Source organism: Eumetopias jubatus, unplaced genomic scaffold (assembly GCF_037043125.1).
Source record: "Eumetopias jubatus isolate StellerSeaLion01/CBP00866 unplaced genomic scaffold, mEumJub1_p1.0 scaffold_5, whole genome shotgun sequence".
NCBI classification, from domain to species: domain Eukaryota; kingdom Metazoa; phylum Chordata; class Mammalia; order Carnivora; family Otariidae; genus Eumetopias; species Eumetopias jubatus.
The window spans coordinates 144420774-144492862 of NW_028274811.1; positions in this window are offsets into that span (position 1 = coordinate 144420774).

Below are 72089 nucleotides of genomic sequence, written 5' to 3' on the forward strand. Positions count from 1 at the left end.
TATTGAAAGTAAATTATCATATAATAAACATACTATGAATTTTCTAATTAGTCAAATTTTATTTTTTAACTTCATATAATATTTAAATTAATATTTTTCCAACAAGGCAAATAACTTAGGAAATGCATATTTGTTAACCTCTACCAGATACACAAGAGGTCTTACTTTCCAAATTTGAAGAATAAATTAATAGCCACTGATGTGAAACATCACCCAAGTGCCCATAACTGTCCTACCTCTGATTCAGTCTTGGATCCAGTTAAATATCTCCTGGTAATTTAGGTTGCCATTAAAAGTCTACACTTTGGGGCGCCTGGGTGGCTCAGTTGTTAAGGGTCTGCCTTCAGCTCAGGTCATGATCCCAGGGTCCTGGGATCGAGCCCCGCATCGGGCTCCCTGTTCAGCAGGAAGTCTACTTCTCCCTCTACCACTCCCCCTGCTTGTGTTCCCTCTCTCACTGTGTCTCTCTCTGTCAAATAAATAAATAAAATCTTAAAAAAAAAAGGCTACACTTTATTATACTTAATCAAATTCTTTCTTTTCCCAGAACAAAGATATTCAAGCTTAAATGCTATTTAAAATTCACTAGATAAGAAAACCAATTTTGTGGACTGTCACCTAGTACTATACAGCTATATACTTTTATAATTAATAACATATAAACATATGTTATACATTTCAAAAATCATAAGCATTATAAATTAATCTATACCAATTTATCAATGCCCAAATTTATTCATTATCAAGTAAATCTAAACTAAACTATAAACTATATTCAGACTAAGCTTTATTCGGAAAGGAAGACTATAAATTTCAGCGAGTAAAAAAATACTCATAGATGACACTATACTACCAAATAATGTCATTTTTAAGTAACAGAGCATTGGTTATCACAACTTTATAAGTTTACATTAAAAATATATACTTGGCATGTTTATCTCCTCCTTTGCATACCTGTTATTACACCTTAGTCATATTTAGTACTATACCCCATATACCCAGGGCAATTCACTCTCTCAAGTTGCCCTGTTTTCAAAACTTATTCTCTGAAAAGAATTTGTCAAACTAATTTAACCCCGAGAGTGAACTATTAATAATCTTAATCATTATCAGATATTTCTCTAGGAAAAGCTGATCTTACTTGACAGGAAAGAGTTTCTGAGTCTGCCCATAACCTGAGCCAGCAGGTAGGATGGGTCAATTTCCTGGCAGCCTTGTTCACACCTTTGAATAAATCTCTGCCTCTGGTAAGACACATGCCAGAATCAGCGTCCTATGTGGCAGGAGTGTAAAAGTAATTGTTGTGTATAATGATGTTATATTAAAAGATATTATAGGACCTGAATGAATCAAACAAAGATGACATTATGTTCCTTCTGGTTCTAGCGGTTTACTTACAAGTACCTATGGAAATATATTTCAGAACAAGGCAGCATATATTTCAGTGCCAAAACACTGAAAATGATTTTGAGTAGAGAAAGAACTTTAAACAATAGAGATAAAACCTAAAGGAAAACATACAACTTCAGTTAGAATTTTAAAATGAGGTAGTTTGAGATTAATACAAATGCTTTCATATGGAGAATGAAAGCACAGGAGTCAAAGACCTCTACCATGAGGCATAACTTGAAGTTAGTGATGATGCGGAAAGGTAAGCCAACTAACTCAATGTACCAACCAACTGTATTCAATTATGCAAATATAATTTAAAATATCTATTTTGGGGGCGCCTGGGTGGCTCAGTCGGTTAAGCTTCTGCCTTCGGCTCAGGTCACGACCCCAGAGTGCTGGAATGGAGTCCCACATCAGGCTCTTTGCTCAACAGGGAGCCTGCTTCTCCCTCTGCCCCTCCCCCCACTCCTGCTTTCTCTCTCTCTCTCTCTGACAAATAAATAAACAAAATTAAATTAAAAAAGAGTTTAAAATGTATTGCCAATTTAAATAAAAATTGTGTCTTATCTATACTATATTTCTATTTTTCAAACTTGAAATGTTATTAAGCAAAATTTCTAAAGTAAATGTTTTAGCTTTCTTACAGCTGGTTTCTACCTGTTTCCTAAGTGACTGAATTTATGTAAATACTAAATATTATAGCACATTTACTAGAAACACACAAGCCAATAAATTCTAGTCACTTTATTTAAATTCTGAAGTTGCATATAAAAGATTGAATGTTTCCCATGGTTGTTTTCTAATTATTATTCTTAAAAAAACTGAATAAAGACAGGTTTCGAAGAGTATGAGTTGATTTTGCTTTGTTCTCTATTACCTTGAGTGAAAATTATTAATTACTCATTTTTATTTTTAATATATCTGAGCCAATATTTTATACCATTGATCTTTACCATTATCACACCCCTCCTATGTAGCTTCCTAAAACTGGGTATGAAAAACATTGCAGTAGGGTAAGGAAGGAAAATATTAGAACATCTGTTTGTGATTATCTCATCTTCTAGAAATTTCTCATCCTGTGTTTTATATAGAAGTGTGAATGTGTGTTATTTAAATCACATATGACTATAATAGTACATGTAAAGAAGTTATAAATAGATAAGTTACACTTCTTACTATGGGTAAAAAAAAAAAAAACTGCAATTGATAGAAGGGTACTTTCAAAGAGTCAAAGAGTCCAAAGACTTCATGCATGAGCATGTTCTAAGGCAGAATTAAGAATTGAAATACTGGTCCTGGGATACCTGGGTGGCTTAGTCGTTTAGGCAGCTGCCTTCAGTTCAAGTCACGATCCCAGGGTCCTGGGATGGAGTCCAGCATCAGGCTCCCTGCTCAGCAGGGAGTCTGCCTCTCCCTCTCCCTCTGCCTCTCCCCCTGCTTGTGCGCTCCAGTACTCTCTCTCTCTCTGACAAATAAATAAAATCTTTTTTAAAAAAATGAAATACTGGTCCTGTATTGTATCATGTTAGCTTTTCAATGTTTAGCAATTTTTCCATGCAATAGATTTAACACTGGATACAACAATAAACCTGGACAGAAAGCTAGGAAAACTTCACATGTAAATCACCTATCCTATTTACCTTTAAAATGGACCCTAAATGAGCCTCGAGAGTATAAACTTGAGAACACAATACATTGTATAAATTCAGCTAATGTCAAATAAAGGAATCAAACAAGGATATGACGTACAGTGTTAGAAGTCCAGTTCACAGGAGGAAATGCTTCTTTGGAAGTCCTTCCAAAAGCAAATATCATTTGGTTGGCAGAACTTATTATTTAAGAGGAAATTCTATGAATATGAAAATTTGTGATTTGTACAGTATGTAATCTAATAACACCTAAAACAAGATTACAACTTGCTTTCTTTGGGGTAAATACCTAGTAGTGCAATTGCTGAGTCATAGGGTAGCTCTATTTTTAACATCTTGAGGAACCTCCATACTGTACCAACTTGCATTCCCACCAACAGTGTAAGAGGGTTCCCCTTTCTCTGCATCCTCGTCAACATTTATTGTTTCCTGTCTTGTTAATTTTAGCCATTCTGACTAGTGTGAAGTGGTATCTCATTGTGATTTTGATTTACACATATATATATATATATATACATACACACACACACACACACACATACACACACACGATGGAATATTACTTAGCCATCAGAAAAGATGAATACTTACCATTTACATTGTAATGTAAGGATTCCAGTTGGAACTGGAGGGTATTATGCTGAGCGAAATAAGTCAATCAGAGAAAGACAATTATCATATGGTTTCACTTATATGTGGAATTTAAGAAACAGCACAGAGGATCATAGGGGAAGGGAGGGAAAACTGAGTGGGAAGTCATCAGAGAGGGAGAAAAACCATGAGAGACTTGTAACTATAGGAAACAAACTGAGGGTTGCTGGAGGGGAGGTGGGTGGGGGATGGGGTAACTGGGAGATGGGCATTAAGGAGGACATATGATGTGATGAGCACTGGGTGTTATATGCAACTGATGAATTACTGAACTCTGCATCTGAAACTAATGATGTTGGCTAGTTGAATTTAAATTTTAAAAAAAAGGCCTTTTACCCATATTTTCAAAAGATTCTCCAAATTTAGAGAGTGATCAAAAAGGTTATTTGATTATATTTACAGCTATCAATTCAAAGAGGAAACAGTGGACCAAAATATCTCCTAGGCCATCCTACAAATGATTGGGAAAAGGCCAATGTTCAGGGGCAAATACAAGACAAGGTTAAATTGTATACACAGAAAAAAGGCTTTTGTTAATGTACATTACATTAATAAATAACATACATTATGATTTTAAAAAAGAAATAATATCACACTGTTTTTTTAATCATAGGGTAAATTTTCAAGAAATTCCATTTTATTTGGAAATAGAAATATCCAAAGATACGTTGTTCCCTTTCTCAAAAGAAAAATTGTTATCAACTGTTGGAACTTGATAGAAAATAGAAAAAGGAAAGCAAAAACAAAAACAAAAACTCTCTCCTTTGCTGATTCGAGCAAGTAGCAAGTCAAAATGCATCTAAAAGAAAAAAGAATCTTTTTTTGCTGTTTAAAATAAAAGCTGAAAGTGAAGTAGGCAAGTGAAGAAGTTTTTATGAGGAATAAATATGCAGCTGATAGCTCAAAAAGGTGAAAATGAAAATGCAATCAGTTCTCTAATGAATTAATAGGTACAGCTGGGACTCTCATGTTACTTTATATGAAATAGCTAATGAGCAGAAGAGAAGTTGCCAAAAACAGGGCAGTCAGCACATTCCAGAAACTCACTTGCCTTTTAAAAGGCATTATAAATAGCACATGGCTGTTTCTTCAAAATCAACATATTTTCCTTTTCCTTCTACATTTAGAAGAAATTGTTAGGGTTTTTTTTTTTCTATCTAGGGAAATAATGGTAACACAGAAAGCTTAAAACTATACATTTTATACATCATACTTGCACATTTTTACTTTTCTTAATTTGTATTGCTTTTAAAGAGCTCTTTTGTCCATCTCAGGAGAATGACACTTCTAAGACCCACTTCATTAACAAATGTGGGAGTCACACTCAGATGTTGGCAGGATCCAATAAGTAATTTAAGAGAGCAGAGTTCATTCTCTGGCATATAGGGAGTAGGTTCCCCATAGAAGAGTAACTCTTCTTGGCTTCAGTTGTTTGCAGACATGTGGAAATAAAGACATGATATTGCTTGATTATTGAGTTTTCAAAGTGTTATCCAACTGTTTACTTGGAACCTTCTGACTTTTAAATGTTGACCCCTAAGTCAAACAATTTCAAATATTAGGAAGCCTTAGTAAAATATGTGTTGTGGCAGATGACTTGAATTAGTTATAAGGCTGGTACTATAGTACTTCCTTAGTGGCAAATCCTGAGCTAATCCCTGGTTCCTTAGCTGAGTGACTCCTAAGTGAGAGACTCATGACCATAACTAGACCAAACACACTCTCTGCTATGAATGTGAAATATAATAAGACATACTCTTTTGGGGGGTGGGGGTGTGTAACAAATCATCTTATAAGGCAGCAACAAAAAAAGTAAGGTTTAATAACTCTAGGGGAGCATTGATTTCTAACCCTCTTCAAAATTTTTAGGTGACTCCAGTAGTTCTTCTCATAAATATATTTTCATTATTTTCCCCCTTGGGTAGCCAGAGTTGAGTTTGTTGCTTGAATGGAAAACAAAACGAAACACAACAGATCAACAAGAAAACCTTAATTACGATGAAAATCAATCTTTTCATCCAACTCCTTCCCTCTACTCAAATGGTTTTCAACTGGGTTTCTAGGGGTGTTTAGATGGAAGGATCAATATTTTTGGTTGTCGATGTAATTAGGGGAGGCAGGTGCCATTGATATTCAGTGTTTTAGGGGGTGGGGTTTGCAGAAATCCCAAGAATGATAAATATCTTGAAACAAGAGGCCCAGTTCTATACATAAAGATTTGTATCTTTCCAACACCAAAAGAAATACTGCTTCAATTTTTTCTAGAAGATTCCAAAAGGTGTGCCATGATGCTCCTAAACTCAACCATGTTATTTGAATCCAAGATGTCAACTTGAAGCTTTTCATTTGTCTTCACAAACTTGCCCTTGTTTTCAAGTGTTTGCAATATGCAAGAAGTTAATATTAAGTATCCTGGAATACTTTCCTTAGAAGGAAAAATAAAACACAGATAGTCTCAAGAATCTTATACCCAGAGTTTATGCTGTCTCACTTATTGCCTGCCAGCTCACACAGAACGGAATCCTCTATATCACCTCTTTCTCTCTTATGTCATCACTAAAGAGAACCATGAAACTTTTTTCACTGTTCACTACCATTTATTTCTGAAATCCCCACTAAAAGAAAATCGAAATTTCCCCCCAAATGGCTTCCACCTGCTATGTAAGTAGGTAGTTAATAATTTTTACTGCTAAAAGAGCATAAAAACAATCTCCATTAGAGAAAGTATTTAATACATGTACATACAGAAATTTATATATACGTATATATATTTATACACACACACACACACATTTTGGTTGGGAGCTTGTTGGAAGCCTTGAAGAGTGTGCAGAATTTGTGAGAAGTGTCTTACAGATGTTTAGTAGTTTGCATTGTGTAAGCTCATTGATAAAGCTAAGTAAACCAAGAATCATTTGCTCTTCTTTCTTATTCAAATTAAGCTGCTTTCTTCAAATCTACCAATCCCTTCCAAGTCTGTAGCAGGCCTGATGAACATGTTTATTGAACATCTGCCATATGCCTGAAAACACCTTTGAATTACAGGAGCTATTGGTCATCAATAGAACCATAGTGCTGTGATAGTCACAAATGCACTGATGATGGAATATTTTTAGTATGGTTTTAAGAGGTGGGGAGAATATTTTAGGACAGCAGACCTTGATGTTATCAAATATTTTGTAATTTTGGGGAGCACCTGGGTGGCTCAGTCGGTTAAGCGTCGGCCTTCAGCTCAGGTCATGATCCCAGGGTCCTAGGATCTAGCCCCGTGTTGGGCTCTCTGCTCAGCAGAGAGTCTGCTTCTCCCTCTCCCTCTGCTTCTTCCTCTCCCCTCCCCCACTTATGCTCTCTCTCTAGCCCTCTCAAATAAACAAACAGAATCTTTAAAAAATATATATTTTTTAATTTTTCTGTTCTTTATTACTGTGAATACTTGTTTATTTACAAAATTGCAACTTTCCTAGATTGTGAGCTGCCCAGGGCAATCAGCTTATACCTCCGTGTCTAGGCAACTTGCTTAGCACATAGTAAGTACTTAATAAATGATATGGAAAATAATTCTAAATTATTATTTTAATCAACTTTCCTTATAATTCAAGGACTTCCCAGATTTTCACTTTTTTTCTTTCTAATTTTTATTTAAATTCTATTTAGTTAACATACAGTGCAATATTGATTTCAGGAGTAAAATTCAGGGATTCATCACTTATATACAACATTCAGTGCCCATCATATCAAGTATTCTCCTTAATACCCATCACCCATCTAGCCCATCCCCCACCTACCTGCATCACCCGTTGGTTTATTCTCTGTCTTTAAGAGTCTCTTAATGGTTTGTTTCCCTCTCTTTTTTCTTTATTTCCCCCTCCCATATGTTCATCTGTTTTGTTTCTTAAATTCCACATATGAGTGAAATCATATGGTATTTGTCTTTGTCTGATTGACTTATTTCACTTAGCATAATATTCTCTAGCTCCATCCACGTCATTGCAGATGGCAAGATTTCATTCTTTTGATGGCTGAGTAATATTCCATTGTATATATATACTACATCTTTATCTGTTCAGCAGTCAATGGACATTTGGGCTCTCTTCATAGTTTGGCCATTGTTGATAATGCTGCTATAAACATCAGGGTGCATGTACCCCTTCAAATCTGTATTTTTGTATCCTTTGGATAAATATCTAGTAGTGCAATTGCTGGATTGTAAGGTAATTCTATTTTTAACCTTTTGCGGAACCTCCATACTGTTTTCCAGAGTGGCTGTACCAGTTTGCAATCCCACCAACAACGCAAGAGGATTCCCCTTTCTCTGCATCCTTGCCTACATCTGTTGCTTCTTTTTTTTTTTTTTATTATTTTAGCTATTCTGAAAGATGTGAGGTGGTATCTCATTGTGGTTTTCACTTGTATTTCTCTGATGATGAGTGATGTTGAGCATCTTTTCATGTGTCTGTTAGCCATTTGGATGTCTTCTTTGGAAAAGTGTCTATTCATGTCTGCTGCCCGTGTCTTAACCAGATTATTTGCTTTTTGGGTGTTAAGTTTGACAAGTTCTTTATAGATTTTGGATACTAACTCTTTAACAGATTCATCATTTGCAAATATCTTCTCCCATTCTATTGGCATTTAGTTTTTTGATTGTTTTATCTTGATGATGACTCCCCAAGATTTTCTACTACACTTGGAGCACTGGGTATATGTCTAGCAACTGTATCTTTTACAGAAAGAAAAGAACACAGGAGAGAAAAGAGAAGAAGGGAGAGAGAAACTTGACTTCCCATTCTTAAATTAGTTAATTTAATTAATTGAAGTAGTTCTGTAAGACTGGTGCCTAGGGCACTCAAGACATCTCATTCCTTAGCTTAGCAAAATCGACAGCCAGAACTAGGCTGTGATGAATGCGTGGAGGGAAATTCATTTCTTAAAGACAGGATGATTTGTTGCATTTGATGTAAAATTCTTTAAAAAAATTCTAAAATTTCTAAACAAAAAACCTAAGATAAACCCAGAATTATGGACACAGTTTACAGGAGATTCCTACACTTTTAACCAGAATCCAAAACATGATGTGCGCACTTGGAATATGGGTTACCATTTGTTACCAAAGATTATCTGTAGTACAAGGCACTGCTAAGCAGTGGGAAGCAGCAGGTAGTTTGGAGACAGATAAAATTGGACTGCTTCCTGAATTTGTCACTTATAATGTACAGAAAATCTTCTTAATGTTGCAGAGCTTAGCTTACACATTTTTGAATATACTAATGATTATAACATCTATCTCAAGTGATTTCTAGACTGAAAGATTGAAAAGTGCTTTGCCAAGTGGCTGACACACAACAGATGTTCAAATACATTAATTCTCTTCCCCCATTGAAGTTAGGACAGAATCTGCCTATCCACTTGCTGTATGTTTTTTTTAATTCAACAAAACTCTTGAGGACCACTCTGACAGGTATTATTGGAGATACAGGGATGAAACAGATAATGGCTGTGGCCTTCAAGAACCTTAACAATTTGGGATAAGAACCAATTGCATCATCTATAACTTAGAGAGAAGGTGAGCCATAATGAGTTCAATGCTAAGGCACAGGAGGCTGATGGAGAGTGAAATTAATCTAAGCTAGTTGAGTCTCCAAAGGTTTCTCTGAGAATATATAGGGCATACGTAGCCTAAAGCTTTGCATCTTATATTAAGGTTTCCCTGGCCAGTGCAATCACTAGGGAAATTTCCCCTTTTTACTTTATTGTTTCATGTGTGGTAGACTTAACTCACTTATTGGACCAAAAAAAAAAAAAAAAAAAATCCTGAAGTTAGTGACTTCATCACAGGGGCAAGGCTAGTGTTGATTTCCACCATGGTGTCATAGGTGGGGAGAAAAACAAACAAATAGGTTTGGAATAAAAGACCAGAGATATGTAATCTTCTTCATTCTCAGGATGTTTTTTAATCTATATAATGTGCTCATCTCACTAATTCCAACAGTTGGTAGGATGAGTGAACAAGGTAGTATCTATAGGACAGCATCTTAACTGTTAACTGTCAAATACCATAAAAATGAAAGTTATTTTTATTATGAGTAGAGCTCAACTAGTAACTGTTGATTGATTAAAACTTGTAATTACACTGCTTAGAAAAGGATTTTCCATTCTCTAAGGGAATCACTGAGATGTTTCATTGAGGGCATCTGAATGAATTTTTAACTCCCTGTTTAAAATTAGTCAACCATACAACTCATATATCCAAACAATTCCTAGAGTTTATTGGACATAATAATATTCTCATATTAGTGTTGATAATATTTCAACTTTTGCTGTAGTAAAATGATGCAAAGCTTTGGTAGAATAATAATGGCAATCATATCTTAAACTCTGTAGGAAACTAAGTTGAAAATTTTGAGAATACAGGTTTTCACACTATCAAAGTAAACTGTTTCAGATTTTAGGACAATGGTCTTGCAGATAAACAAAATTACAATTTTTTCCTATCATCCCCTTATTTCCCTTAAGAAGTACTGTACCTGCTAGTACCTTTGGTTAGAAAATTTAGAATGTCTACATTTAAAAAATAATCTAATTTTATAATTGAATTTTCTTTGATTTCACATTTTTACTTTACTTAGAAAGACAAAGTCTACTTGAACAAGTGTACTTGCAATCTAGGCTTATCACTACTAGACTATATTCTCTGGGAAATTTACACAATTACTCTGATTTCAGCTGCTTTATCTTAAAAATGAAGCTTAGCCATTGTTGTAGGAAAATTTCAAGGGTCAATGACACTGTATATTTTAAACCATATTTTAAGTGTTCATTCAAAGGTATTACTTATATTTGGGACACCAAATTTTCAAGCTCCTTAAAAATCTGTGTTCACATAAAATTTCATATCAATACTGGTTGAGAAAAATTACTTATGCCTGTATTTCAATTTGCAAATTATGAAATATGTCTTCATTAAAACAAGACCTACCACAAAAGTCATATTTATAAACAGTAAAATTAGGTTTCCAAGTATATTTTTGAATGCCCAACTCTGTGTCAAAATGAGCCTCTGCTAACTCATGGCTATTAATTTAAAAATAATTCATATTGGCACTATTTCAGACTACTTTCACAGGTATGTTCAACTTCTAAAATCTCAGAGGAAGTACCAAGGCTAAATAAGCTAAATGGATGGCTAAATAAGAAAGAAGTAAAAGCCTCCTTTAGGAATGCAGAGACCCTGGCTATCTTCTCAATTCTATCCTCTGCTCTGACTCAGTCAACTGGAAACTTCAAGGTGACAGCCACCCACCCTCTCCCGGAAAGCTCCTTTACTCTATAAACGTGAGCTGGATGAACTAGATGATCTCTACATTTTGACAGAGCTCAAAAACTTATTTCTTTAATTAACCAAGAAGGAACAACAATAAGGAAATGAGCCTTTATATATCAAATATAATTCAGTAGTAACAATTCCCAAACATTCAAAATAAATTAATATAAAAATAATCAGTGAATTTTTGGAGCCCAGTATTACACAGATAATTTTAAAAATCTGAATCCATAATATTCACTTGAAAATACTACCAATCATTTTAATTTAAAATAAATTTAATTCAAAATAAATCAATCTTCCTTTTTTTTTTTTTGGAACCCTTCCAAGGGATATGAAGTAAAGGATTGGAATTCGCTTAATCTGTGCCTAGCCAAAATTTTTACATCTTTCAAAGCTCCTTCACTTCTATATAACCAATGGTTTCCCACGTAAAATTCTACTATGCAGATTATCATTTAACAATTCACAGCATACTTCCTTGTATTTATCTCTAACAGCCTTCCTTAAATATTGTGATGATAAGAGAAACCACTGAGATGAGAAAGTTGAAGCTGAAATTACGTACATTGCTCATAATCAAAGAAAAACATGAGAATTTATTAGTAGAGAGTGACAAGTGTTAACTCTTGTAAGGATGGCTTTAAAATGTAAATATATTAAGCTGCATATGTGATTCCTTTCTTTCATGTCATTAAATACAGGATGTAGAAAATAACACTGTATAGATGCTAGAGAAAAATCATGTCACAGAGTCTGTGCCCTTGAAAAGTTTTTCTCACATGCTATAAATTTTGTTTTTGGCATTGTCTAAGTGCAATAAGCTTTGTTTGTTAAATGAGTTTATTTCCTATGTTATTTCTGCACCTATTTAAGTTATACAAATAAAAAAATCAAAACGTATAAATATTTTTTTAAAAGCAAGAAAACAGGGGTCCCTGGGTGACTCAGTCAGTTAAGCATCTGACTCTTGATTTCAGCTCTGGTCATGATCTCAAGGTGGTAAGATCAAGCCACCTGTCAGACTCCTTGCTCAGCAGGGAGTCTGCTTGATGATTTCCTCTCTCCCTCTCCCACTGCCCCTGCCCCTGCTCTCGCTCTCCCTCTCTCAAATAAATAAATCTTTAAAAGAAAAAAATAAGAAAACAATATCCACAAAAAAGGAAACCACATCTTATATCCTGTTAACAGAAAAGATATGTCATGAAGTAAACTCCCTATTACTTAATATTCTATTAATCTGTACTTATAAAATAATTTCTGTAACCAACAACATTGATCCCGAGTTATTGTGAGATCTTCAAAGATTTTTACATAAAATCAGACCAGTAGGTTTTATTTGGGTTACTTTGTATGTTTGTGAATTAAGTATTTATTAAGGTCCTACTCTGTGCTCAGGAATTCAATCCACACACCGCTGTCCACAGATCCCTACTCTCCAGATCCACATTACTGTACCAGCCTCCCTGCCTCGTTGCCTACTGATCTTCATTAGAACACAGTGATCTTCACAAAATCCAAAACTGATCATTCGGATTTCCCCATACCAAGATAAAATAAAATATTCTCAACATTTCATGCAAACCCTTTTCCCCAGACTACTTAACTATCTTCATTTCTTCATACGCACACCCTAAGCTCCAGTATTAGCTACATATTATTTCCTTAGTTAGTACATATACTAGCTATGTTATTATTTCCTTAAGACAAATTCATTCTCACCCTTTGGCCTCTATACCTATACTTTGTATTAAGGCAGTAACTATGATTTTCTCTATTATTAAGATGTGTTGTTTTTTGGCTTTTGTTTTAATCATGAAGTCTGTTGGATTCTGCCTCATGTCTTTTCTGCATCAGTGGAGGTGATCCTGTATTTTCCTCCTTAGGCTCTATCAACACAGTAGATTATACTTTTAGATTTCCTAATATTGAAACCACCCTTGTATCCTTGCAGTAAATTCCTCCTGGTCCCAATGTTTCTATTTTAAATGAACTGTTTGTTTGTGTTCTTACACAGGATTTCTGCATTAATATTTATAATTAAGATCAGCTTGTAGCTTTTCTGTTCAGTGCAATTTTTGCTGGGATTAAGGATCCAAGTTACTCTAGTTTCATAAATCAAATTTAGATATTTTCCTTCTTAGTTCTTTACTCTGGGACAATTTACATTGCATTATAATTATTTGCTCTTTGCTAGATTTGCTTCATGAATTCGTTTGGACCTGGAACATCTTTTTTTTCCTGAGCCTGGAACTTTTTATGGGGGAATTCTGTAACTACTTCCTCTCTATTATGCATTAACTTCTTTCTTTATTTCTCCCACAAAAGTAGTGGATTTCTTTCTGGGATTTGAATTTTCAATTTTCTTAACTGTTATTTTGTCTATTTTGTTGATTTTCTTCAAACAACTAGTTTATGGATTTATTAGCTCCACTGTTTTTTCTATTTTCCAATTTGTTAAATGATGGAAATTTGCTAGGAGAGTAGAACTTAAATGTTCTAAAAAATGTGAGGTGACAGATATGTTAATTAGCTCTCCGGACGGGGAGGTAGGGGGCACTTTTTCACAATAAGTAGGTACACACTAAATACTTTACGGTTTTGTCAATTATCTCATTGAAGCTGAAAGAAACTGTTTTACTTTTATTAATTCCTTTAATCTGATTTATTTTTTATTCACTTCAGTACTCATTTCCTGACACTTTGATCTAAGTGTGTTATTCAGTAATTTTCATGCTTAAAATTTTATTAATACAAGCATCTGTTGCTATAACTTTTCTTGAGAAAGTGTTTTAACTGTGCTTCATGGATTTGGGGGGTGTCATTCCACTATTTATTTTTATTTAAAATCCTTAGTTTTAAACTTTGTATCCTCTTCAACCCAAGCTTGATTATATACATATATATATATATATTTTTTAAGACTTTATGTGTATGTTGAGTGTGTGTGTGCTTGCATGTGTGGTTTCTAGAGTAGATTATTATAAATGTTCCATATGTCATTTAAAAAAGTATATTTATATTACTGGGTTCAAATTATATGTAACTATATATAATATATAAATACATATTGTAATATTATATACTATGTATATTTTTCCTACATCCAATGCTCCCACCATGATTCATGCCACATTAGTCACCACCTGGATTTCTGTAATTACATCTTAAGAGTTCTCCCTCCTCTTCCTTTACCTACCTATAGTATTTTCTTAACACATTTTCTTAACACACCTCACAGCAGAATGCTCCCTTTAAGATACCAGTGAAATGGGACCCTCCTTTCTCTCAGAGTGAAAGCCTGCTTTGTAAGGGTGTCTCTGACCTCCCTCTTAGCAAGTTGCCTCCATCCACTGTCACCTCGATGTGCACTGAAAACTACCATTGTATTCCTAATTTAGGACTAGTTCCCTTTTTTGCCTAAAATATTCTGCACCCAGGTACTCACACGGTTAAAGTCCTCTGCTCCTTCAAATTTTTGTTCGAATACGACTTTCTCAAGGAAGCATACTCAAATCACCAGATTCAAGTGCCACGTTCACCCTCCTGTGCCCACTGCACTCACAGCCCACCTGCCTTCTTCCACCTTCCCTTTCTCAATCCTTTCACTGAATAGCACACCTGACGGTTTGCATATTTATTTATTACAAAATATTATTTATTATAATACTTATTATACATTATAATATTGCATATTATCAATTATAATTATACTATCACTTATGTATTATAATTATTGTTCTTTGCTTGTTGATTCTATTCACTCCAAGCTGCCAAAATTCAAGCTCTTTAAGAGTGGGGGTTTGTGTTTGGCTCACTGATATATCATGATCTACAGGATCATGCTGGGCACGTAACTGCCACTTAGGAAAACTTTTCTGAATAAACAAAATGCAATGAATTTCATAGGCAAATACATTGTTAAATAAAGTAAATATCCATTTAAAAGTAAATCAGGGCTGTTATCAGATATGAATATAAAGATATCAATTCACCTTCTTGAATGAAAAGGAAATGTAGTGTCTCCTTTGAATCTCCTACTTAATAAAACAGGATTTTCTTCCTCTACCTTCTTCATTGAAGAACAGATTATTGGAATATAATCCATGTCCAATTTACCTCTACCAAGTGAACTTAAGCCTCTAGTAGGCATAAAGTAAGGTTGTAAGTGATAATCCTTACATAGGCAAAGGAGTTTTGCAGGTTTGAAAATTTTTCCTAAATTTGAAAATTTTCTGATCTGTTTCAAGTATTTGTCAACTGCTACTATTTGGCATGCGATAGAATATTTCATATTTTTAGAGAAAAAAAAATTTGTAAACAACTTGTGAGCACTGAGTGAAAGTTTTCTAATAATAGAAAAGCATATGCAACGGAGTCCGACTTTCAAGACAACTGGCTCTCAAAGAGGTAAAGCAGTTTTTATAGTTCAAACTATTGTATAGTCAACAACTTTAGTCAATTTAAATGTAAGATGCTTTTGTCTTAAAAGGCCAATCTCAAAATTCAGGGCTTTGGGGATGCTCTAATTTTTCTGGCCTTCAGGAAATTCTTATAGTGATTGTTTATATCAGATTTTGAAGAATGTAAGCTTTTTTTGGCCTACTTTTTATTCTCCTCCCATCAAAATGTGTGATAAGGCTATAAGGGCAAGAGAGTAGATTTACAATCCCAGCACCTTGTGGCTATCCACGAAAGCATGAAATTGATAAAATAATGATTTTTCTTATTCAGAATGATTTTTCTTATTCAGTTTGACAACCTTTTCTATTTGGCCTATATTATCCATAGAGGGAAAACTGATGGTGTTGATTAATATATAATGCTATCCTGTGGTAGGGTTTAAAACTAGAAAATACTAAATAAGGAGGCTTTTTGTTATTTACTCACCATATTTCTCATGGGAACACAACTTCTTTTCATTTTCTTGTCATTCACTCCAAGCCTGGAAACCAGAATTAGCTGCAAGGCTGGATTTTGTAAGCCCCAGAGTAGCAACAGACCTGTTGAAGAGGAAGAGTACACATCATCTCTGTGTACAAAACATAGCCTTTATTTTTAATTTTGGAATGTTGCATCTAAACAAATGGCATTTTCCTTGAATAATTATTACATCTCTGGCATGGCCATGATTGAAAATTTGGTTTCTGTTTACATTATCCTACTAATTTTTTGGCGTAAAATTATAGAACTCAAAAATCACTTAGATCAATTGTTTTTCAAACAAGAATTATCATGTCATATTTTCAAAAGAATCACCTTCTTTAGTTATTCTTTTTTACTTATTTATAATACATCCACAATTTCTCATAAGGGTTTTTTTTTTTCATGAATTCTGAGAAATCAGTAAGAAGCCACCCCTCAAAAGTTGTATCATTACAATTTTCTCAAATAAGTCCTCTTAAATTGATAGCTAGATTAAAAGGAAAGGTTTTCTCAGAGTCCCACCAGAACAAAGAACATTAAACAAAATCACCAACATTTCAAAGCAAATCAATACGGTTAAACTTTCCTTCAGTTCCGTCCAGACCTACGTAACTGATTCTTGTTCTTCTGATCTTGAGTCAGCCGTTTACCTCCTGAAATCATTTACTTCAGCAATAAACCTGGAAATCCTGACTCAGTCCCCATCCGTGAAGTGTTTGCTCCAGAGGCAGTCCCCTCTGGCGCTGGGAGCCTGAGCTTCTGGCCTTATTTCCTCTTTCCTGTATCATCTGTCCAGAGCGCTTGCTACAACCCTTTCTACCAACATTCTGAGAAACTGGTCTTATTTGTCGTTTCTCCCAGGAGATTAAGCTTTTGCTTTGCAACTTGTAGCAGGAGCTTTTAAGCAATAACAAGAGAATAATGCTAACAACGTACTGAGAAAGACTACACGATCAGAATGGAGGAAGATAAAATTCCCTAGTGGGGCATGAAATACAATTATATCACATGGACTCAGTTAATGGTTACTCTCAGGGTCAAGAAGACATCATGACCAGTGAAGGCATTTGCAAATCTCCCGGACTGTCCAACTATCCTATGAAACATGTGTTAAGATTTTCAACATTGACAATTATATCTTACTCCTAGAAACAGAATTTTCTTAAAAATCAGTTTGTTAACAAATAACTGTGCTAGAGTTTCCACATGATTTGTGATTAGAATATATTTATATCAATTGCAAACATAATATATATGACATGTTTGTATTAAAATTATGGCCTTGATAAAAATATTTTTCATTGCCTTATTGGGCTAATTAAAAATATAGAGTGGCTCAGTCAGTTAAGCGTCTGACTTGGGCTCAGGTCATGATCTCAGGGTTCTGGGATCGACCCCAGCTTTGGGTTCCCTGCTCAATCTGCTTCTCCCTCTCCCTCTGCCCCTCCCCTTACTCGTGCTCTCTCTCTCTCTCTCTCTCTCAAATACATAAATAAAATCTTTTTAAAAAATAAAATAAAATAGAAGATATAAATGTTTTTCTGACCTACTTATTTTGCTATTCCTTACATTACATGTTAATGCCTCACATTACAAATTACTAGAGTGTGCCTTTGGTGCTCCCCACAGCTACTTTTAATTTGGGGCCTGATTTTAGAAGGCAATATCAAAAAATAATTATCAGAGAAGACTTATTATTACATCAATAAATGAGTATAAGCCATAGGCACCTCAGGACAAGAAACAGTTGCTGTCTCGTTTATACAATTAATCTGTTAGACAATATTCTTTAAATGAAGAAAACCAACCATTACGAACTTTATTTTTCGTAGAAGTCAGAACTTTTGCTAAAAGCAATTCAAGAACATGATAAAATTAACATCAAAAGCACAATAAGTTAACAGGTTCTCAGGAAATGAGAGTTTTCTGCTGAGAACATCTGTTTTCTGGGCGGGACACACTGATATTTGCTGTGCTGTTTAAGAACAATTTTCTTCCAAGTTAGTGTTTGATTCCTCTCCCTTATTTATAAGTTACTTTGATTAATAATGACAAAATACATATGCCCGTTCTTAAAATACATAAATACACATGTAATAAAACATAATAATAGCGGGGGCGCCTGGGTGGCTCAATCACCTAAGCATCTGCCTTCAGCTTGGGTCATGATCTCAGAGTCCTAGGATCGAACCCCCATACGGTTCCTGCTCAGCAGGGCACCTGCTTCTCCCTCTCCTTCTGCCCCTCCCCCCTTTTGTGCTCTCTCGCTCGCTCTCTCAAATAAATAAAATCTAAAAAACAAAACCATACCATTAGCTTTAGTATAGTAATTTTAAGCGTATTATAAGTAACTCATATACCACAATGAATTTACCATCTTACTCATAATTTACTGTTTTTATATAGACAAAAAATAAGCAAAATACTGCTTGCTTTGAGACTAATTACTTTGGTTTTCTCTATCAATTTCAACCTCCCTTAGAAAGTACCAAATAATTAAAGTTTAACAATTTAAAACAATCCAAAATGTTGGAAACTACATTATCTTGTGTTATCTCGGAGTAACACAATCACCGTTGATAAAAGGATTGTCAGAGAGATAACACTTACCAGTTTCGCCTGGTGACTGAATTCCTCCCAAGGCCGCTGCCCAGATGAAGACAGAAGGTCGGGAGGTGGAGGAAAGAGGGGCAGAGGGCGAAGGAGTGATACATGTTGGAGGAGGTCATCGAGAGGCCGCGACCACCGGCTGATCCACGAGCTGGGTCTGGACAGTCGGGGGCTCCGCGCCGGCTTTCTGTCCGTGGAATGTACCCCTGCGCTCTGCTCCCACAGTGGGAGCTGTTTTCAAGGATGCAGCCTTGAGAGAGCAGCGCGGGGTTGAGACGTCTGGTGGGGTGTGGATTCAAAACTCTCTTCTGAGCTTTCTGGGAGAAATCTTCCGTGGGCTGCGGGAGGGAGAGACCAGAGGAAAGAGGCACGCCGCTCCAAGGTGGAAGGGGGCAGTTTTAATAAGCAAAGGAAATTTACAAATGAGCTTGCCTTGGGGGGCGGCGGGGGCGGGGTGGGCAGCGAGACAACCAGATCCACACACCTGCCCGCCAAATCTTAAAAGCTTATAAAAGGGGTTTACTGGGTGCTACACGTATACCAAGCGGGTGTTCTCCACACCACATCACTACCCTCAAGGCTGTGTTCTCCGAGCAGTCTGAGAGCAGGAAAGGCGAGCAGAACCCACGTTCCAGAGATGGGGGTGGGGAGAGAAGCCTCCAGTGCCGGGTGCAGCTCACAGCTTGCTCTGCGGTCACGTCTGTTCAATGACCTTCCCCGACATGCTGCATGTGACTGAACTCTGTTAAAGCTTCTGTATAGGGCGCCTGGGTGGCTCAGTTGGTTAAGCGACTGCCTTTGGCTCAGGTCATGATCCTGGAGTCCAGGGATCCAGTCCCGCATCGGGCTCCCTGCTCAGCAGGGAGTCTGCTTCTCCCTCTGACCTTCTCACCTCTCATGCTGTTTCTCTCTCTCTCTCTCTCTCTCTCTCAAATAAATAAAATCTTCAAAAAGCAAAAAAGCTTCTGTATAAATTTTTAAGATTCTGGCTGGTGGCTGCAGAGATCGACTTGTCTTAACCGCGAACGGACACAAGCCTCGTAAGTGAAGTCTCTTGCCTGTTCAACCTGCCACCTACTAGTCCGGAGTGTCCTCCCTCTGTCTTCCCTGTCTCCCTGCCCTCTGTGTACTGGGCGGTTTCAGATTTCTCCTGGGAACTCCCAAGATTGTGAGCCAACAAAAGAGGGAAGGGAAGGCAATTAATAAACTGCTTGATCAAGCCAGGTATCACTCTGGATCAATGGAGCTTAAATTCTGCATACTAATTTCTGCCGTCAGTGGAGAGCAGGTACCTCTGTGTTATTACACCCCAAGAGTATTTAGTCATATCTAGTAGGTGAATTCCATGTGGCTGATCTTGGTGGGACCTCCAAGTTTCCTGTAAGAAAAAAAAAATAATTTAATAACATTATGTTACATTTCTACTTGCAATAATAACGGATAAGAGTGAGTCCAATTTAAAGAACAACTAGCTTCCAGAATAGAAAAGGAAGGCATTATCTATAATACAGATTGTTGTATGGCAATTGAAATTTTTGACTGGATAATGCTGGTGTCATTAAAAACCAAACTGTTTTATCGTGGTATATTTCAAAATGCACAGCTTTTAGGATGCTCCCATTACTCAGACTTTCAGAAAACTCTCTCGTTACTTGTGACTTACTATATCAGAATGCAAAGCTTTTAGAAATGTGTCTTCTGAGTTACAAGATATGCTACTAGTGTCCAAATGGCTAGGGCAAAGGAAAATATATTAATTTGTTTTATTATTTTCTTAATGACAATATTTTCAAATGAGAAAATATAATAAGTGACATGTAATAAAAATACATGCTCTAATCCTCTGTCACAACATATTTTTTTTAACTTAAATATATGAGAGATCAACATTTAGGTCAATATTTAATGCTGAAGTGGCAATATCCATGAAAATAACTTATTTGGGTGATTACGGGATGAAGAAATAACATTTAATAAAAGATCTACTTTGCTTGTTACTAAATTAGCTCATGCATGAACACAGAAATATTGGTAAATAACTTCTTTTGTTCGCTAGATAATAAATGTATTTTGCAATTACAATAGTAAACTGGATTTAAGATAAATTAAAATGTTAACAAAACAGAAAAATAAAGCAAAACTGTACTCAGGAAAGATCTAGAAAACATGCATCCTAAGCCACAAAAGAATATTTAAATTCTGGGTTTCACACATAGTGATTCCCAAGGTTCCATATTCTTTGCCAAGTCCTCAGATGGTCTCAACAATTTTACTATACATGGATTTCCTAACTATAAGCAGTAAAAAAGGGATTAACTCCGATGTCAGGCCTGCTCTTGTTTTGGTAAATTAATTTTTATTGGCACACATCCATACCCATTCACTAATGTTTGCTTACGACTGCTTTTGTGCTAAAATGGCAAGTTTGAGTAGTTGTGATAAAGACTGGATGCCCAAAAACCTAAAATATTTCCCATCTGGCCATTACAGAAAAAGCTTTCTGATTCCTGTTCTATGTTAAAGATAACAATTTGAAAGCTGGGATAAACCATAGTAGGGCTGATAGAGAATGTCTGAGAAAAACTCATCCTCAGCTATGTATTTACTTATCTCTTTATTTATTTACTTTTCTTCTCTGAAGGCCCAACAATATTATTTTATTTATGTGCTGAGAGTTATTTTGTATATAAGCCAAACTCTTAATTTTAATACCAACTGTTGTTCCAATGAGCTATCCTGGTTATATATGAAAGGACTTCTAAATTTTAATATAAATGTATTAATTAGCTATTGCTGTGTAATAAACCCCCTGAAAACTCAGTGGTATTCAGCCATAAGCATGATCATTACTCACGAGTCTGAAGGTCAGCTGACCATTGTAGATTGGGCTAAATCTGCGGATGTTTGGTGGGCTTTTCCATGTGTTTGTAGGTCAGCTGGGCGATGGATAGACGACCCCACCTTCTCCAGAGTCTGGGCTCTCTTCCTCCAGTTTCTCGTTTGGCAGAAATCCCAGAGGCAGCAGAAACATGAAAAGCCTCTTGATACCTTAGTTCAGAAGTGAGGGTGAATTAGAGAATCGGAAAACTTTTGCAATCAGTCTACCATATGTCATACATGTTAAAAATTACAACTAAAAGATTTTTTTGTAACACTTTTTTGGGGAAGCAAAAAAAATGTACAAAGTACAAGGATGCAAAGAGTGTTAGGGAAGCTGGGCCATTTTTGTAATCAATCTATTTCCAATCTCATAAATTACAACTGAATACTTTTTCTACATCACCTTTTTTTCTGGAGTAAGTGAATGCTTCACTTTTCTTCATGACCCTTTTTCCTTTGAAATACTGTGGTACTTTTGCAACGATATGGATGGAACTAGAGTGTATTACACTAGATGAAAGAAGTCAGGCAGAAAAGGACAAGCACCGTAAGACTTCACTCCTATGTGGAATTTAAGAAACAAAACAGATGAACATAGGGGAAAGGAAAGAAAAATAAAATAAAATAAAAACAGAGAGGGAGGCAAACCAGACTCTTAGCTATAGAGAACAAACTGAGGGTTGCTGGAGGGAATTGGGTGGGGAATGGGCTAGATGGGGGATGGGCATTGAAGAGGGCACTTGTAATGAGCACTGGGTGTTGTATGTAACTGATGAATCACTACATTCTACTCCTGAAACCAGTGGTACACCGTATGTGAACTAAGTTGAATTTAAATAAAATCTTGGAAGAAAAAGAAATAAATAAAATGAAATACTATGGTATTTTTGGAAATTTTAAAACAAATATTTAGGTTATTTGTTAATGGTTTTAATTCATGGATTTTTTTTCCTTCTGTGATTTGATAGGTAAGGTTTTATGCCACAAGTGAAACTCTTTTTAGAACTTAAGATACAGATAAAATTTGTCAAGAGCATAGCTTTCTGTAACTTCAACCAAAATTTATCTCTTTAGCATGGTTAGGAAGCTGGGGTATTTCTAAAACATGCAGGTTATTGGGTTCTAGTCCTAGAGTTTTGATTTATTAGGTCTGAAATAGAATCCTGCTTTTGCTTAGGAACTCTGACTATAGAAGTCTGATATGTTTGGGTACTTCACCTAGTTAAGAATAAAACTATATTCACGAAACATAACACATATTAGAGAACTTGCTGGTTATACTCTGCTTCATATAAGCTATTTAAAATCAGGGTCAGTGGAGTCAAAAAAAAAAAAACATCAACCACAGAAATCATGGAGGTATCTATAGAAACCACAGCAATTTATTTTGGAACACTGCCTCTTTAATTAATACAGCGTTGATATTAAGCAATCAGACTTATCACTAGGTGGCAGTGCAGAAGGTAATATTTTCATCCAGAGAAAGCTGGTGCAAAGGGCCAGAGCTCAGTGGGCAACGGACAAACAGAAAGGGAAGTTTGCCTAAATAATAGGACAATGGAATATGACAGCATTAGCAACTAAAATTTGAATATCATTTTATATTTTGTAAAAAAATTATCTCTTTATTTGATACTCGAAACAACAGAAATGAAACAATAGACATTGTATTTTTACATTATAGATGAGGACTGTAAGATCATAGTGGTGCTAGAAATACTTGCCTACGTTTACACAGGGGGGGAGTAAAAATATGCTCAAGACATGCTCATCTTCAGACTCTGGCTGAATTATATTATGCCTCTAGTAAAAACCATAAATGAACACATAAGCAAAATCAGATTTATTTATTTAGGTATAGCAAGGGTGAACACAATCCAGAGCAACTTTGGGGCATCTCAGTAATAGGGACTTGGAAAGGCAGTCATAGGAAATTTGGGCCTATGCTGGATAATTAATTCTAAGCAGAGTGGTTTAAGGAAGCAGGGGTCAGTCCTGGACTAGAGTTGTCAAAAATGAGAAGCAGTGTTACAGTAATAATAACACAAATATTAATGCAATCAATTATGCGTTACAGAATTAATTGTATTAATACATGTAAACAAATTATAGATACAACTATATAATATAAATAAATGTATGATTATATAAATAAAATTATATATTTATTATTGTATATTTTAATGCATATTATATTCTATATATAATGTACACTATATAAAAATGTGTTACTAGTATATAATATATATTGTATGTATTATATAATATAAAAGTAATACCATGTGATTAATTATAACTATATTATTATTAACATATAAATTTTAATAATATTTATCTAGGATGCTGAAGGAATAAAGTGGGTCCAGCAAGGTCATTGGTAACAAAGCAAACATCATTCACATCAGACAAAAGAAGGAGATATTTGGGCATCTCTGTGGTTATGTAATGGCCTTATTTTTATCTTGTTCCATATACTCACAGAGTCATCTCTGTCTGCCTTGTTAATACTCTGTGTCTGCGCTAGCTTGGGGAATATAAAGATTTAGTTGCCATTTAATGTAAGCTGAGTAGTTCTTCCAGATTCTTGATGGGTAAAGTACTTAAAGACTTTATTATTTCCAATAATAATGGAATGCAAGAATATGACCATTTTTACATGATAGCAAAATACACTGGTTAGCAGAACTTGATCAGATAATTTTGAGGAAGAAAAATTCTGTGTACTACCCTTTTTTTTTATTATTCAAGTATAATTAACATACAGTGTTACATTAGTTTCCGGTGTGCAATATAGTGATTCAGCAGTTCTATACATTACTTGGTGCTCATCACAGTAAGTGTACTCTTTAATCCCCATCACCTATTTCACCCTTCCCCCACCCACCTCCCCTCTGGCAACCGTGAGTTTGTTCTCTATATATGAGTCTGTATTTTGTTTGTCTTTTTCCTCTTTGTTTCTTAAATTCCACATATGAGTGAATCATACAGTATTTATCCTTGTCTGACTTATTTCACTTAGCATTATACCTTTTGGATCCATCCATATTGTTTGCCAATGGTAAGATTTCATTCTTTTTTATGGCTGACTAATATTCCATTTCCATATATCACATCTTCTTTACCCATTCTTCTATGGATGCACAGTTGGGTAGCTTCCATAGCTTCGCTGTTGTAAATAATGCTGCAGTAAACATGGGGGTCCATGTTTCTATTGAACTGTGTCTATTTGTGTGCCATATACTAACTATCTTTAATTAAAGGATAGTATTTCGTATAGTCAGACCAAAATATAACTTACTTTAATTATAACAAGGCAGTATTTCGGGTTTGGTTTTGTTTTGTTTTTTATTGAAGCACATAATCAAAGGAGAAGCAGAGATGTCAAGGCCTGGATACCAGAAATAAGTAAATAAATCATTCATTCACTAAATTAGCCCAAGGCTCTGTGGGGACATCAAAACTTCACTTAAATTGTGAAATTAAGAGTTTTTAAAAGGATGTTGCTAATGTTTATTTAATCATCAAAGACATAGCAATGTGACAGATACAATTAAGAAAACCAGGAACTTAAAATTAATGAACACTAACCTAAGGCAAACAACATATGACAATATATTTCTTAAGTTTAAAATTAACCAGATATGTTTCTTAACATAAGTCTTCATGTGTAGAGAAAATTTTCTCACACTGAACATGATCAAAAAACAATTATTATTTATAAGGACAAACAAGAAAGTTGGCAAACATACAAGAGAACTTCAGCTTACAAAGAAGAAATTAATTTAAAAGATCACCCACAAACAATCCTCATTCTTTATATAATTCAATATAATATTAGAAAGTTTGGAAAATTCTGATGTAGTATCCAGATGTAAGATATTTTAGTATCTCACATCTCTGAAAGCTATGTTTTACTTTTTGATATCCTTCATCTCACTCAGAGTTTCACACAGGCTTTTTGACTTCTCTAAATAAAAACATTATAATGCATCAAATTAATCAAATCAAATAATTGAATCACTCAGAGCTCTAATTACTTTGATTAGACCCTTAAATTATAAGGTAGCTTTTCATTATCTAATCAATTAATGTCACCTGTGTACAAAAACAAATAAATATGAAAGGACATTTTAGTAAGTTCATTTCACTAAATGTATTATTATATATTTATTAAATGATAATTAGAAATTTTCCTAAGAAAACATTCTATTTAAAGACTAAAATTTTTGTGGAAAATAACTTTCTGGGGCACCTGTGTGACTCAGTCGGTTAAGCATCTGCCTTTGGCTCAGGTCATGATCCCAGGGTCCTGGGATCGAGCCCCACATCCGACTCCCCACTAATTGGGAAGCCTGCTTCTCCCTCTCCCTCTGCCTGACACTTCCTCTGCTTGTGCTCTCTCTCTCTCTCGCAAATAAATAAAATCTTTAAAAAAATAATAACTTTCTTACTCTCTTTGACCCTGTTACATATTTGCTGACATTTGAAGAATCCACATTTTAAAATAGTAACACCTAAGATACAAACAAAATCTTAGCAGGCCAACATTTATTTATTTTAAGGAAAATAATATTGAAACACACCGAAACAAATATTGATGGTTTACATTACAGGATATTTGGACTTATATACAGGAATAAAGTTTATAAGATGTGTCCTATAGAAAATAGAGTGGCCTGATCTTATGTATCTTCATAATATGAAATGCTTTTCAATTAAAAAATATCAGTCTCTACACTTTTGCCAAAGAAAATATCAAAGCTGCAACTAATAAAGAGTGGCGTACAGCCCTCGCTTCACATTAGATTCACCTGTATTAAGACTAACCCCCCTTCCCACAAAAAAAAAAATTGTTCCCCTGTGAACTCTCTCTCTTCCCAATTAATTCTGAAGAGTGGTAGTGTACATCATTTCTGATTTCCTGGAATTGACAATGATAGATTAGCAACTCAGTTCTACGGCATTACTTAGTCCGTATTCTAAGTTCAAAGGATCAGCTGATGGGGTACTTGGCGAGCTGTCTAGGGGCTTGCTGATACCTGTCATTTCAAGCAGGACCAGTGATAAAAATCCCACCTGACACTCCTCACCTCTCCACCCTCTGCTTCAATTGAGTGTTGTTCAACCTTACTCTTTTCTCCTCTACTTTTTGGGGTGTTACATGCTATATTTTTTTTTTACTTACTCCACCTATTTAATATACATATTTTTAAAATTTAACTTAAATCAAATTATGGCTTTATCCACCACTTCAGCTCTTGTTTTTATTCAATCAATATTAGCTGGGTTTTAGTCTCACTTTTACAAATGTTTTTGTTTACCCTTCCTCCTTTTGTGTTGGAAACTATCCATTTTCCCTCCTGTCTGAGGAGGGTAGTTAGTGGTAAATTCTGTTCTGTTATTTAAAAGTGTCTTTATCAGCCTTCTTTCCTAAAAGATCTTTTGTCAAGAGTAGACTTATAGAACAGATGTTTTTCTCTAATTCAATAGAAATGTAATTCTATTATGTTCTACCTTCCCTGTTGCAATTAAGAGGCTATTAGTCTTTCCTCACTCTGAAAATGACCACCTCTCCAAACTTATCCACCACTTTAAAACCTTCTCCTTTGCTTTGCTGTTCTACAACTTCTCTGGGATGTGTCTGGGCTGATATATATATATATATATGTATGTATGTATATATATTTGTGTTGTTCTGAAGCCTTGGATTTTTCATTCTCTAGATTATCTAGATCATTCTGGATCTACAGAAATCAAGATCAGCCTGCTGAATTCTTATTCACCTTATCAGCTCCACCACATTAAACAACCTTTAAATGCTATCACTGTCATATATGGTACAATTGACCATAAAGTCAGAATTCAAAGTTTCTAGAGTGTGGCAGAAACCCTCTGAGTGAAAGTTAGATCTGGCCCTTCCTTTCTTCCCAGAGATTCTACTTTCACTGTGTTTTGGATCTGAAAATTTCTTATTTTCATCTCCATTCCCATCAATACACTCTTCTTCCTTAGGTGTATCTTATCTTATCTTATATATTGTTTTAATTTGCAAGGTCACTGAAAATATCCAATACAACAATGCATAGAAAATTGAGAAATAGGAGACCCAACTTTTTTATAAAGAGGGTTATGAAAGAGGAGGAGGATAAGGACTCCCCTATTTGGGAAGGTAGAGTTTGCAATGTCTTTTAGCCTCCCTTCCCCTTTTCTCTTATTCCCTTCCATGGGCAGGTGGGGGTGGGCAGGGCAGGATGCTGTGTTACACTTTTTCTCTTTCATTCAAAGTCCTGACTTGAGATTTCTTATGTAGGATAACAACGATTCAGAACAAAACCGACAAGAAGGAATATTCAATTCACATCATAAGTAGAGTGCCTTGTTTTCAATTCCCCCTTCCCAAAATACAACCCTAACAGTCTAGGGAAAGGAATCCTGTGTGTGAGACACATGAATCCACATTCCCACATTTACTGCAGTATCAACTCAAATAGTGACATCACAATCTCTCCAAACCATGAGCCACAGGGGCACCTTTGAATTAAAAATGAGATTGAATAGAAATGTATTAAAATTGAATCAGAAGTGAACTGGAATCTCCTAATAATTAAAATAACTAAAACTGTGGAATTGAACTGAGCTGTTGCTTCCTATCATTTGCTTTCTCGAATTTCATTTCACATTCCTGTGTTAAATCTTTGGTTTGACTTGGATTAGGTGCCTATCCCACGGTCAAGGTGCAGTGAGCATTGACACTGATTCTCCTAGCAGGACTACGTGATGTGGGGAAGGGGTATTTCAGTAACCAGACCACAAAAGACAAAAGGAAAGAGATCATGGGCAGACAGGAGCACTGCGTGACCATGACAGATCACACTGAAATTAAGATGTTACTGGAACAGAGAAAAGGATAGTAAACTTTGTTTGATAGATAGATGATTGATAGATAGATGACAGAGAGAGATGATAGGTGGATAGATAGATGATATAGATAGATAGATAGGTAAGTATACCTAGATATATATACACAGCATGGAGGAAAAATGTAGCTATACCCAAAAGGGAATCCAAGATATTAGGGATTAATATTTAAACATGAAAGTAACTTGGACAAAATTGTGAATAGACTAGTTTGAAAAAAAATCAAAGGTCTAGATTTTACGTGAGATGTTAAATTTGTGATGAGTGCGTTAAACAAAAGAAACAACTGCATTTTGTGGATAAAAAAATGCGAAAATTAATAATATCTTAGCCATGGGTTGTCTTCTTACTTTCTTTAAGATCACATAACTATATTATACACAAGCATATATACAAATGTGTGTTTTTGCGTTCTTAAGTTAGATTTACACATTTCCTATAATAAAATATAATTTTCTCAAAAGCAAAGAAATTATTTATCCTGAATAAATATCTCAATACTATGTCTATTAATAAATAAATTAATTGGTTGATTAATTAACAGATTAAATTGTGTGGGAGCTCTGATTTGACCTTTTTAAGCAGGTCTGATCAGTGTTCCAGAAAACCAGTCACTGGCGAATAATAGAAAATGGAGTGGAGTATTTTGTGGCCCATTGTATTTTGTTTATTTTACTTGATGTCTCTTTGCCATTCTTCTAAGGCAGAATTGAAAAGCTCTCTCCCAATGTCAGCCAACATCAGGCATTTTGCCAGACAGGCAAAGAAGTGGAGGTAATATCATAAATAAAGAGTAATGACTAAATTTATTTTAGAGCCTCTGCTTCTATAGCTTTGGAAAGAAAGTGATTCACAGCTGAGAAATCAGAATAATGCAATCAAAAATCCCTGTGGTACCATTCTTGACCTTTAAAGCCAACACACATCTGCCGAATGGAAAACTGAACAGGAAGCATGCTTTCAAACACTTGCCTAGTGGTGCTTGGTGGTTCACCAGTTAGACAATGTTCCTTATCAATATTTCAGAGTCTGGTGGAGCAGGTGCCCTTTGTAACCAAACGTCATATCAAGAACTGGAAAATAGAGTGACTTGAAGAAAGTCAACCCCAGTAGTACTAATCCTGGCTACCAAAGAATATTAAAAAAAACTGAGAAATATTTTTGAGAAATATTTCAGAAAACATATTTCTCATGCGGAGGTAAAACTCAGAAGCTTCAAAAGCTATCATGTATCAGTTGTTTAACTGCAAGAACAGAAAAACATTCATGCTGATACATGTGTGGAAGTTTATTTTAATACCTATAGATGATCTTACAAATATTTGTGAAATTAGAAAACATGCTCATCCGAGGTACATGCATCTGGAATTGGAAAGTTAGAGATCAAAGCCATGCTTTCATTTCTACTTCTCACTGGAGTATCTAATGTACTCTCCTAATTCTCTCCAAATACAAACTTGATAATGAGTTTTGCCTTTCCTTATCCCCAATGGCTCCAGCAAGCCATCTCATCCACTCTGGCTTTCTATCTAAATGACCACTCAACACTTAACAATATCTAATTAGCCTATACTCTTAAGGTTTCTAGTCCAAATCCTTACATAATCAGAAAGATTCACTATATGCCATATACATTAGGTTCCTTAGGTCAAAACTCCACTCCTGTTATGATATTAAAGGAGTTACACAGTACCAAAAAAAAAAAAAGAGAGAGAGAGAAAAAGATGGTTGCAACTTCAGTTGGCTGCAGAGTATCTACAAAGGGATTAAAGATAGGGAAGCAAGCTATCAGCTTCTTTACTAAAATTAGTAACATATATTTAATATATTAGGTTTACTAGCCTAAACCAATTGAGCTTATTTATTTTTCAAATCATGAGGGGTTATATTGTGATCTACAAGGTAAACAATCTGAAAATATGAATGCATGAAGTATACTCCCTTGCCTTTTTGGTTTTTTAAGGGTTATGAAAAAGAAAACGGAAAAAGTGGAAAATGGCCCAATCACTTTCTTAGAATTCCTAGTCAAATTAGCAAATCCTTGGGAGAAAAGAAAAGCATGGTGGGTGTATGGTGGGATAGGAAAAGATATGTTTTCTGGATGTAGATATGAATCTGTGAATCCACAAGACATTCAAAAGCAGCATTTGAATTTCTCACAGATTCACAGATTTTAACAATTCTCCCAAATTAAGTCCATATCTCTCCACCACCTGCCCCCCACAAACTTTCCAACTTCTACCTCAGCTGGCTACACTGATGTATTTACTGGTCCCTGTATGTAGCATGCCCTTCATGCCAACCTGGCTTGGAACATTCTGCCCTTCCCCTTTTATGTGATGAACTACTACTCATCTCTTCAGCTGGGATCAAGCTTTGCTGTCTATTGGAAACATTCCCTGACTCCCACAGAAGGCCTAGATGTTTCTTCACCCATGATTGCTACACTGCATTTTACAAAGCACTTAGAAAACAATGATGCACTCTTTTTTCTTTTGTCTTTATGTCTCCCTATAAAATATTTAAAAGTCATTGGATAATTTGCAACTGGCTACAAGAACCAAAAATAATGAAACTATTAAAATAATGGTTTAGGTCTTCATCATTACCAAAGGTTACTCTCTTTTTAAAAATCCATCCTCAGTTCCTGAACAATTTATAACCAATTAAATAAATAGAGCATACAATGTGTGTCAGATTGATACCAAAAAATGGCCCCTATTCTTTTTTCTTAAGTCTTTATTTAAATTCTAGTTAACATATAGTATAATATTGGAAAATGGCCCCAATTCTTCAACCCTACCCATGCCCTCTCACTCTTTGCAACCTAACTTTGGAATTTTTCCCTTTGAAACTGGACTGACTTGTGACTCACCTTAGTCCTTAAGTGCTCACTCTATACTGTGTCTTGAAGCTCTGCCCAGAAGGAGAAACGAGTCCAGGCTAAACTTCTGGAGCTTAAGGAGCCATGAGCCATGTGTTGCTGAGCAAAGTGCAGTAGGCCCAGATTGGGTCTTCCCAGACCTGTCAGCTCCCACAAATCCAACCACGGATGCATGACCAGCCCAGCCCAATCATAAAACCATCAAATGAAAGTAGGCACGTGGGATATACTGTTTATTGTTGGGAGCCACTAAATTTGGGGGTGATTTATTACTCAGCAACAGTTAACTGACACAAAACCATACAGAATTTTAAAACGAAAAGAAAAATATCCCCTTACCTTAGAATAGGGAACAAATGTAGCAAAGATCAAAATTGTAAATATTTAAATATTTTATGTAGAATAACAGATAAAAGAATCAATATAAACCAGTATCTAAACTAGGTTAAAAATCATATATTCTTTTTTATGGGGATATTTTTGTCATATTATTTTGTGAAAAACAGTTATCACTACATCAGGGTTTTGTATTCACATAAAAATAATCAAATGTCATAATAAAAGTACTTTATTCATAAGAACATAAACACTTACATCAATATCCCATTTTTTTATATTGCTATCCAGAATCCAATTTTCTTGTAAAGTTATATTTAGGCTCACAAAAATGATTGAAAATGTATCTTCCTCATTTGATTGCCTGGCTTTGCCATTACTAAAAGTGAGAACTAAAACATTAGCATCATTCTGCTACTTCGTTCTATCTTTTCTTTTTAATCTCTTGAATGAATGGCTTATTCAGATCAATATCCATGATTTATAAAGCTATTTCATTATCTGTAGTATTATATGAAGATTAATAATCCTTCTATTAAAATACTAGTATCTAGGGTGCCTGGGTGGCTCAGATGGTTAAGCGTCTGCCTTCGGCTCAGGTCATGATCCCAGGGTCCTGGGATCGAGTCCCGCATAGGGCTCCCTGCTTCTTGGGAGCCTGCTTCTCCCTCTGCTTCTCTCTCTCTCTCTCCCTCTCTCTCTCTCTCTCCTCCTCTGTCTCTCATGAATAAATAAATAAAATCTTTTAAAAAAATAAAATAAAATAAAATAAAATACTAGTATCTAGAAATAAAGGTGTGGAAAAATCAGTTTGTCTTAGACATAAATGTCACCACACATAGCTAAAAACAGTTCCATTTGGATCATATTTTCTATCTCACGGACTATAAAAGTCACATTTACTTTTACTGTATGGGAACTTCAATATTAACTTGATTAATTCCCTGCATAAGTCTTTTGTTTTTTAAATATATCATAATGTGTCTTTTCTTCTTTTTCCTAAAGAGAAGGCAGAGATTCAAGGGCCTTGGCAAAGTTTTTTAAGATTGGAAAATTTTAAAAGTGTAAGGATTTCAAACTAGGTATTTCTGTTTAATAATATATATGTTGTAGATAGAATCTGGAAAACTCAAAACCATGTATGAAAGAAAAAAAAATGTATAACTATAGAAAATTTTACACTGCATTTAAGTTATTCTTTTTTTAATTTTTTAAAATTTTTTATTATGTTCAGTTAGCCATCATATAGTACATCATTAGTTTTTGATGTAGCATTCAATGATTCATGAGTTGCGTAAAACACCCAGTGCTCATCACCACATGTGCCTTCCTTACTACCCATCACCCAGTTACCCCATCCCCTCGCCCCCCTCCCTTCTGCAACCCTCAGTTTGGTTCCCGGAGTCCAGAGTTTCTCATGGTTTGTCTCACTCTAATTTCTTCCCATTCAGTTTTCCCTCCCTTCCACTGTGGTCCTCCACACTATTCCTTATGTTCCACATATGAGTGAAATCATATAATTGTGTTTCTCTGCTTGACTTAATTCACTTAGCATAATCCCCTCCAGTTCCATCCATGTCGAAATGGTATTCATTATTTCTGATGGCTGAGTAACATTCCACTGTATATATGAACCACATCTTCTTTATGCATTCATCTGTTGAAGGGCATCTCGGCTCCTTCTGCAGTTTGTCTATTGTAGACATTGCTGCTATGAACATTGGGGTGCAGGTACCCCTTCTTTTCACTACATCTGTATCTTTGAGGTAAATACCTAGTAGTGCAATTTGTGGGTCATAGGGTAGCTCTATTTTTAACATCTTGAGGAACCTCCACACTGTTTTCCAAAGTGGCTGTACCAGCTTGCATTCCCACCCACAGTGTAAGAGGGTTGTCCTTTCTCCACAAGCTCTCCAACATTTGTTGTTTCTTGCCTTGTGAATTTTTGCCATTCTAACTGGTGTAAGGTGGTATCTCAATTTGGTTTTGATTTGTATTTCCCTGATGGCTAATGATGGTGAACATTTTTTCATGTGTCTGTTAGCCATTTGTATGTCTTCTTTTGAGAAGTGTCTGTTCATGTTTTCTGCCCATTTATTGACTGGATTATTATTTGTTTTTTGGGTGTTGAGTTTGAGAAGTTCTTTATAGATTTTGGATACCAGCCCTTTATCTGTAATGTCATTTGCAAATAATCTCCCATTCCGTGGGTTGCCTTTTAGCTTTGTTGACTGTTTCCATTGCTGTGCAGAAGTTTTTTATCTTGATGAAGTCCCAAAAGTTCATTTTTGCTTTTGTTTCCCTTTACTTTGGAGACATGTCTTGAAAGAAGTCGTTGTAGCCAATCTTGAAGATGTTACTGCCTAAGTTATTTTTTTTAAGATTTTATTCATTTATTTGAGAGAGGGAGTGAGTGGGAGCAGGGGCAGGGGCAAGGGGGAGGGAGAAGGAGAGGGAGAGAATCTCAAGTGTACTCAGAGCTCGATGAGGGGCTCGATCTCATGACCCTGAGATCATGACTCTAAGCTGAAGCCAAGAGTCAGATGCTTAACCAACTGAACCATGCATGTGCCCCTGCATTTAAGTTATTCTTAAGGCTTCAATCACAGACTGCAATGGTATCACTTATCTGTGTGATCTAAAAAAGCTGAACTTGTAGAAACAGAGTGGAATGGTGGTTACCAGGGGCTGGGGGGGAGGAAGTGGGGAGATGTTGTTTAAGAATACAAACTTGCAACTAGTAGATAAATAAGTTCTGGAGATCTAATGCACAGCTTGGTGATTATAATCAATAATACTGTATTATAAACTTCAAAGTCACTAAGAGACCAGATCTTACGGTTTTCACCAGAAAAAAATAAATGATAATTATGTGATATGATGGAGATGTTTGCTAATGCTAAGGTAGTAATCATATTGCAATACATAAATATATCAACACCTTGTACACCTTAAACTCACACAATGTTTTATGTCAATTATATCTCAATTTAAAAAATTGTTAGTCCAGCTCTGATCTCTTTACTGAGCTTTAAACCCAAGTATCTAATTATCCACCAGACATGTCCACTTGAATACACTACAGATCAAACAAACCAAACGATCCTCTTCCCCACAAGCCTTATTCTGTGAGCAACATCATGATTCTTTGTTCAAACCACAAACCTGGGCAGTAGCCTTGATTCTTGTTTTCATCAGTCTGCCTTCTCTGTTTGAAGTCCTGCTATGTCTATTTCCTAAATACGTCTCAAACTTGTTTGATTCACAATTGCATTAATCCAATTTAGGCTAAAATCGTATCAACCAAAACGCAAGCCACAATTCTCCAAATGGCCATGGACTTCTATTATTGATAAATCTGAATCCCATCATTTGCCGACCAGGGGATTAAGTGTCTTAACAAAATCCACAAAGTCCTGCATGTTCAATGTCCCGATAAACTCTCAACTCTCTGGGCACAGTGTACTGAGCTGCTTGCAAGTTCCATAATTCTCTCTCCCCTTGGAGATCTTGAAAATTCAGTTCCTTCCTCCTGGAACACTCTCACATAGCCCTCCTTTCCTTGCATAAATCCAACTTGTTTCCAGACACCTTGCCCTCCAGGAAGATTGGAGATGGACCCTCATGTTGTCTCCGGGGCCTCCTGTTTTTCTCCCATCACATCCCCACTCTATTGCTTCCTTACCTGTGTCTCTAGTTAGGTCCAAGAGACTACAACTTCTTCTCATCTAGCCTGGTAATATCTCTAATGCTCAGCATTAAAGCCAGTTCCTGGCTCAGAATGAAAGAAAAAAAATCAAATTGAATAAATCAAATAATGAATTAAAAACTTACAATAATTTAAGTGGATAACCCTGATTTGTTCACCACTTATCCCATTTCCAAGGTGGATTTGTTAAATTGAGCATTTTTCTTAATAAACCTTACAAGATTAAGTACTGAATCAACTGAGAAGGGAGATTGTTATAGTAAGTAGAAAGAATGCTAAATTAAGTCAGGATAGAGGAGACCCAGTTTTGAAATATATTTACACCTGTGAAACCATCACTGCAATCAAGATGGTGAACATGCCCAAAACTTGCCAAATTGTACACTTAAAGTAGTGTAGTTCAGTGCATGTCATTTACACTTCGATAAGCTTTTTTTTTTTAGTGAGTAGCATTAAATTGGTCAAGGGAAAACAGTGACAATATAGGAGCTTTAAACATAACGTGTTAATATGTATCGTGTGCATTCATTCATAGATGGTAGCTTTTGCTGTAAGGCAAAGGAGAGATAATCATATGATAGCAGCATAACAGGAGAGTTGAATTATTAAAAATACCACTCACCTGGGTTGGTTACATGATATGCTTCTTTCCACCATAGACCCTTCCATCCATCCTCTCCTGTAAAACATCATATAAACACAGAGAGAAGACACTTCACATTTTCTTTGCTACCAATGAATATGTTGGAAGCCACTCCATGTGGTCATTTTTGCATTCTGTTAAAATTGATTTAAAATAAAGAAATAGTAAAATTGCACATTAGACTTTTGGAACTGGAGAGTACCTTACAGAATTGGGTTCATATTCCTAGTATCGCAGATGAGCAATCTGAGATCCAGAAAATTGTCTGAGCTCTAAAAGGCCACGCAGTGGGCAATTGGAAATAGCATTCATATCACTCATTTAAAAATCCCCCAGTAGAGGGGCACCTGGCTGGCTCAGTCAGTAGCGCATGTCACTCTTGACCTTGGGGTTTTACGTTTGAGCCCGACTTCGGTATAGGGATTACTTGAAATAAAATCTTTCAAAAAAAAAAAAAAAAACCAAATTCTCCAGTAGAACACATTGCCAGAGGTCTTTTTTTCTCTGAGTTTTTTGATACAATTTATTATTTAATCAAATTCTGTATCAGTCATCTTCTCCAAAAAAGAATACAAATAATATATCACGTGAGGAACTTCATTCTATCTACTCAGGCAAAAATTAAGGCTACTCCTTGCTGCGTACATCCATTTTCACCACTGCCTTATAGTTTCTTTCAGGCCCACCAAAAGAATTATCCTGCTGAACTTTTCTTCTTCTCGAAATGTCTAAATTATTATATTCACATGGTAGGTGATTGGCCAAAATAAATCTATGTAATGAAATTTTGGATTCAGAGAAGTCTATCTGAGAAATCTACATTTTTACCGAAACATTTAGAGAAAAGCAGCCACAGAGGACCATCTCAGTATTATATTTCTTGTCAGCGTTCTGAGAGATTTCTTATTACCAATTACTTATTTTAGGCCTGAGCACTGAGATTATGGTTCATTTAAAGAGAAAACGTTTACAGTGGCTCACCATAAAGTTGCAGTATATAAGCTTTCCATCGCTAGGCAATATTCTCCTATGGTAGTAGAATATCTGCCTGCAAAAAAAGTTTTTGCATTAATCGTTGCCTTGACTCTCATTTTTACGAGCACTAAGCTACGTTTTGTAAGACTGAAAGGCATCTCAAAGAATGAAAATGCAGTTGACTGCTTTGCTGACTGATCTTGTTTACTTGTTTATAAAATTATAAAAATAAGTCATTTTCTTTTTTTCTTTCCTTTTTTTTAGGGGGGAAGGGTGGTGGTTACTGTTGTGATTATTGCTTTGGCCAAGTAGGGAGAAAAGATGGACAAAGAGAAAACAGGAAAGATTGTTTTTCTTTTTCCAGTTACCCAGAGAGATGCATAAGGCATTCCATAAAGTATTTATGCTGATTCTAATGAAATTAGAGCCCTAGATAAAGTGACTAATTGTCAGAGTTGTCTTTTACACAAAGCAGCTATTGTATTAATAGCTCTTAATTATATTATTATGGTTACTATCTTTCAATTAAGTTATGCAAAAAATACAACAATGTGAGTTTAGCAATATTTAGAAGGATACAGTGTGGTTTCTGTTACCCACTAGAAATGACCACTCATAGTACCCTTCCACATCTGAGCATCCCACTCAAAATGTGAAGATTTGATTTGGCTCAGACAATGATTCATGAATTCACACAATCTGCTTGTTTCCAGTAAGCACAAAACTGGTCTGTTTTAGTTCTGATAGGACTTAAAACGGTAACTCGCATATAGCCAAATTACGTAGCATGCCCTTACCAAACACACACTTCCCATTAATCAGGATTCTACTTTAACACCATAAACAAAACTAGCTAGACTGCTCATGGGACATCTGTGTATATATTACATGAGTGTAGCTCAGCACATTTTCACAAAGCAAACACACCCATGAATCCAGCACCCAGATCCCAGATCGAGAACAGACATCACAATTCCAGATACATACCTCCGCTTTTGGGCATGACTCGCACCCACCGGGCAACCACTAGCCTGACTTCTAAGACTCTTGTAAGCATTGTGTGATCTTGACTTATTTGTAAATGGAATCATTCCACTTTTGGAATGTTCACTGTCAAATGAAATGTTCACTTTTGTGTTTAGCTCCTTTTGCTCAACATTAGGTTGATGATATTTATTTATCTTGGTGTGGGTAGGTGCAGTACATTCTCATTGCTAATTAGTATTTTAATTGGGCAGGCTTTCTAAGAGTTGAAAATCAATGTAGTTTATATACAATCCATATATTTTGTTCTATATGAGTATATTATGTGACAATGTAGATGTATCTGCCAACTGGCAAGTTTTTAAAATAAAGATAAAAAATTATTATGTTTTCCCCTAGGTACCACTCTTTTCTTACAATGTTTTCCCTTTGTCTTTTGATTAGCTAGAGAGAATTATAGACGAAAATGTAGCTTGAGAGAAAAAATAGGAAATATCTGTTAACCATCCTCCACAGTAAATGTTAAAATTGCTATATACAAAATAATTACTTTTCAAATTTATAACATTCCCTGTTTTGCATTATGTCTACTCTCTTCAATGTGAGGAGGTTTTACATCTTATATTTGCATCATGCTTGAGAATAAAGCATTTTTACATTGTGTTCATTTATATTCCACAGAACTCTGTTAGAAAGGGCAGTTATCTCTTAAGTACCTCTTATGTCTTGTACAACACTAACTATGGTGTGATATTTTTTAAAAGAAAACATCAACAACCACAGAATAATATCATGGTTATTGTGCTTCAGGAAAATAGTTTGGGAGCTGAATATGACCAAGGCTCCTGGAAGTGCAGGGTAAGAGGAGAAAGTACTCACATTGGGAGAAAGCAACAGTCCTGTTTTCATAATACCTTTAATTCCCTTTGTCCATTTTGAAAGTGTCATTTTCACCTACCAGATTTCTTGTCCCCTCTCTTCTCACCAAAGTAGGACTTTGCAGTTGAATTTGAACTTGATGTGAGTAGAAGAGGACCTATCAAGTTAGAAAGCTATAGAAAGCACCAAGAGATAAATTTTTCAAAGATAAATATCTCTTAGCTGGTAGCGAAGAGCCACATCCTCATCTGGGAGGGCTAGTCCTGGCCCCATACAGATCCACAGAGGCAGGAAGTCCTTAGAAGAGCGAGCTCTCAAAGCAGTTGGTTGGGTTGTCGACATGTAAGAGTCTGAAGACAAGTAGTATGTTTTACCCATGACAAATGGGAATCATGAATCCTTCTATAGGCTGTTCGAAGTTTGTGAGAAGAGAGGACCAGGAGGGAGAACGTCAGGACCAACATCCTAAAGGACATCATGCAGGGAAACATGGATATGATGTATATAATAGGCAAATGTCACCCAGTCACTGACTCCTACAATGAACAAAGCAGGGACACAACCACAAGGTAAAATCAGCTGCAGGTGGATGGATATTCAGAATTTCAGCATTAGAAATTCTGGTTTTAACCTGAATTATTTAGCTCTCATTCTAGGATTCCTTGTACTTCTGCCAGCTGGGGATAGAGTTGGCCTTGGGTCTGCAGTACCACTGATGAAAGGCTTACAGCATTTGACAGTCAGCGTTGGGTGGTACGAGCTTAGCATAACATCGCTCAACCGTTCTTTCCCTACCTTCCTCTTCATAAAACTGGAAGGTTGAGTAAGAATATCTCTAAGGTATTTTGGTCGGCAATTCTCAATTTTTTCATCTTTTTATCATTTTCTCACATAATCTTTTTAGAGGTTAGCTCTCCTTAAGGTCATCTCCACCATATGATTCTGAAAAGTCAGACTCATTGAAATAGCAGAATTAATCTCGCCATAAAAATAGACAGAGGTCAACACAGTATCTAAGGCCAAAAGGAAAAAGCAGGGGAGCCTGTGATGAGAAAATTCTGCTCGACTTCACCTTTCTATTTCTTTTGGCTTTGGCTTTTATTGGATGCTATATTTCTGGAGGAACCATTCCCATTTGCTGCAGGTAAATGGTTGTGTTCTGAATTTATTGAGACAGGCAGCAGAAGGTCAAGGTATAGGCCAAGGGTAACTAAAACAGGGAAAGAGAACATTTGAGAATGATGTAGACAAATGCAAACTTCATGGATTAGGCATGTGTTGGCTGGAAAGTGGTAAGCATTTGCAGAAAAATATAACAGGCCTGATTTTAAACAGATAGAACAAAGGAAAGCGCTGAGCCCATTTATTTTTTTCATCTCCTCTATTCCCGAAATTGTCCTGGGTTGCGACAAATAATTCTGACAAATGAAAGTCCTTAAAATTATAAAGCATTGCCTATGGAATTTTTGTATTAGTCATATACTTAACTAGCTTTTAGGAGGAAAAAAGCCTGTAATTTTTACATAATACAAATTCAGTCTCTGGATTTTTAGGGAACATGTAGGTAGCTGTTCCAACCAGATGACACCTTTTTTTTCCCCCTAATGTAAAGGGTCAAAGATATCTTACATTCAAAAAAAGAAGAAGAAGAAGATAGCAGGAAGGGAAGAATGAAGGGGGGGAAATCGGAGGGGGAGATGAACCATGAGAGACTATGGACTCTGAGAAACAAACTGAGGGTTCTGGAGGGGACCGGGGTGGGGGGATGGGTTAGCCTGGTGATGGGTATTAAAGAGGGCACGTATTGAACGGAGCACTGGGTGTTATACGCAAACAATGAACCAGGGAACACTACATCAAAAACTAATGATGTAATGTATGGTGATTAACACAACAAAATAATAAAAAAAAAGAAAGAAAAAAATAAAAATAAAAAAATAAAAATAAAAAAATAAAAATAAAAACCATTTGAATGGGTTTAACTGAGCACAGATGTTCTTACGAAAATAAATAAAAAGGAAATGAGAAGCGGTAAACCAAACATATCTTATACTGTTTCCTTTACAACAAATAGATTCTGTTATCACAGATTAAATAGTTTAGGAATGTCTTCCTCTTAATAAATATTAAAAGCACTAAATTAGAATCCTCTTTTAATATAGCCCTATCTAGGACATGTAACTATTTTTCCTAGGTTCCAAGTTGGTCAAAACAAGAAGTCTAATAAATAGCTTTTAGTTAATAGCCAAATAAACTTCCTAATATGAGTTCAGAATTTAGGTGAGATGCTCTTACAAATGTATATATAAGTATTTAACCTGGTCATTACCTGCTAAAAGAATGCAGTTCATATGTGTGTGTAAAGCAAGGGGCTACTGTTAAAGAAAAGCAAAGTTTTCTTTAATTAAACTTTTTTATTTTGAGATAACTATGATTCACATGCAATGGTAAATACTAATACAGAGACATCTCATGTACCTTTTACCAGCTTCTTCCAACAGTAACATCTGGCGAAACTAAAATAAAATTATCACAACCATTATGCTGACATTGATGCAATCCACAGATCTTGTTCAAATTTTCCTTGTATTTGTGTTTGTGTGTATTTAGTTCTGGTCAGTTTTATCACACATGTAGGTTTGTGTATCTACCACCACAGTCAAGATACAGAATACTTCCATCATCATAAGGATCCCTCATGTTGCTCTTTTATAACTGCAAATCATTTTTAATCCCCCAAATGACAGGAGTCAAAATGAAAATGAAAGAAAAAGATTTTAAGGAAATTGAAAGAGATAAGAAAATATGAATGGGATTAGTAAGACACAAAAGAAGATAACAAGAAAGAAACACAGATAACGAATGCCTTGGCCTGGTTTTCTCCCAGAGAGCAGAGCCTGGAACAAAATCTTATATATAAGGCATTCATTTTGGGAATTGATACCAAGGAATCAAAATAAGATATTGGGAAGACAAGACATAGAAGGTGGAAAAGTTAATTTAGTTGTCTGTCTTTGGAGCTGATCAACACTGAGTCTGGTGGAGTTCGATCCTGCTGGGACACACTGAGGAATGATATAGAATGCACCCTAGAATTCACTAACAATGGAACAGAAAGGTGAGCCCTCCACTGGCCAAAGTCTGGTTCATAGGGCATTACCTCCTTCATACTTCAAGATACTCACCTGGGTCAGAGCCAAGCTGGATCCTATGGAGAGCCCACGCTGCAGCATCTCAGAAGGTCCAAGACAGACCATTATTGATATGGTGCAGCTGATAAAGATGCAGTAGAGTTATCTTTGTGAAGCTGGTTGATAGAGTGAAGGATACAGTATATGGTGGCCTGAGCAGAAGTGGGGTAGCACACAAGAAGTGTCTGACATCCTGAGTTTCATGGATGAAACAGGAGAACCACTGCTTAGTTATAAGCAAACTCCTCTCAGATGAGGTGCCTGATCAAACTTTTATTGCTTACCATCAAGGGCCTCGGGAAGGCTCCAATAAATTCCTTTGAACTGTCTTCCTTAAGCACTTGTTCCAGTGGACTTTTGCAGTAGTAACTTTAGAGCAATTAAACTCTTACAGTAATTTCTGAAGCTAAAGAGACTTACCTTTCTCCTTGCAATACTTACTTGATATACTAGCATCAAATGCTGTCTCAATTCTACTCCAGAGGTGGCTATATTTCAATCTGTGAACTGTTTAGCAGTCTTTGGTTGACTACACATATGATCTGGAGGATTGTTTATTGCATACATCATTTTTTAGCAGTTTCCACTATGACTGGCTGTTCAAGTAATACTTCTATTGGAGTCAATGATTTCATATCTTCTCTTTCTTGGTCCTTTCTGTAACATGGCTACAGCATAACTTAGTATTTCAAGAAAACATTTCGTTTCCCAAGGGATTTCCTGTTTCCTCCTACTTACCTGGCAACCATATTCAAAACAAACATTTCATCAAGACTCTGACACTTTGACAATTTAGGTCAGGACAGGCATTCATGTTTTAATCAACAAAATTTAAAAGAGAAAGAAAAGAAAGAAAGAAAGAGAAAGAAAGAAGAAAGAAAGAAAGAAAGAAAGAAAGAAAGAAAGAAAGAAAGAAAGAAAGAAAGAAAGAAAGAAAGAAAGAAAGAAAAAGACTTAACCTGCCCCAGAGATTTGTTGTATATCTACTTTTTTAAAACACAACTTCTTAAAGAGTTTATTTGTTTGTTTATTTGAGAGACAGAGAGAGCAGGAGCAGAGCGTGGGGCAAAGGGAGTGGGAAAGAGACAAGCAGACTCCCTGCTGAGCATGAAGCTTGATGCAGGGCTCAATCCCAGGACCCTGAGATCATGACCTGAGCCAAAGGCAGACACTTAACTTACTGAGCCACCCAGGCACCCTTAAAACACAACTTTCAGTTACTCCAGAAGTATAGGTTATAGGAGAAATATACTAGTCTAATAACTACCATAATGATTTTTTTTCAATGGAGTTGCAATTTGTACAGTGTTTTCAGTGCTAATATCGATGAAAGAAATTAATTTTGTGTTCATGACCATGAAATATGACAATTCAGAAGGTCTATTGATGGCATAATTGTTTCTCTAAAATTAAAAAGTTATCTAGCTCATTAAATCTAATGAATCAGTATAAATGAATATTTCCACATATAATTATAATAGAAAAGACAAAGAAAGAGAGTAAAAGAAATAAAGAAATGATGGTATTTTACCTACTTCTACAACTACCTTCCTTTCCTTACCCTACATTCTTTTATTGTTTTGTATTATTTTTTTTATGGTGTTTACCATAATACTGGATTTGCTTCATTAAAGTTTTTTGTGATTCTGTCTCTTCTGTGTGTGTTCTTCTGGTGAATGTTAAGGAAACAGAGAGACAAGAGGGATTTGACCTAGATATGGAATGCTCAGTTTCAAAGAACAGAGACAGTAGGAGGGAATCCTCCCATGTCTCATGATTTGAGAGCAGATTTGAAAGTGACAGGAGTGCAAGGAAGTTTTATGGTACTCAAAAATAACCATTTTTGTTTATTGTGTGAATTTTCTTGTTCTATTTGATAATGTGATTGAACCTACTTCAATGACCTAAAATGTACATCAGATGCATTGGTACAGATGCTGTCAGGCTCTCCAAAACATCATTTGGTGAGAGTGTCAAATGAGCAAAATAACCATATTCCCAAGAACAACTAAATATTGTCCATGAGCGGGGAAGGTGATGTAATTTCTGCAATGTGAGTGAAGGGAATGTAGCAATGCCGATATGCCTCAGAGTTGGCTTGGGCACTGACATAAACTGAGGAGAATATTAATTTGATGTTGGCGTTGTCCAGTTTATTTGCATTTTGCTAAACCACCAAGTAGGAATATCAGACAAACTAGTATATGCATGAGAATGGGTATCAGATGAAAGCTTCTGCTGGGAATACCCCTATTCATGGTCTTCAAAGTAATAAAAGTGCATGATTTAATAGAGGTATTGCTTTCCATGTATCTAGTGTTGAAGCTTGTAATTCATCTTAGTACATCAACACATTTTTCTAAGACTCAACTTTTTTCATTTTGACATCTTTGAAATTATACGATTTGTACATACACACACACACACATACACACACATATATATGCAGTACATCTTCTTTTCCATATCACAGTAAAATCAAGGAAATATAGTCATATCATTTATATTTCAAGTTGATACAGCTTTAAATCCCCATTTTAAAAAAATTAGCTCCCCAAACTAAATATTTGAGGATAAGTTTTTTAGATGACAAAGACCTTCCCATTGTCCATACTTTATGGCATGTAGAATTCAAAAATTGCAAGCAAAAGGTAGAAATGTTGCCTAGGCAAGAAACAGACTGAGTCACTGAAGCAGATTCCACCTCTCTCTCTCTCTCTCTCTCTTTTTCAGAGGTTCAAAGCTATTGTGACACCTCCTTTATTGAAATAGTTCCAAGCAAGGTCAAAAGGCTGGGAATTCATTTACAAGTGGTTTTTGAGAGTGAGGAGGCTGGAGGACAAAGGAAATGTTTTTTACTACACTCAAGTTTCTAGGTTTAGTAACTGGGTGAATGATGCCATTAAATGATATAGAGAATGACAGAGGAGCCAAATGAGAAATTGAGAATGGAGGGTAATTCAACCTGAAAATTTCAAATTCAAATGAAAGATGAAAGTTGATATTTATGATAAACTGCTGTAGAGTTAGATCTAGAAAGTAGCAGATAATTTTTGACCCTCTATCCTTTTGAAGAAGCATGCAGTTAAGAGTTCACAAGGGCTTTTAGAAAAAATTTTAGAAATATGTACATATCCTTTAGTAATACACTATGATTACATTTTTTAAAGATTTATTTGAGAGAGAGAGGGCGAGCATGAGTGGGGGGGTGGGCAGAGGGAGAGGGAGAGAATCTCAAGCAGACTCCCTGCTGAGCACAGAGCCCCATGGGGGGCTTGATCTCACCACCCTGAGATCATGACCTGAACCAAAATCAAGAGTCAGACGCCCAACAGACTGAGCCACCCAGGTGCCCTGACTATGATTACATTTTTAAATTTTTTTTTTAATTTTTTTAAGTAGGTTCCACGTCCAATGTGAGGCTCAAATTCACGACCGCGAGATCAAGAGTCACATGCTTTACCAACTGAGCTAACCAGGCGCCCCTAGTTATATTTTTATCAGTAAAATCATGTCTTAAGGGCTAGATCTGTACTACCCAATATTTTGAAATTTCTCAATCTTTACATTTTAGATGTGTGCTTCACAGCTGATAAGGCTGTCCTTCAGTTGGAGAATCTGTTCCATTTGCATTTAACTGAATTCTTATTTGGCCATGAATTCACCTTTCCACCTCCCCATCCTGCCTTTCTCTTCTGTTCTCTGTTCTTTCTTTGACTTCTCTTGTTTTGATCATTTTTCATTATTCTCCTTTACTCTCCTGTTAGCCTGGTAGATTTACAAACTTTGAAAGATTGCAAGGTTCTTTTATTATGCTTTTTAATGATGACCCAGAAATTATAACATACATCCTTGACTTATCAAAGTTGAATTTATGACTTCCAGAGCAGGCAGTGACCTTTAACCTCTTTTATTTTTTTAAAGATTTATTTATTTATTTGAGAGCAAGAGAACATATGCGCGAGGAGGGGGCAGGGCCGAGGGAGAGGGAGAGAGAATTTCAAGCAGACTCTGCGCTGAGCATGGAGCCCAAAGCGAGGCTCAGTATCATGACCCTGAGACTATGACCTGAGCTGAAACCAAGAGTCAGATGCCTAATCGACTGAGCCACCCAGGCGCCCCAGTGATTTTTAACCTCTTTAATTCCATTTGTCCTTCTCCTCACTTATAGTCTATCTTTGTTGTGTGGTTGAATCCTCTTTATTTTAATCCCCACAGTCATTGTCAACTAGTTTTTATAGACAATATTCATTCATATTTACTGATGTATTTGCCATTGCAATGCTCTTCTTTAAAACTTCCATCTTCAACCATTTGTTGGTTATTTTTTTTCTTCCCTCTTAAAAAAAATGTAGTTCTTTAATGTAGTTCTGCTTAATGACAAATCCTATTCAATTTTGTTTTCCTGAAAACATCCCTTTTTTAATTTTCACTTTTCAAGTGATATTTTGATGGGTTTGGAATTCTCAGCTGGCAGATATCTGCTTTCCATCTTTTGAAGATGTCATTCTGTTGTCTTCTAGCTTCCCCTGCTTCTGGAAGGAAGTTGGTGTGGTCTTCCTGTTGTGCCTTTGAAGTTACTGTTTTTTCTCTGGCTTCCTTTAAGAGTTCTTAAAGCAGACATATTTTACACATCTTGAGTACATGCTTTCTGGTTAATAATTAATTTGGGGGAGAGTAAAACAAAGCTTTTTAGTTGATTCTTAGCAATAATCTTTGCTGTTTTCAGTAAATGAGAGCGATCAACCTACAGTCATGATATACCCTTGACATACCAGGCTTGTTTCTAACAGCACTGTTCACTGTTTTCCCCGGTCACCAGACCATATGTATTTTCTGCTCTTTTTTTTAATCTTATTTACAAAAGGAATTTATGCAGAATTGTTATATCATTATTCATAGCAACATTATTTCATTATATCATTATTTATATCATCAATTATTATAACTATTCAAGGCTTCTCTTCAAATGAGATGTACTGAACATTTTCTCAAATAATATTGGTCAAATAAATCAAAATGTGTGCTTTTTTTGTTGTGTTTATTACAAATTCTGGTCATTTTTATAATTAAATTATTTTTAATTAAATATGAACCATCCACATGTGCCTTCTAGGTAATTATAACTGAAGTCTCTGATTATAAAACAATTCACATACAAAATATCCAACTTGCTGCAGGGCATTTATTACCAACTATTTGAGAAGAAAAGAACAGGATTTTGAGTGTGTACATGATCTGGCTTTCCTCTGTATCCTCTGTGTACTTTATTATATAGGTGAGCACTTACCTGTATGTGGTATTTACTAGTTTCTCATAAACATTTAAAAGGTTTTCTGAGAATTCTGCCATGGACTTTAGCTTTCCTAATGTAAAGGACATGTAGGAGCCAGATTAAACTGTCAGTATATAGTATAGTCACTTCAACATGTATCTGACTTAAATATAGAGAGAAGATGTTTATTAAAGATAATTTATTAATACATTTATATAATGTATATATGTTGGTCAAATATAAAGAAAATAATCAGATGTATAGAAGCACAGGCCTACAGAGTTGACTCAAATGTAAATTATAAAGACCCACCTTTTACTACATCTATATTCAATGCTAGACCCTCCTCTATAATGAATAAGGTCCAATAAGCAAGTATTATATTGATGTATAACAATAACAATATCATCTTATACTTAATACCTGCATCTAAAAATTTTTTCTTCTAAATCCTTAGCTCCTAATGTCTGAAAGTCTCTGACTATTGCCAGCTTTATGACATCTTCCAGAATTTCCCTAAGAGTGACTAGTTTCTAACCATTGTTTTCACTGCAAGAACTAGAATTATCATATTTGGCACATCAATACCCAGCTGAGAGCTGTCCACACTGATTTTTCTTGTAGCTTTCCTTTTTGAATAGCTTTCTCTCTTACCAGCTCTATCACTGGAGGGCCATATTCTAAACTGATACAACCTAAATGGTTCTTCCATCTATTCTTAGTTTACCATTTATACTGTAGCTTTTTTTATAGATTATCAACTTTTCATTTGGGTAAGACAAAGTTCTACCACAATACATGTGCATAATGCTTGACAGAATAGGTATTTAGGGCTCAGAGAATGGAAGGACTCTTTCCAGATCTAAAGACCATGTACCTTATGCCCTAAATATTAGTGTTAGGTGAGCATAAAAAAATCTCCAAAATTGTTTCCCTGACTAGGAGAATTCTTCATCCAAAATAGTAACTGTGAACTTTTAGAGTACAGATAATTATTATTATATATTATTACCAAATTTTTCCCTGTCCTTGCTCAGTTTTTAGATATGATGTGCCTGGTTTAATTAAATAATTAAATTATATTAATCTCAATAACATTTTTGGGTTTGGACATCAGTTTAGAAGCATGAACTATCCAGTGTTTTTTAGTTTAGTTGCTAAGAATTTCCAGCAATATTATAGGAAGGCAAAGGAAATCACTGACATGCACGTTTCTCAAAGACCAGAGTTTTCTTGTTCATTAACATTTAACTCAGCAAAATGCTGGTACTTCAATTATGTAAAAAATCATTGATCAAGAAATGATGAATTGGAGTCAAAATATAAGTGTGTGCAGTCGCTATTAAGCAGTTACTGAGTATCTTATCTAAATGTTAAGGGCTTTTTTTGTATAATCATTACAAATTTAGAAAGGTTACTGGTGGACCTAAAGAACAGTTCCATTAAAAGAAATAAAGACGTCACAGAATCCATTAGATGTATCTGACTGGAATTTTGTTAAAGAAACAGTATCATTCAGCCTCTCCCCGCTAGATGCCAGTAGTGTCTCTTCCCCAAGTTATGACAAGCAAAATGTCTCCAGACATTTGCAAATGTCTCCTGGGGGGCAACACCATCCCAGACTGGGAAGCATTGATTTTAGATAAAAGTCAAGAAAGTTTCCTAAATTCCTAGCCTGTGAGTGAGTATCTAATATGAAGATATTTGATATAGTGTAGGTTTAACTAACACCTGTGTCTGCATTTTAAAAGAGGAAATTTACTATAATGAGTGTCCTTCCTGCCTGGACCAGTTCCTACTCCAACAATTCTCACCTACCGGGAGCACCAATTGATCTTTCTCCAGTGGTCATCGACCCTCTGCTCTACATCACATCCAGGTGTTACTTATTCTGCACACTTCCAAAGACATCTCCCTTAAAGCTCATTCATCTCCCGGAACACTTCTTATTCCATATGCCACCTTCAGATATTTCTGCAGTATTCAGAGTGTTTTCTCCCTCATCCCCGAGTTTATACCTGTCAGGCAAGATTCACCGAAACTGTGAACAAATGTGTTATCATCTTAGCTGGAGTGTAATTTATTTGAAGACAGGGACCATTTAGTATTCAGTAATATGGCTTTCAGTGCATATCAAATCTATTAGGAAATTGTTTCTCTAATAAACAAATTAAAGAGAAGCATTTCAGAGAGTGTAATAAAACCCTCCAATGACTTCGTGCCTTCCAAGTACTCCATAAGTTACAGTCCTAAACTTACCTGCTGTTGTAACTCAAGACCAATCCCTGGCGATGTGTAGGCTTAAACTCCCCTCAGGGTTGCTCTTGCAATTTCACCAGGATATCCCTTCTCCCAGGTTGATGCAGTCTGGAGCTGGGCTCCCTGGCTTGGTCTGCAGGAGTTCAGCTACCACCAACCACATGGACTTGCCAGAGGCCTTTGTGAAGGATAGAAACTGAACAACCATGGTCTGAGACCTTCTACACTCTATATAGTGGCCAAGGAGAACCATATCATGTCATATTTATCTTCGTCATCCCTTTTCAAAGATGGTGCTACTTGATTGAAACTGTATACCATTCACATTCTTCTAAATATTCTACTTTGATGGGAAAAAGTCCCACTTAGAAGCATTATGTAGTCATAATGACTTAAAAGAGATTTTAATTTTGCATTATTTATTAAATAATATTTTTTCATGTCATAATACATCAAAACTCACTTTATTTTTAGGTTACAAAACCATGTTACCTCAAGATCTGATCTGCAAATTGATTCAAAACAATATCAAACTCGGGGCACCCGGGTGGGTCAGTTGATTAAGCATCTGACTTTGGCTTGGATCATGATTGGATCCTGGGATTGAGCCCCACATCGGGCTCCCTACTCAGCGAAGAACCTCCTTCTCCCTCTCCCTCTGCTGCTCCCCCCTCTTGTGCTCTTTCTCTCTCTGTCAAATAAATAAATAAAATCTTTTAAAAAACAATATCAAACTCATCTTTTACCTTTGATTACTTGTTTTGGTATAAGCCAAAAGATGTCATAATCTTCTGGAATTCCATGAGATTAGAAAGAATAAAATGCATAATATATATCCTGTATTATATCCATGAAGTCTTAAAATCTGGGTTTTAAAACATATTTGAAAATCAAAATGACGTTGGTTTGAATAAATATGAAATCACTTTCTGTTTCAAAAGTTCCAGTTAGTAATTTAATTGACTGTAGCTGAATTTTATGATACAGCACACAACAATCTTAAGGGTGTCAAAGGTGTTCCTGTTTTGATCTACTTTGACAATCGAAAGTGTCAGCTCTAAGAATAATCACCATTTCAATTGTGAAAAGCAATGCTCCAAAGGATCATCCATTGTGACTTCATATTCGCTTTACATGTAGATTTGTATTTATTTTGACTGTGTAATAGTTCGTGAAATCTGGTACTTTCAAATGGCTCTTTGGAAAATAAGCAAGTCTTGACAAGTATCTGCAAAAGTCTATACTGTGTGACTGTTGTAATAGCCCTTTAATGTTCCTCTTAGCAGAAATGTTCCTCTTAGTATAAAAAATATTTGGATCAGTTGGTAATGTGAGAACTTATAATTTCCTACACTTAAATAATTTAATAATTTGAAAGTTCACTCCTAATTACCATAACTTGACCAATAACTGGCACTTTTCACGAAATGAGCTAAAGCCTCAGTGCCATTCCTGAGTCACCAGCTATGATGAGGAATTCTTAGTGAGGCTCTTGGGCCCTGAAGAATATTGGTAAATGCATCCAGGAAAGGAGAATTTGATTAGAAGGCAACGGAGTCACCTCTTTCAATCAGCAAACCTGGGTCACGTATGAATACCATATGACTTCTCACTTTTGTAATTTAAGAGCTGAGTAGGCTAGGCCGTCTGGCTCTGCCTCCTTTTTTGGAAGACTGCTCCCCCCACGTACCTTTATGTGGTTAAAGTTTCCGAAGAATAGGAAATCCCTACCAAGCCCTACCTTTATTACCAAGGAAAGACACGGAACAGCAAAGAAGAGAGTTACCATGGACATCAATGCCCTTCTCCAGTTGGGTTTATATAAACCCCACACTTCTCTCAAAAAAAAAAAAAAAAGGTCTACCTTCTACTACAATAATCCCTTTAGATTCTTACAAAGTTATTTTGCACAAGAACTTCATCAACATTCTTGATTTTTCAGGATAAAGTGAATGGGGGTTTAGCACAGGTCCTTAAATTTCTTGGGTATGCAAAAAAAGGGACTATCTAAAAATGCATGTGTACTCCGCATATAGATGTTTACTAATAGGCTGTTAATATGAGCCTTTAGCCCAGGATATAGGGTTTTTGACTGGTGGCTCACCAAAAAGACCACCAAAATAATACACACACACACACACACACACACACACACATCAATAAACACACACACGCACACAATATCTATTTATATCTTGACATCTCTATATAAATGAATGTGTGCATGTAGTGTGTATCTAAATTTAAGTTCATCAGACTTACCACAGTAAGGGAGAATACCTTACTGACACACATTAGTACTGTCTGAGTGGGATACTGTCAGTGAAGAGTTATTTATACATTTTTGGGGTCTGGTCTTATGTGATTTAAGGCAGGATTTTCTATATTTGTGACCAAGGAATGTAGGCTCAGTAAAGCTAGATTCTTGCAGGAAGCTCTGATTGTTGTCTGATAACTGAACTGTTTGCCCAGGTGAACATCTATTAATTTCATTCTGAGAGCTTTTGACCCAGATGAGCTGACTCTTTGCCCAATTAAGCTGGATGGCAAGAACTTCCTGAAATAAAATGTGATTCTTTTTCTTATTTAAATTGGTTTAATGTCTTTCTGGGCAATGATTTCCTGAAACAAATAGATAATTCATATTTATATCTTTTATACTTCAGTCTGTAGCACCGGGTTTTTCCCTCAGTACACTGAAATAGCCAAACCAAAGTCAAGATTTTGGGGCTTGTTGCAAAGATTACAATATTATCTATTTGAAAACCATTCTTTCATCTTTTTTGTACTAACCTCAGCCTCCTATTTTAGAAAGCATCAAATTGTCCAATTAAAAACCATACTCCAGAAAACCCCAACATGTACCTTCCCAGTCAATACCCAATCCCTCCTTCCAAAGGTGACAATTACCCAGGGAGCCTGATGTGGGACTTGATCCTGGGACTCCAGGATCATGACCTGAGCTGAAGGTAGTTGCTTAACCCAACTGAGCCACCCAGGCACCCCAGATCTTGAAATTTTTATAATGGAATCATATTATTTATTCTTTTGTGTCTGACTTCTTTCATTCAACATATTTGTGTGATTTATTCACATTGCTGCACATAGTGATGGTTTATTTATTGTTATTGCTATACAACCTCCCACTGCATGAATGTAAAACAATAGGTCTATTCATTACATTGTTTGGTTAATGTCTTTCATCAATTCAGCAAAGTTCTCCACCTTTATCTCATGAAATAACTCTTCCCTCCCCACCCCACTCTCTCTCCTCTTCTCAGATTCTGGGTATATGGACATTACATCTTTGAATATTTCCTCCTTCCATGTCTTTTATACTCTGCTCTGTTCTCTTGATTATTAGTAACATTTTTCTGTCTCTTCACATGTCTAGTAAATGTTTATGGTATGCTAGACATTGTATATAAAATAATCATAAAGCTTGAGAAGATATTTTTTCTCCAAAAGGTTTCTCCTTCTTCTCTTAGGTAGATAGGGTAAAGAGATGATCACCTCTAGCTTACCAAGTGTTAATCTGGGTCCAACAAGCAAGCATTGAACTCTTCTTAAGATTCAGTCCACATCTCTATCACCCTTATTCTTCAGGCATGGCCCAATCAGGCTTTTGATTGCTTGTATGAGACTCTGTCCTTAAGTTCTGACTTTTCAATGCTTTGATCTTCAGTCTTAAGCCTCCTGCCTGTGGAATGTTCAAACATTGGTAGGTGTTTTAAGGAGTGACGCTCTGTGGATTTATGGTAGGCTCTTCCCATAGCAGGTCTTTGATTCTTAAGCAATGCAAGACTGTGAAAGATTTCCCTCTGCTTTTGGCCCAGGCTTAGCCTCCTTGCCCATTCCAGACCCTCAGAAATGTTCCAAGTGGAAAAATAATTGTTTTTGAAGTTGATTTTGATTTCAGTCCAGCTCCATACAACTTCCAAAAGTCCTCTGGATTCTCTTCCTTCAACAGGGACTCTGCCTGAGGCAAGCTTAATCCTCAGCTCTCATTTTAAATTTCCAAATGTAGGCATACCTGGGTGGGTCAGTCAGTTAAGTGTCTGCCTTTGGCTCAGGTCATGATCTCAGGATCCTGGGATCAAGCTCCACATCGGGCTTCCTCTCCCTCTGCTGCTCCCCCTGCTTGTGTGCTCTCTCTCCCTCTCTGTCAAATAAATAAATAAATCTTTAAAAAAAATAAAAATAAAATAAATAAAATAAAATTGCCAAATGCTACCAAAAACCAAAATGGTCAGTGCCTATCAGCTCATCTAAAAAAGTTTTGTTCTTTGGGGTATTTTATTAATTCATCTACTGTTCATTGTTTCTACAGTTCTTTATGTCCTTAAGAATATGATTTTTACAGTTCATCTTTTTATTTTTCTCTAATTGTTGCAGCAGGAATTATAGCCAACTGTGCCCTACTGCATCCTACTGCAAGAAATCCATTGTGAACTTTGATAGATGATATTGCCATTAAAATTCATTCCAGTATATTCTGGATTACTATTTCTGTTCTACTTTGGCCCTAGAGATTTTAGAAGTATTTTGTATAAATTTCCTACATAAGCTGATTTTCAAATTATCTGTCTATTACTGATTTTAACTTAATTCCACTGTAGTCAGAAAACATATTTTGTATGGTTTCAAGACTTCAAACTTTTGAGCAATACTTTATGGCCCAGTATATGGTCAATCTTGATAAATGCTCCATGCACATTGAAAAGAGGGTTGAAGGAAGGGTTCTATATATGCCAATTTTATCACATTTGCAAATATTGTTATCAATCCTTAATATATTTGCTAATTTTTCTGTTTGTTTCATGTTATTGAGAGAGATATGTTAATATTATTTTTAGATTTGCCAGTTCCCTTTTGTCAATTTTTATTTATGAATTTAAAGCTGTGCTGATTAGGTTCATACAAATTTGGAATTGCATTATCTTCCTTTCTGGTACGATAGTTAAACACTATGAAATGTCCCTCTCTGTGCTTCTTGTTAATGTCTACTTTGTATATTATTACTATGGCTATACTTTTTTTTCTCTTGCAAGTGTCATCTTTTTCCATTCTTTGAATTTTAACCTTTGTGTGTGTTTATCTTAAAGGTATATCTTGGGGGGAGGAAAAGATGGCAGCGGAATAGGGGATCCTTTTCCAACCCACCCCCAGAATTGAGCTGGATGTCCACCAGACCACTCTGAACACCCACAAACCAGCCTGAGTTGTAAGAAGATAGATCTGGAATTCTACAAACAGAATATCGCAGATGGTTGGTTTTGAGGTATGTGCAGGGAGCCGTGATTCTGCGGGCACATATCCGAAGATAAACAGAAGGGGGAGGGAGCCGTGGGGATCCTACACCACCGGCGAGCTATGGCCTCCTGCGCTGGAGATAGGCCACAGGCTCCCCGACCAGTAGTGGTGGGGATAGGACTTTAGGGCAGCCCCCTGGACTGAAACCTGCAGCGGTGGGCCACACGTACGAACTGGGGATGGCTGGCGGTTTTAGAAGCACAAAGGGTAGAGACGTGCCCCCGTGCCCTGACTTGGAGGTGAGGACTGGGAGCACTACTGAGGGGCACACAACCCAGGACACTGCAGTTTTGGCAGCACAGATAGAAATGGAGATAGTGTGGCCTGGAGAGCTCACTGAAGAACAGACTGCGACCTCTCTGTTCTGAGGCAGAGGGTTTGAAACAGTCTCTTCTGCTCTGACTCTCGGAAGACACATGGAAAGCCACCAGGGAAAGCTACCAGAGAAAAAAAGCCCCAAAAAACTGGTTTTCACTGAGCCCATCCCCACCGCAGTGGGGGGGGGGGGTCACCCAAACAGGGTTGCCTGAGTAACAGCATGGCGGTCCCCTTCCCCAGAAGACAGACTGGGAGAACAAGAGGCCAGCAACCCTAAGGTCCCTACAAAACAGATGCTATTTACCCCTGATTTTTGTTCAACTCTTGTCTCCTCATAGAATCAAATGATTTTTTAACTCATTAGAAATCATATATTAAATATCATAGAGGAAATATACAGGTCTTTATGACCTCCCTGTAGAGGATTTGCTTTTTAAATCCAATCTGGGATTGAATTAATTTGGTCGCAGGCATCAGTACTAGTGAGCACTCGCTTATCATTAGTTCACACTTACTCCTAGAGTGTCATTCTTCAGCATCCTACTTGAAAGTTTATGAGGTGTACCAAGCCTCCTATGTTTTGCTAAATATGAACTCCAATTTTTCCCCATTCCAGTCTCAAGAGTTATAATCTACAAATGCCTCAAAGGGAAAAGCAGTGCCTAAGTTCCATACTCACCTCGTTATACTTCTATTCCCAAGTACATATTTAAGAGAATATGTATTGTCTTTGTAGCTCACATTTGCCTTTAAATGTTTTTGCCACTTGGATCTGCCTTAATTATTGATATTAGGAGTTTTGTTAAGGAACAGTTTAGTCTGCCACTCTCAGATAAAGAATTGTTGATGTATTATTTTTATGATCTTTGTCATATGTGTGCCGTAGATATATCCCAAATTGTTCTATTTTCCACTATGGTGATGCATTGCTTCATATCCAGTTGTTTGTTTTTGCAACTACAAATTCTGGTAGACAAAAGCCAATGCCAATATAACATTATCTTTTGAACTGTGGCTAAACATTCAGAAGTACTTTCACTAAGTCATTGCATTTTCATCTGCAATGCATGAAAGTACACTATTCCTTTTCCACCAATCAGCTGTGCTTATTTTTTAATTATTAATCAAATGGTCAAAAAGTTGTATGTTATTACTAATTCAATCTGCATTTTCATTAATACCAGAGTATCTTTTCAAATATTTATCATCCACTTGTATTTGCTTTCCTCTGAACTATCTATTCTTACCTTTTCTCTATCCTTTGTCCATTTTTTTGTTACTCAAATTGTATATTCTAGTCCTTAACCTGTTATTAACAAGTACTTCAAATAATCATTCTCAATCTTTTATTTGTTGGTTTTGTTTATAGAATATTTTATTCCATAATTTTTTATTTTAATTTTAAATTAGCAAATTAGTTTCATGTTTTATAGATTATGATGTTTTTTGTGGTTAAGACGTTTCAGTAATCCATAGATTGTATCTTTTAAGATTTGTACTACCTTACATGTTACACTTAAATCTTTAATTCATTTGAACTTAGTTTTTGCTATGGTATAAAATAGAAATACAATTCTATCTTTCCTGAATGGTGAGTCTTTTACTTTAGTAATATTTGTCAAATAAAGCATCTTTGTCCCACCAAACTGAAGTAGTCTGTGGGACATATATTAAATTTGTATACACTGGATTATATATACACACAGGCTGTTAAATATATTGGACAAACTTAATTTATATATTAAATTCATCTATACTGGCAGAAAATAAATTAGAACATATAATTATATACACTGATAATAAAAAATCAAGTATGAGAATAAAATGTACACATTTTTATGAATGCAAGTACTAAAGATGTACTGCCTTAAGATTATCTCTAAAAAAAGTCTACAGGTTGTATAACCCAGTAAGAAGGAAATGAAGGCAGTTGATGAATTTGGATTCAACAAGCAGACGTTTAATTAATTATATAACTTTGTTAAATCATATAAAAGTTGTTTGTGAAAGTAACAATCTACCTAGAACTCTGTTTCAGGTAAATAACATCAAAACAGACAAAAGAGGAGAGAGGGTGTGGAGACTATAAGAATATAACTCGTATTAAGTTTCTGATCTCCTTCAGTGGATAGCTATTTTGAGTAAATCCAAGAGAGTTTAAAAATGTGATGTGTCTATGTGTCTTAATACGCTGTGTATTCGTATGTAACAAATAATAGAGGGATTATTCACTAAATAGTATTTAAACAACAAGCCTTCTATCTTGAAACATCTATTATAAAGGATTACCTCAAAACTCCCCAAAATTATTTTCAGGTGGGTTAAAGAGTTCTATGTATAAATGGATGTCCAAAAAAATATTAGGTGAAATTATAGAATGATAAATTTGTGGTTGTTTGTTGTGGGAGATTTTTATAAACATGGAAATCAACAACACATTTATATTTGAATTAAAGCTGATCTCTAAAATACCAAAAATGTAAAAGATAGACTAAAACAAAGAGTAAAGTATGCTACAGAAAAAATAATGAATGCTACAAAAATTAACATGTAAGATTTGAATAATCATATGATTATGTATTATGTAATTATTATATATTAATATAAAATAAAAATAATAGGTTAGCATGTCTTAATATTGTCAAATATTAAAATTCTAAGAATGTCAAGTATCTGTAAGGAAGTTTGGAAATATTTTTAGGCATTGCAAAAGCACCAGAACATAAGGAAAAATAACTATTTTTGAGGCCAATTTAACAGTGCAAAATTAAAAATCACATGATTTGTAACCCAGCAAAATTGATTTCCAGATATTTACCCCAGTAAAAATGTGTACACATACATGAGAAGACACATACGAAGATTCTTACAACAGATTTATATATAAGTGGAAGCCACTCACATAGCCATGAATAAGAGAATTCTAAATACATTGTTAATTTCATATTGTGAACTATTTTGACAGGATTTTAAAAGAGCATACAATCATGAAATATTTTCAAGACCTGGTGTGGTAGGAACGGGAGGAGGTGGGTAAATACAAGTTGCAAAGAGTATGTTTCCATTTCAATAACCAAAGAATTACTACTTTCATTAAGCCACAATATATATTTTCAAAGATATGGAATAGATAGAAGAATGGGAGCACAAGCCAACAGCAATCCCAAATTGGACAGGCATGTATGGCGTTGGTTAAGGGGTACATACGGTGGAACTAAATTGTTCTGTTTCTTTTTATTTCTTTTTAAGTTTTTATTTAAATTCCAGTTCGTTTAACATACCGTGTAATATTACTTTCTGGTGTGCAATTTATGATTCGACACTTCCATACAATACCCGGTACTTATTACAAGTGCCTTCCTCAATCCCCATCATCTATTTAACCCCCTGCCCACCTCCCCCTGGTAACCATCAGTTTGTTCTCTAGAGTTAAGAGTCTGTTTCTTGGTTTACCCCCTGTCTTTTTCTTTCCCCCTTTGTTCATTTGTTTTGTTTCTCAAATTCTACATATTAGTGAAATCATATGGTATTTGTCTTTATCTGACTCTGTGTGTGTGTGTGTGTGTGTGTGTGTGTGTGTGTGTGTGTATAAACAGTAGTAAAATTGCTGGATCATAGGGTAGTTCTATTTTTAACTTTTGAGGAAACTTCATACTGTTTTCAACAGTGGCTGCACCAGTTTGCTTTCCTACCAACAGTGTAGAGGGTTTCCCTTTCTCTGCATCTTCACCAACATCTGTTGTTTCCAAATTTCTTTTTAAATATAATTAGTTACGTTTTATTTGTCTAAAAGGTAATAATTACTTCATATATTGAATGGGGATTTGGATATTTTAATAATAAGCAGAATAGAATGTTTTTATTAAGAAATTACTATTTGGCAGGCTCTTTCTACATACTTTAGATGATTCGCCTTACTTCAGAACAACCTTACTGAGTAGCTACTTTGAGTGTCCTTACTGTACAGTTAAAGAAAAGGAAGGAGACAGATGATAAACAGATTTCCCAGGGTCATGTTGCTGGTCAGTGACAGAGCCTGGACTCTGAATTAGGCAGCCAGTATCCAGAATTCTGTTCTTACCCTCTAGAGTCTACCATGCAGCACAGTAAGACTGTGATATGGGTAACCATTAAGTTTAGCTCATCTTCACAAATTCAGGGACATAATAGCAACAAATTATTAAAGAATAATGATTAGCTGACCACTGAATGAGAGTAATTTTGTAGGTACATTTCCTGAGTTGATGAATATGATGGAGCAATTTCACTTGCAAACTGTGCAGAACATAATTTTTCTCTTTAATTCCCAGTTAAATTGAGCAAACATTTTCACGCATTATGTACTGATAGTTTCAAAAATAAACAATTTATTTCTACTCTTCATGAAACTTGCATTATGATAGACTTTCCACATGCATATACTCAGCAATTAATAATCAATATTTAATATTTTTAGCTATCTGTTATAGTTGATTGGAGCCCATAAAAAGATAGGTTGAAATTCTATCCCCTAGTACCCCAGAATGTGAACTTGCTTGGGAAAAGAGTCCTTGCAGATATAAATAACTAAGTTAAGATGAGTTCACACTGGGGGCGCCTGGGTGGCTCAGTTGGTTAAGCGACTGCCTTCGGCTCAGGTCATGATCCCAGAGTTCCGGGATCGAGTCCCACATCAGGCTCCTTGCTGAGCAGGGAGCCTGCTTCTCCCTCTGACCCTCCCCCCTCTCATGTACTCTCTCTCTCTCATTCTCGCTCTCTCAAATAAATAAATAAATCTTTAAAAAAAAAAAGATGAGTTCACACTGGAGTAGAGTGAGCCCTTAATCCAATGTGACTGGTGTTCCTATAAGAGGGAAATTTGAAAAAACATACAGAGAGAGAGAGCTAGAGAACTACACTATGTGAAGACACGCACAGAAAAGATCATGTGAAGGCAGAAGCAGGATTGAAGTCATACTGCCACAAACCAAGGAATACCTGAGACTACAGAAGCTAGAAGATTCGAGGTAAGAGCCTTCCTTAGAGACTATGGAGGGAGGGTGGCCCAGCCAACACCTTGAGTTTGGACTTCCAGCTTCCAGAACTGTGAAAGAATAATTTTTTTTTTTATTTTAAGCCACTCAGTGAGTGATGCTTTATGAGAGCCCCAGGAACATAATATACCACTCCAAATAATTCATTACTGACCTAATAGTTAAAATATTCCTTCTTTAAAAATCAGATTTCCAGAATATTGGAAAATGTAATTTCTTGAGTGAATCAACAAATTGTAACTTGTTAAAGGAATTCCTTTGTAAGATAGAATCAACACATACAATACAATCTTTAGCTCTTAATTGTAGAGAAATTACGTCAGGCAAATTATAATCTTATGCATGACCACTTGCAAGTCAGTCCAAAAAGACGGTACTAAGTGGTCAAAGATGGTATGCATTGCATTTTCCCTTCAGGAGTAGTAATGGCTGACCACATACTAGTCCTTCTGGTTCCTACAGGGATTAGGGCCATTTTCAGGCTTCCTGGGAACCTACAAGGACATAAATGATTGAAAATGGATAGTAGAAAACCAACAGCTCCTCATCCCCACTTCATACTATAACTAATTCTATGTACTTTGAAGTATTAAAGAACATGGAAAAATTTAGTGTACATTTGGGCTGCTATAATGATGATATTTATGAGAAAAATTTCTTTTTGTTCAATTAATGCACTTAAAAACATCAGAAACTTCAATATCTCCTCCCTTGGAAATATATAGTAGCGATAGTAACTTAAGTTTTTCTAAGGATAGTGTCACGTGAAAAATTCAAAGGTTCCTATATAGAGATCATTCCTAAGGCTAAACCAAAATATTTCACTTAGATCTCAAACTAGTGGTTTTGGCATTCCCAATCCACAGCATCACCTAAATAATATGCTGATATAAAGCTTTTCAACAGCTGGACCAATATCTTTAAATAGCTCCACAATTTGTTGTACATGCTATATACCAAAGTTGTATATTACTATCTTATGGTCTGTACAAAAGTATTATTGATTTGCAATATATTAACTTGGACATACAAATGGCATTCTAGCCTCTTTTAAAAGATTAAAAACTGTTTTAAATATACACCAAAAGAAATAAATTGTCTAAAATTATAACCTTTGTAAAAGGAACTGACCAAAATTCACTGAAATGCACTATGTAACCTTGCATTTCCACAAGAATGCACTTAATGGGCTCATGATCAGAGATTTATAAGTAGGAAAATACTATCTGACTGAAAATTTTACTTAATACAATCATGTGAAAAGATGAATAGTACATTGTAATTTTAGATAATGATGATTTGAGGAAAAAAATACCAAGACAAATGGAATTTTTTAAATGGATGATCATTATAATATCATTTTATAACATTCAACTGTAGGAATGTGTTTGGTGTTTACATTCCTAGTTAGATATTCTTAGACTTTAATTTATTGAAAGTCAAATAACTGGTGGATAATAGTAAGGACTAGAAGTAATATCTTCAGAATTTTAAGTGATTGTGTTTAATTTTGTAGATGAGAATCTCACTTTAGATAAAGAAATATTATATCAAAAATACCAAGCCTTATGTTAATAATTTATTGATGTATAGAAATACTGCTTGATTTTGAACAAGATAATTAACTAAACTGAGACTTAGAAAACAAAACTATTTCTTAGTTTTGTTGGCAGATATCTGTGTGTGTGTGTGTGTGAGAGAGAGAGAGAGACAGAGGCAGGAAAAGAAACAGACAGAGAGAGAATTATATATTGCCTGCTCTTTTTAACTACTCAACTAAAAAATTAATGTAGGTTTATAATTTCCTTGAAAAGTGATTAGCCAAGTTGATGTGTGAATGGATAATGCAATGTACAAAGACAATACTGTGTTCTGGGAGACCACCTGGGAGTTCGGTATAGTTCCATACAGACCAAAGATGGTGGATTGAACCAGGATGCTGATGGAGATGTCAATAAGTGAGAAGTAGTGAAACACATTTGGGAGGAAGAATCAAAAGACACTGGTAATCAATGGAAGAGATAAAAGGATCAAGAATTACTTCTCATTTCTGGCAGGTGCAATCAGAAGGACGGTGTTGTCATCCACTGAAATGAAGAACACAGAAAACTTGAATCGCCAATTATTACATGTATAGTTCTTGACATTCCCTTATAATAAAAAAATGCAATTTAACAGGAAAATGAGTTATCCATCACTACCAACATGCAACATCAAACCACTTGGTGGTGGTGGTGTGGGAAAGGGGACAGCAATATACGGATGGTGAAAATATTCGTTGATAAAACCTCCTCAGGGAGCAATTTGACAACACTTAGTAAAGCTGAAGATACCAACACCCACAGGACTAAGCAATCTAGCAGTGTGTCCTAAAGAAACACTCACACATTTGCCAAGGAGACACATCCAAGCATCTTCACTGCAACTGCTTGTTATAACAATGCAGGGAAACTGCATCATCCTTCTCAGGAATTATAGTCACTATAATTTTTTTTCAAACAATGGAATATTTCTATAGCAGCAAAAAGAAACTGGACCAAGATGTATTAACATGGATAAATAACTAAAATGTGAGGTTAAGCTTAAAAGTTGCAATATATATATATATTATAGAACTGCTTCTGTAAGTTTTAAAAGCATGAAACAATACTATATATTGTTTTTATGGTGGTACAAATTACAAAAGGATATCTAGGAGTTATTAGCACCATTTTATGGTAGTAATTACCACTAGGGAAGAAAGGTATGGGGAGCTTTATACATGCAATACAAAACATATCAAGGAATTCAAAATAATAACTTCTGGTGGGTGGAATTATGAGTGTATTTTATTTCCTTCATTACACTTTCTGTAGTTTTTGTATTTTAATGATAATTTTAATAATTAATAAAAGTATTCACTAAAAATTAATTGAAACTATTTTTATTAGATCATAAGTATCACCATCCTTTATACCCAAGTCATTGAATATGGTGTTTTCAAAAATGCAACATACACTGTTTCAATAGGCATACATACTTTGGCACCGTTATATGCAAGGGCAAGTAATTATTAGCTTATCAATATTAACAAGCTATTCACTCAAACATAATCTGAAAGCCAGAGAAAATCAGCCAAATTGCAGGCAAAGCAGGTGGTCTGCAGTTAGACTGGAGTCTTCACTCACCTTCCATAGGAGGTCTTCAAATAAAAACAAAGTTTTTGTGCAATGATTATTTATTTAGCACCATGCAATCTCTTACTCACTTTTTTGTCATTTCCTCCCCATTTGGATTTTCTCCCCAACCCCCACCATGCCCCCATAAATGTTGCTTTGGAGATGTGGCTGGCAGAGGAAATACACTTAGGAAAAAGACTCTTATTAACTGCAAATTGTTTTGCCCTAGAAACCTAGAATCCTAAAACGTGCTCTGGGTCACACTTGCAAGTAAGAAAGTCAAAGTATACGTATGCATAAGTACTGAGGTGTGAGTATTGAGGGTAGATCAAGGACACTTGACCTGCCACTCTGCTGAATAGCAAATACTACGGGAAATCCCAAATGACTAAGTTGGAAATATTTTTTAATGACTGAATGCTATCTTAAGGTTTTCTTTGTAGAAATATATGCCTGTAACACTTGTAAAATTACAGACCTTCCAAAATCACCATAGCTCATGTCACATGTGTAATTCGAGAACGTTTTTACTTTGTGTTTTGCTTCCAAAAATCTTTGAAAATGAGATCAATATAAGTGCCTATGAAATAAATTTTCATAATTTATGTTTTTTTGATAATTTCTAAGCAAATAAATTCTGCTCTAGGGTAGACATTTCATTGTCCCAGAGAATATTGGTAATTTAAGTTCTCTGCACTCTGAAGTTCTTTATTGATTTTACTTAACCCTGAGGATCCAATTTAAAATGAAATCTTTGCTTCCAACAGAAATACGGAAAGAATTTTGGAGTCAAGGAATCATGGTAGCACATACCCAAATATTATTTCATTTGCATTTGTCATTTCTTTCTTTCTTTTTTTTTAAAGATTTTATTTATTTATTTGAGAGAGAGAATGAGAGAGAGCATGAGGGGGGGAGGGTCAGAGGGAGAAGCAATCAGGAGCCCGATGTGGGACTCGATCCGAGGACTCCAGGATCGTGACCTGAGCCAAAAGCAGTTGCTTAACCAACTGAGCCACCCAGGCGCCCCTGTCATTTATTTCTTAATTCTTTTATCTATTTTTTTTAATTTTATTATGTTGTGTTAGTCACCATACAATACATCATTAGCTTTTGATGTGGTGATCCACGATCCATTGTTTTCCTATAACACCCCGTGCTCCATGCAGTACGTGCCCTCCTTAATACCCATCACCGGGCTAACCCATCCCCCTCCCCCCTCCCCTCTAAAACCCTGTTTGTTTCTTAGAGTCCATAGTCTCTCATGGTTCATCTCCCCCTCCGATTCCCACCCCCCTTTATTTTTCCCTTCCTTCTCTTATCTATTCTTTGTTTTGTTTTGGGCAGGAACTGAGCCCAGGTGCCATTTCAAGGATTTTGGAAGAATTAGAACTAACCTGGGGGAACGCATTCCATCCCTGAGTTTCAATCCTGATTTCTCTGAGCTTCAGTAACCCTTGAGAATATGGAAGATCTAAGAAAAGTGAGTACATTTGAGGTGCTCTTGGGACTAAAGTTATTTCTAAGTGAGAAGGAAAGTCCTTATTGATTCCTCTTTATACTGAAATTTATCCTTTGAATTTGGAACCACACTTTTTCCCCACAATGCATTTTATTTGGTTATTTAACAGAGACCATACAGGCCCTGTTCTAAGTGCTTTACATAGAAAAACAAATTTGGTTATCACCTTGGTGAGATAGGTACCAAAAACGTGAGGAGCAGAAAGATGGGTAATCATCCCCCAGGTTATACAGCAAGTTAAAATGAAGTCCAAGCAGTTGACCCTTAGAACTCATGTCCGCTGCTTGGGTTGCTAAAAGAGAGGTAGGATCTGCCTTGAGCCTTTGGTGCACGGCATTGTCTACCCTATTGAAATTATTGGAATGACCTAAAAATTAAAGTACCCCCCACATTTTACAAATTTTTAAATTTTACTTAATTCCATCTCATTTATAAAAAGGACTTTTTCTTACTTGTTAAGAATATGGTCATCTTCCTCCCTGTCTTTCTGGGCTAATAACACTATCAGCTTTGCCTGCCTTCCTCCTATCCTTCTTCATGATCGGAGCATGGGAAATAATGATGCCTGTCTCTCTACAAGGTGTTCAGAATTACTCACTCTACATCTATTCCTGCTATGCAGTATTAGTTCTATTCATTTTATTTCTCTGCTAAGTCTCCCTGCATCTATCATGGCTCACTCTTATTTAAAGAATTTTAAATACTAATGCTTGGTTCCTTCTCACTTCAGAAAAATGATTGATTTTTTTGACAAAAGCCTGTAATACATCTAGCCTCACCTTCTGTTGCTATTCTTAGTGCTGATCCTGGTGAAGACAATAACTGTATGAAAAAGGCTTTTCTTTGAGAACCCTTCTCCGTGACCCAAACCCTGCTCCACTGAAAATGCAATAATCTGAACATGGTCTTTTTTTTTTCTCACCATCCCAACTTACTCATCTGTTGTCTGACCCTTCCAGACCACTCACTTTTTAACATGCTTTCAAACTAATCCAAGAAACCAATCTCATGAATATGTATAAACAGTCATAAAACTTACACCCCTTCTCACCCAAATAGGCCCTCCCTCTGACTTTTCTTGTTTCTCATAATGATGTCATAACATCCAAAGTTAAAGAATTCTGAGCCACTTTGAGGCATTGTTCCTTTCTCTTGATGTATATTTAATTGCTACTTCATGAAGTATGCATTTAAAATCTATCTCATCTTATTTCCAGATTTTACTGTGTCTCTACTGTATTATTATAATGGTTTTTAACCAACTTATTCGAAGACCTCCTATCCCTATCTGATCATTTAATATTTTAACAAAGATTTTCAACACCAATTCCATGCTTACAGCCAAACAAAATTCTGGTAAGACAAAGTCATTTTAAATTTTACTTAATTTCATCTCATTACATTGTTCCTCTCCTTTACGAAGTGTGATAGCCTTACTTTGTGTATGTGTGTGCTCATTTTTCAATCCCTCTCATCATAACCATGTTCATATTCCTAAAACAGATTTGATTATTATATCTCCCTACTTAAAATGCTAACTCACACATATCCCATCAATTAATCTTTGACAACAGTGCCAAGAATACACAATGGGGAAAGGATAATGTCTTTAATAGTGTTGGAAATGAAATTGGACCCCATCTTATACCATACACAAAAATCAACTCAAGATGTATTAAAGACTTCAGTGTAAGACATTAAAACATAAAACTCCTAGAAGAAAACATGGGAGAAAAACTCCTTGACATTGGACTTGGCAATTATTTTTTGGACTTGACAACAAAAGCAGACAAAAAAGCAAAAATAAACAAGAAAGACTATCTCAAACTAAAAAGTATCTGCACAGTAAGGGGAATAATCAATAGAGTGTAAAGCAAACTATGGAATTAGAAAAGATATTCACAAACCATATGTCCAGTTAAGAGTTAATGTCCAAAATATATAAGAAACTCATAAAACTCAATAGACACACACATACACAAAAACTGATCTAAAAATGAGCAAAAGAGGGGCACCAGGGTGGCTCAGTCAGTTAAGTGACCGACTTGATTTCAACTCAAGTCATGATGTCAGGGCCCTAGAATCGAGCCCATGACGTGCTGAGCACTCAGCAGGGAATCTGCTTGAGAGTCTCTCTCACCCTCTCCCTCTGCTATTCCCCCCCCACCGCAACTCTCTCTCTAAAATAAATAAATAATTTTCTTTAAATGAGCAAAAGATATGAATAGTTTTACAAAAGCCATAAAATGGTCAAGAGGTATATGAAAAGGTACTCAACATCACTCATCATCAAGGAAATGCAAATCAAAATCGTAATGAGATACCATCTCCCCTGAGGAAATGACTATTTTCAAAAAGTCAAAAGATAACAAGTGTTGGCAAGGATGTGGAAAGAAGGGAACTCTTATAGACTGTTGGTGGGAATGTAAACAGGCACAGTCATCATCAAAAACAGAATGGAGTTTTCTCAAAAAATTAGAAATGGAACTGCCGTATGATCCAGCAATCCCACTTCTGGGTATATATTCAAAGGAAATGAAACCATTATCTCAAAAAGAGCTGCACTCCCCTGTCCACTGCAGCATTATTCACAGTAGCCAAGACATAGAACAACCTAAGTGTCCATCAAAGGATGAATGGATAAAGAAAATGTGATACATATAATATAGCATTACTATGTATGTACAAATATGTATATGATAATATTATTCTGCCATTAAAAAAGGAGATTCTGCCATTTGCAACAACGTGGATGAACCTGGAGGATATTGTGCTAAGTAGAATAAGCCAGACACCGAAAGAAAAAAAAAAAAAACTGCATGATCTCACTTATATGTAGAATCTAAAAAAAAAAAAGGTTGAGCTCATTGTAACAGAAGGTAGATAGAATGGTAGTTACCAGGAGTTGGAGGTGGTAGAATTTTGGAGATGTTGATCAAAGGGTACAAACTTTTAGTTGTAAGATGAATAAGTTCTGGAAACCTAATGGTGAGCATGGTGACAATAGCTAATAATACTGTATGGTATCCTTGAAATTTGCTAAAAGAATAGATCTCAAGTGTTCTCATCACACACACACAAAAGATAATTATGTAAGGTGATGGGTATGTTAATTAGCTGGATTGTAGTAATCATTTTGCAATGTATATGTATATCAAAACACACTGTGCAACCTAAATATATACAATTTTTTTAATCACAAATTTTTGTTATAATTTTTGCAGGGTTATGGGGTGGAGGCAGAAGAGTAGAGAGGAGATGAACCAGGCCCCTTCCCAGTGCTGAGGTCCACACTCAGGTGTCTAGGGCTGGCAAAAATAAACCAAAAGCTAGTACCAAGTTTATGATTGTTAACATCTTGGAATGAATATTCTAATTATGACATGTATTTGCAATTAAAGTGACTACTGGACTTTTAATTACCAAAGAAGGAACAGGCAAGAGAGGGTGCCTACATGAGTTTTCATTCTTTGGAGGGAGAAGATTTTGCTCCTAAATAAAAAATAATAAAGGTTCACTTTGATTGCCTGTCTTAGCAGGATTGTTCAATATGCTACTTATATTCATCTCGTGGGCCTCCGTGGGCCTACCAGCCATATGGTTTAGTCATCTCCCATCAGGCCACGGCCAAACTGTCCCACGTAACGAGCCCCACGCTCAGATAATAGGCGCCGGAAGAGGTGAACTGTATGAGATCTTCTAGACGCAGCTTTGTCTTTATCTACCCCCACGTGCTGAATGCAAAATCCAAGGTTTTGAAGTGGTGCCATGTACTACTTCCCTCTCCTTTCTCTCGGTAAAAAGCTTTTATTTTGGAACAACTCAAAGGAAAAAAAAAAAAAACGGACCCACAATCTAAAGATACAGTGTTAAGAGTCCTATTGTAAATGACACCAGACACAGTTGCTATAGTGCTGTGTACATGAGGGAAGAAACGTTCGGTTTAGAGAAGAAGAAAATAGAGGAACGAAACAGGAGACCTGTTTAGCTTTTCAGAGACCTGATTCCATCAGGAACAAGGAACATGCAGGGACAGCATTGCTCGCCGCCTCGGTGAAGGACCACCTTGAATTGCCCCCTCGTTAATGTTCCCATGTGACGCCATGTGGAAAAGTTACCCAGGGCTTATCTTTTAGGGTCTCCTTAATCATTGAAATGCAATTCCCTCTAAAGGCTCATCTCTCTTTCCTTTCAGGCTCTCTGGCCCTCTGCCCAACCTGCCTCTTAAAATTCTGTGAATGTAGATGTGCATTATGTATATAAAATACCAAGAAAAAAAATTATGCTTGACTTGAAATGCTCGTGTAATCAGAAATAAAATCTAATACATAATTCTAAGAGGAAATGTATGTCCGAGTTTCTGGCATGTTTTTGTGGATATGATGCCAGTTTCTCATATATCCTTTTATAGACAACCATCGCCACCTCTATCTCCCACCCCCTGCACGCATGCACAAGCACACACACACATGCACAAATGTACACACGTGTACACACAAAACTTGCTTGGATTTTACCTAGGGACTAAAAGCGCTAAGGATTACACAGCATATACCAGGTAACTTACTATGGATCTTCCATTTCTGGACTGTGTGTGGGATAAATCCAAGGCTCTCCATAACCCCATGGAGGACACTCATGGGTCATTCAGAAGTTACATACATGTTTTTTTATGATCATAATTGCAAGTCATTTATATAGACACACCCATTTTTTAAAAATTTGCTTCTATTTCCTGCGTAATTTTTTTAAAGATTTTATTTATTTATTTATTTGACAGAGAGAGAGAGATCGCGAGAGCAGGAACACAAGCAGGGGGAGTGGGAGAGGGAGAAGCAGGCTTCCCGCGGAGCAGGGAGCCCGATGTGGGGCTCGATCCTAGGACCCTGGGATCATGAGCTGAGCCGAAGGCAGACGCTTAACGACTGAGCCACCCAGGCGCCCCTCCTGTGTAATTTTTTTTTTTTAATATTTACCACCTCTTTGAGAATAGCCAACTGGATGAATAATTTAAAAGAAATACACTATTCACCATGTTTCTGAGAACAACAGGCCAGCTGAATTTTTTTTCTTGGTTGCAGAACCAAATGAGCAGTTTCTTGCTGATTCAAACCATCCTTACATAGCCAGCATCAGGGACTGGAGGTGACAGTTTTTTAAATTAATTTGACCATAAAATCCAAGAATCTCTACAACTGAGAAACTTAATACAGCCCAGTCTTTTGGGGAAAAAACTGAAGTTCAGAGCCTGTAGTTATCAGTTCAAATGGAATTGAATCTAGGATATCTGACCTTCTTTTCCAAAACTAATTAACAATGTTCCGAAAACAAGATTAGGTACACATTGAGATTGATTTACACACATTGCTATGCTCTGCATAATTATTAAATTGTTTTTATAAAGATGTTTCTGATGTATATACACGCTTTGAGCCAGTGAATCCAGGAACTAAAGTGTGGAAACAATAGTTTTCTACAAGTGAAATCAGAGATTTCCTGTGCCATCTGCTAGGGTAGCTTGGGGTTTACAAGGATTGTACCTTTTTTCAACTTACTGAAATCTACCTAGTTGAATATGGAGAGTGAAATGTCAAGCCGACTTTTAAAAAGAAGACATCTTTTCTCTGAAGTTTTAAATTTTCTATCTTCAAAACATTGTTATAATGCCAAATGTCTTAATTATATAAATATGTTACTAAAATAATTTTATCTGTATGAAGTCACTTAGAACATAAACTGTTTAAAAGCCTGGTGAATTGTTTGCATTGGAGGTAGATAGAAAAATATTAGTTATTGCTTTGTGATAATTACAAAGGAAATGAATGCAAGTTAAAAAAATTAAGCACACTAAAAAGAAGCACTAAACCAAAAATAAATCATCAATATAGATAAAATGTAGATATATGGATAGAGACAAGTGCTCCATACATGTTTGATCAATTATGTACTGGCTTAGAGAGACATGTAAACTTTTAATGGGGAAGGGGTTTAAAAAGATATTGTGCTAGAATCCTATAGATTTTATAAGATTACCACAAACTCGGTGGCTTAAAACAAAACCAATTTATTCTCTTACAATTCTCCAGGCCAGAAGTCTGAAATCCATTTCACTGGAGTAAAGTCAGGGTCTCAATAAGCCTGGTTTTGTCTAGAGGTTCTAGAGGTGACTCTGTTCCTTGCCTCTTCCATTTCCAGAGGTTGCCCGTGTTCCTTGGCTCCTGGTTGCATGACAATCTCTGTTGTAATCGTCCCCACTGCCTTCTCCTCCGCTGTTGCCGAGCAGGTCTCCCCCTGTCTCTCTTTTAAGAACACTTGAGGGTTGCATTTAGGGTCTGCTCACACAAGCCAGGATAAACATCCCATTTCAAGATACTTAACCTCATCTACAAAATCCCTTTTGTCACATAAAGTAATGTTTATAGGTTCCAAGGATTAAGATGTGGGTATCTTTGGGGTTATAATTTAGTCTACCATGGAAATGCTGGGGTTATTCCTGATGAACAGTTTAGAAAATGCAGTTAGAATTCCCTAAAATCTCTAAACTAGTAGGGAGTTGAAGCCTCTCTGTCCCCAGCAGTCCTCAGTAGCATTGGTAATGTTGGAAAATGTTTCCTCAGGTTTATGTCAATAATTTATTGAACCTGTACCACCTCTAGAAACAACTTTTGTGTAGAAGGTTTTTTTTATCTGTGAATCTTTTCCTAGACAAGCCCTTGGGAGGGACTTTTAAACTACATTAAGAGGATGCTAACATTGATTTTGAAGCTATTCATTAGTGAACTCATTATTGGCATATAACTATCCCCTTATTGAAACAATAAGCCCTAAATGCTGGGCAAAAGTAGCTGTATGATAACAAGGACTGAGAGATTAACTAAGCTTTTGGATAAATAGATCAATGGCAGAAGACCGATTACTCAGGTTTTGTTTTTGTTTTTTTTAATTAAAGTATCAACTAATTATAATACTTGGTTGTATGGGTGGGTGAAAGATAAAGATGCTTATTTCATATGCTTATATACTTTAAAGTAAAATATTTGAATAACTAGTAAATTATGTATCAAATTAAGATTTTGATAACTGTAAATGATTACTCCAGGAGAACGACTTTCATTTCAGTAGTAGCTATTTTGCCTAAATTTGCAATACTTCTTTTTCACATAGGCTTCAATGAGACACATTGGGCTTTTCCCGAGGGAAAAGTCATATACAGCTATAGACCCCGCATAAGTATTTTTCAAAGTTATCTGTGCAGGGTCTCATCAT